The sequence below is a fragment of the Prosopis cineraria genome, unplaced genomic scaffold (genome assembly GCF_029017545.1).
Source record: "Prosopis cineraria cultivar Desert tree isolate PC_DT_omini unplaced genomic scaffold, ASM2901754v1 PC11, whole genome shotgun sequence".
In the NCBI taxonomy this organism is placed as follows: Eukaryota; Viridiplantae; Streptophyta; class Magnoliopsida; order Fabales; family Fabaceae; genus Prosopis; species Prosopis cineraria.
Window position 1 is genome coordinate 32,553,762 of NW_026555342.1, and position 72,089 is coordinate 32,625,850.

The 72,089-nt window shown below is 31.0% G+C and overlaps 2 protein-coding genes and 2 long non-coding RNA genes across 4 annotated transcripts; all 4 read right to left on the reverse strand.

The window, feature by feature from the left end:
- Window positions 1–24,027: 24,027 nt before the first annotated feature.
- On the reverse strand, window positions 24,028–26,947 carry LOC129284847 (uncharacterized). The gene is made up of 3 exons (XR_008586975.1): window positions 26,583–26,947; window positions 25,240–25,296; window positions 24,028–24,253 (listed from the first exon to the last, which is right to left on the reverse strand). It is a non-coding gene; the product is annotated as an uncharacterized LOC129284847 (long non-coding RNA).
- A 2,047-nt stretch (window positions 26,948–28,994) lies between these two features.
- Window positions 28,995–33,418, reverse strand: LOC129284905 (uncharacterized). Its single transcript, XR_008587027.1, has 4 exons — window positions 33,221–33,418; window positions 31,880–31,936; window positions 30,838–30,888; window positions 28,995–30,206 (listed from the first exon to the last, which is right to left on the reverse strand). It is a non-coding gene; the product is annotated as an uncharacterized LOC129284905 (long non-coding RNA).
- Window positions 33,419–40,678: 7,260 nt separating this feature from the next.
- LOC129286472 (uncharacterized) lies at window positions 40,679–41,753 on the reverse strand. The gene is made up of 2 exons (XM_054922431.1): window positions 41,533–41,753; window positions 40,679–41,423 (listed from the first exon to the last, which is right to left on the reverse strand). Exons 1-2 carry the CDS (start codon window positions 41,751–41,753, stop codon window positions 40,679–40,681), a joined length of 966 nt encoding a protein of 321 aa, XP_054778406.1.
- LOC129284854 (uncharacterized) lies at window positions 41,276–43,556 on the reverse strand. The gene is made up of 3 exons (XM_054920345.1): window positions 43,485–43,556; window positions 42,554–42,643; window positions 41,276–42,247 (listed from the first exon to the last, which is right to left on the reverse strand). The coding sequence occupies exons 2-3, from the start codon at window positions 42,637–42,639 to the stop codon at window positions 41,905–41,907; spliced, it is 429 nt and encodes a 142-aa protein (XP_054776320.1). The 5' UTR covers window positions 42,640–42,643; window positions 43,485–43,556; the 3' UTR covers window positions 41,276–41,904.
- Between the last annotated feature and the right edge of the window lie 28,533 nt (window positions 43,557–72,089).

Sequence of the window (72,089 nt, forward strand, 5' to 3'; positions counted from 1 at the left end):
TTAAATTTGCTATTACGTTATTGTTATCAATAATTTGATTGAATTTTGGTATAGGTGACATATTTTTTGATACATTATGGTGCTTGCATATTCTATTGGATTGCCGATATATATCCTTATGAAGAATATACTTGGATCGGTAATTTTGGATCCACATTTAAAGGATAGGAGTATTGGATCAAGATATTGGGAATCAATTTACTTTTCCATCACATACGGTGATAACAGTTGGCTATGGGTGATTTGCACCCTGTCAACCTATTGGAGAAGATATTTGGTAGCATTTATATGCTCTTCAATTTTATGCTTGCGGTTTATTTGGCTACCAATATTCAAAAGCTTCTATTTGACAAGCTGATCTCCTAACGTCAATCTGATCCCAACTCTTAGTATCTCAAAACTTGTAAGTTTCATTTTTAATTAAGATTTTCATTTTTTATTATAATATCTACCCCTAAAATTTGAATTATCTTAAGAACTTATAAGTTTTGTTACCTTTGATGAGCAACCGAAATCAATCCAGAACAACATCTATAGTGACAAGTTTTTCCCAATAGTTAAAAATGCATATTTGTTCAATGGCATTTCAAGAGGCATGCTGTTATCCTTGGTTAGTTGATGGTTGTTAATTATTATTTCTACTAATAAGTTTAAAATTATTCATTGATGTTACATGAAAAATTTTAATTTAATCAAATTAATGCATGTGTAGATGACCAAAATGCATATAGAGTACATACCATCTGGGGTGGATGTTATCATCCAAAATGAAATTCCCCAAGATGTGTATATAATTATCTCAAGAGTAATTGCGGTTGTTAGTCATGTCATGAGCAAGGAGGAAGTCATCAAGACTCTACAAGCAAGTGATATGTTTGGAGAAGTGTGTGGGTTGTGCCTCAAACCCCACACTTGTACATATAAACCCAAAATGTCACGCAGCTTCTAAGGATCAAATGCAAAGACTTGAAGGAAGCAATAGAAATAAAGAGCATGGATAGAGTTAGATTGATAAAGAACTTTTTTCAGGTAATTAGTACTTTACTTTTGACATTTTATATTCTCACTTAAAGTTTGATTATTTAATCTATCATATATAGTCACACATTCCACTGTTTAGATTCATTTCTTCTTTTCTTTAATACCATCTCTCTTGTACATTGAGAAAATTTATTAGTTCAAACTGAAAAGTCATATATGTATTTTATTTGCTATGAAACCTGAAAATTCATATTGGTTTTTGAAAAACAAATGCAGGTACAATTAGAGAATGTGAGCACATCTGAGGATAGTTCAAATGACCTAACCATGGTAGTGAACTTACTAAAGGCTACAATCAGAACTGCCAACTCCGCCTTTCTTGATAGACTTTTAAATGCAGGTTCATATAGTATACAACCATTACATGTTTTTTCTATATCACATTATAAATGATTTGTTGGTTTTTACTTTTTCTTTTTAGTTCTAACAAATTTTCTCTCAACTTACGCAATAGATATTTTGAATGCCACACATGCAATATTCGAAAGTCAACCAGTAAGTCTACAATATTACCTCTTTCATTCTTTTTTGTCACATGTTTCTTTCACAATATGGCTATCTATTTTTCCTGTAGCATTTTGGGGTCGATATGTTTTGTTTTATCTATCTTATTATAATATTGTTACTATAACATTATCTCTTTCATTCTCTTTTTTTATCAGTTCCTTTATAAATATGGCTGCATGTTCTACTTTAGCATTTTGTCATGCACATGTTCGTCTAATTAGGCCTATCAAAAAATTTGAGTTACCATTTAATTTTGATTTTTCAAGCATATTTTTATTTTGCACAATGAATCATCTCTAAATAATATACAAAGAAATATGTCTTCTCTCACTATAGCACCTTTCAATATTTCTTCCCTTGCAAATTACATAACTTCCAATTTTATTGTGATAAACCCTATGTTTTTAGGATGGTGAGCAAGAAATTAAAGAAAGTATAGGTAATATGTTTTCTCAAACTTAAACAGTTATTTATGTATATTTTATTTACCATCATAATAAACATTAATCTAACTTAGGCCTTCAATTTTACAGATATGGTCCTAAATATTTACATTAAGACCGTGCTTCAAGATGATGATAGAGAAGTGATTGCACACAGCATGATTTCTATTATGGGATGTAAAAATGTAATTTTCTTATTTTCCTTTTCTCTAAATAATGATTTTTGATAAAAGTGCTTATTTATAGAAACTTAATTACTTTATCAAACATTATATATTTTTGCTTTTGTAGGGAGTGATTTCCTTATTATTCAAGGAGTTAGGATCGGCTGAGGCAACAACTAGAATGAATGCTGCGTATTGTTTTGGAGTATTGTGCAAGAGTGGTGATTTAGCTATGGAGTATCCTTTTAATTTATCTGTTACACTTTAGACTCAAAATATGATTTAGCCCTTGAAATATGTGCATAAATGATGATTTAATCTTGTCTATTGTGATAAAGCTTTAGATTAGCACTTTAGCCTGTCAAAGTCCTATTTAAAAGGTTAATTGTCTCAACCAATATTATTAGGCACTGTTGAGTGTCTGACTATTTATAAGTTCAAGGTGTTGGTTAGCATTTCTTTAATATAGTGTTAGATACTACTCCAAAATATTGTACCACCTTCTTCCTTTGCTTAGAGAGTCCGAGCAAAGTGATTCAATAAGGGCCAATGCGGTTGTGGTAGTGGCAGATATAATATGGAAGTACCTCGATTTCATTCCATTAAAACAGGTAACTTCTAGTTTGCTTTATAAGCTACATCACATTTCATTTAAATCAACATTTTTTTAGGAATAAAATGGACAAGTAAATATATTGTAGTTTTGATTTTCCATGACTTGTTTGGAAATTTTATTTTTGTTAACTTCTATGTAAAGTTTAATTTGATACATTTAATTAGTTTACTTTTCTAAATTGCTTGTGAGTTCTTCCTAAAAGAACAAAAGAGGGGAACCATGGGAGTCTTTGTTATCAATTGATGTACTTGTAATCTTGTATCACCATTGATGTACTAGGTAATTGTTTCTTTTAAGAGTGTTTAAATTTCTTTCTTTACTTACTGTTTTATCCAAATGGTTTTATTCTCCTACAATTCTTACCTAACCATTTATTTTTGAAAAATATAGTTCAGATTCTCAACCCACTGCCTCAGTTGTTGGATATATTTGCTCAATTTTTACTTTCACCTGTTGAGGCTGAAGAAATCAAACAGAATGTAGTCAGAGCATTGAAACGACTGAGTTGCTCCCTCCCTCGTGATGAAATAGAAAGGCTTTTGGACAATCTCCCTATTGTTAAGAAAAATGAATTAATGGATCACATCAGACTGTATAATTGAACAAGTGAATGGATCAGACGTGTGGTGTGTGAACTTAGCTGTTATTTTGTTGGGTGTTGATTTAATTACTCCCCATATTTTGGTGGCTATTATTTGTATCTTATATTGTGGTTTGGGTTTGACAAAATAGAACAATTTGATATTAGTCAATACAAATTTACTTGGATTTGTTGAGGTGAAGCTTGACTATTGTACTTCATATTGATAATTCTCTTAGCTTCTCTACTAAACAAGTCATATCTAACAAGTGGATTTTACTAGCATCATCAGCTAAATATTAATTATTTTCATTGTCATCAATATCAATATAATTTCATTCTTCTCCTTGTAGAGTCTCATTAGTAGAAAAGATATTGAGCTTTCTATATATTCTTTCTTCATCCTCATGAAATGAGGTAGGTGTTTTAGAATTAGTATAGTATTTAATTATTTTAATATTAAAATTTTTAAAAAAATATAAAAGAGCTTAAAAAGGCCTACCCTTTTATTCTAAACTAGTAGCCCAGCCTTAAATTTTTTCAAGCTTAAAAGAGCCAGCCCGACAACTCAGTTCTAATTCACGGCTCTAGCTATTGCTAGCAATAATAATTTATTGCTAGAATAAAATGTGAGATCTCACCAAAAAAAAAAATGAGATAATAAATAAAGAACATATATCAATCATTACTCATTTACTTGTATCTCCACTATAAAATATTTATGATAGTTTTTGGGAACGAAAAATATATTTATAATAAGTTAAAGCATAATTTTATTTTTAAATCATATTAACATCAAGAATCTGAAGATTTTTTTTTACAATGTTTTCCTTGAATATTTAAAAAATAGTACGCAACATTATAAATAAATTACTTAATAAAAAATTTAATTAAAGGTTGAAATTTAATTATAAAACATGGTGTCATTTATTTTTATGTGCTTGTCTGTTCAATAATTATGTGTGAAATAACATTGAATATTTCATTTATGTTAACATGAGGAATAAGTTTCGTCAATGGTAGAGAATAGCATTTCAAGAGAAAGTGTTTTAAGAAAAATGGGAATGTAATCATAACAGGTGGCATGTCTCGTGTCATGGCAGGGACGCATCAGTGATCTGATCAGGGCTCCTTGAAATGTCTTTCAGAGTACAACGCATTTGGATTATTCAGAGTGTTAACTGTAGCACTGTTGTTAGCAATGTTTTTAAAATCAGGCCCAACATTGAAGTGAAAAGATCAGTGATCCATGATTCTTATTAAAAAAAAATCAAAGATTAGACACTTGAGAAGGTGGTCTACTTGGAGGAGATGATGCTATTTCAATAATCTCACTTACTTCTTTGTCATCGTCTAGAATAAATATATTACAAATTGTGCTGTTCTCAAATATTAATCCAAAATTTTAAGTAAATTAACAAATAAAATTATAAAAAAAATTATAAAGATTTAAAGACTAGCATGAACTTGAATCCGTTTGTACATGGCTTATAAGCGCAGGCCTAAAAGCCCTTTTATATCAAGAATTAATTTCCTATTTTTAAAGCTCAACTCTCCCAAAATACAAGGTATAAAGTGTAGTCTGTTGGGTTAGAATGTTCGATCCTTATTGACTGCTTTAGCTATGAGGGTCAATAATAAGGCTCTAGCTATCAATAAAATTTGGAGAAAGGGTGATCAATTTATTTTTTTAAATCAAATTTGAGTTCCAATGGCTCATGATTTTATTGCCACATGTCTGAAAATACATATATAGCAAAAATAATACAAATTTGATAAATTTGTCAATAAACATAACCAATTATGTGAGGTTTTTAATCTCAAGCATTCTGACTAAAGCCTTTTCTCTCTCAGCTTATTGTGAGGGAATTTCATATAATTTTAGGGTCTAAAAGCCTGCACAACTTTTTTTTTAATTTTTTAAAAGATTAAAATTTCTAGTTATAGTAATATACATATATTAAAAAGTACCTTAATTAAATATATAAAATATAACAATAAGCTCTAAAGTATAATTAAAATACAGTCCCTAAAATGTAATATAAACCATACAAGTCCAAATTGTTGATTATCTAAAGTGTAAATATTTTTAATCCTTATTATCATCAATTTTTACACTACTACAAAATAAAATATTAGACCCTTGAAAAAGTTGGCTATTTGAAGCAGGTGATGCTATTTCAATAATCTCATCAACTTCTTTGTCATTATCTGGAATAAATATATTACAAATTGTGCTATTCTCAAATATTAATTCAAAACTTTAAGTAAATTATATAAATAAATTTATAAAGTCTTAAGGTCTAGCATTAATTTAAGTATATTTTTACTGGACTTATAAGGGCAGGACCTAAAAGCCTTTTTATATAAAATTAATTTTTTAAAGCTCGAATTTAGAAAAATACAGATTCTAAAAGAGTAGTCTACACCTTATTGACAACTCTAGAGATGAGGATTAATAACAAAGCTCTAGCTGTTAATAAGATTTTGTTGGACAGTGATCAATTTGCTTTTTTAAAATCAAATGTGAGTTCCAATGGCTCATGATTTATTGCCACATCTCTGAGAAATACATACATAGGAAAAATAAACACAAATTTCATAAGTTGGTCAATAAACGTTTTTATATATAACCATTGTCATGCGAGGTTTTCAATCTCAAGCATTCTGGTCAATCGCTAATCTCATTGTCATGAGAGAAGATTTCATAGGCATATCAATCTGGCCAAATGCTTAATTTAAGACAATATATTTAAGAAATCAAATGTTTTTTTATAGATAAAACAAATATTCACAAATTAAAGGACATGTTCAAATTTCAAAAAGTACATCGTCTGAATTGCTATTAAACCAACGTTTTATATCACACCAACAAGATTAATAAATGTATTACTAATTAAAAGGGTTGAAACAATACATATATATGCATATTATTTTATAGGTTCTACTAGAAGAAGAAAAGGAAAAAAGATGCCTCATGCATCTGAACATCCCTCAGGATCGAAAACAAAACCTTTTACATAGAGGTTCAAATATATATGCATATATGTGTGTATCAAAATAGGAATGAGAATGAGAGAGAGATTAAAAGAGCAGAGAGATGGAAAGATAGGATTAGAGGAGCAAGTGAGAGAGAAGGATTAAAAAAGAAAAGAAAAGAAAAGGCATAAAAAAAAGAGATGGGCAGGATCAGGAGCGTGAAGACTGAAGAGACACGAGAACAAAAAGGAGTGGCACACTGTACGTAATATGCTCCAATTTCCAGTGTGGCCGTGCTGTTCCATTTGCGTTTATTCCCCCCCCCCCCCCGGCGCCTTTATTTCTTCTCTTAACATCAGTGGCAGACCTAAGCTGTGCGCTTATCATCTTGCCTTTTAACACAGCCTTCACGCATAATTCAAAAACACAAAAAATCAAAGACTATCCGACCCAAATTTTTCCTTTCGAACATCATTTTTTAAGGAATACTCCTATACTGATAAAGTGGGCAGTGTTCTCTTCAAATCATTTTTTTAAAAGAAATTTATCGTTTTGTAAAAAACTCATCAATTACACCATTAATTGCTTATGTATATTATTAGAGATGGTAATCAAGGAAGGTTGGATTTATTTCAAGCCAGCCCAAAATAAGTAAAAAAGTCCATATAACCAAACTCATCCCTAATGTCTTCAGGTTTTAGGCTTATTTGGGCCAGCCTAAATATTTGAAATTTTTTTTTTAAAGAATCATTTTGTTAATTTAAAATTAATTATTTTTATTATTGTAAAAATATAAAATATAGTATGTAGGTATATATATAAACCATTATTTGAGTGGCTAGAATAGATCCGAACTTGAAAATTGTTATTTCATTAAGCCTGGCTCTAACTTTTTTAGATTTATTTAGGTTCGTTTGAATTACCAATTCTATATGTGTTTAGAAATTATAAATATATGAGTATTTTCAGCCATCCACATAAAAAATAAAAGAGGATAATTTCTAAAAGCTATTTTCCTGACCCTAATTGTGTCCAGCCATTTTCAGTAGCATATTTCAAAATTAAGAAATATCATTGAATAAAATAAGTAAAATACAGTTACTTTTAGGAACACTACGGGTGCGCATATGAATTCAGAACCTTTTCTTTTTCTTTCTTTTTTTCCGGTAAAAGAAAATGTATAAATCACAAAAGCACGCTATTCTTTGAGCACTCATCTCCTAACCATCATAACAGCATATATAACACCACACCGCCATTGCGCAGCACACCATTGCTGGACTAGTGCTACAATCCTCTCATTGTTTAACTAATTTTGGCATTTTCTCACTTCTATCTCACTCCTCCTTGCATCTCTCTTCTCATTTGCTTCGTTATCTACTCTCTGATCTTAGCTTGTTTAGTGAGTGAGCAGGTGCAAAATCATTTTCGAGCAAAGCATTACTCTCTTCTTTCTTCATTTTCTATTCGTTAGAAACTGCTTTCACTGCCAAGTAACAATATTTTTTCTCACGCTTAGAGTCAAGGAAATGAGCATCTTTAGCCATTAAACCTGCACAGCGAATCGCTTGTCCTGGGGAGTAACTGATCTGAACATTCTGTTGGTCATTTATCACCTCACGCAGTTACAAAAGAATTGCTCGGAGAGGATGGTCAATCGCTGCGTAACGGTAGACCAATAGCATTAAGTGAATCTGCGTGGATACAAACCTTGGTGAAGCCCACGTTTTGCAGACCTCCATCCCTGTTTTGATAGCCGTTACTTCTGCTGCAGCTCACTGCGAAGTACCAATATATTTTCTCACACTATGGATTTTCAGAGGCTCCTGAGCTCAAATGATCAGGTATATATTATGCATGATTTTAGCTTATCTTATGCTCTTTATACTTCGCATTTCCTTGAGCCTTTCCGCTTATAGAATATAGACCAGGACTGCTATTTGTTTCATACCAGAGAAATAAAAAAATAAAAAAGAAAATGAAAAAAAAACCAAGCAGTCGAACGCGACTGCAACATCCAAACGTCGGAAACTTTTTGGCTATTCCCTAGAGCTCCTTTTCTTTGTTTGACACTATCTAGCAGAAGCTCCTCAGCTCTTTCAAAAATGGCGGAGGGCGCAGCCGATAAGGTCGCCCACCCCGCCTCTACATTGGGCTGACCAATTTATGGCCGCTTGCTTGTGGTCGGCTCCGACTCTGTTAAACTCAAGGCCTTTCGGGCACATTTCAGCACATATCTTTCTTTTATGAAAATATCGTTTCCTCTAAAAATTGTGAACGCTGTTTACCTGTCCATTCATAAGCATTGACGATTTTAGTGCTTTTTCCCCCTCCTCCAGAGTTCTTGAAAGACGCGCCATTACATGACATGAAGGATTAGATACTGCAGATGTGCAGTGTTTTGAGTTTGTTTTTCTGATTCGTTGATTGAAAAAGAAGAAGAAGAAGAAGAAGATGTATTTACTTAATATGCATAAGATATCGTCGCTATGAAAATTAAATTAAAGAATATCCATAATTTGAAGCTGTTCAACACCTGGGTTCTTGTTATTTGTTATATTGTATTAGTCTGAGAGAAGCAATATCTCAATTGTCATGTAATAAAATCCCTCTCATCTAATGTGGGTTAGTCTCATTATATTGAAGTAAAATATGAAGATCTGATAGCTTCAAAATATCATAAAATAGCCTAAAGCTATTCCTATTATTGGTTGTCTTTATGTACAATTCTCAAGCTTTCAAACTTGCCACCAGATTCTTTTGTTTTTTTCCTTTATGTTTCTGATAACTTATATTTATATCTTTTTGAATCAGGATAACTCAATTGATGTGCCCCAAGATGATGTCCATGAGTCATTTTTCAATTGGGAAAATGTCTCAAACATTGTCCTTTCTCCCACTGCTTATCGGTAAAATCCAAATAACCCATTAAATTAAATAATACTAATCAATTAAATTGAATAATAGCCTGCTGATTTTGTTTGGAAGCTAAAGTTAGAATGATAAATGTGCAGGTTTTGGGAGGGTCTGAATATGTTACTGATAGCATATTCTGCATGGGCATCGTTTTTTGAGGTTGGGTTTCTGAGAAACTCTAGCCATATGCTCTATTGGTTAGATGTTTTTGCTACAATCATTCTTATGATAGACATTGCCCTCCCTGTTTACTATGTTGCAGATCGTACAAGGTTTGTTAATTTTCAAATTAAATTATCTATGCTTAAGAATCTAAAAGTGGCATAAAATATTTATTAACACGTGTAATTAATTTTAATAACAGTGCAGATATAAAGAATATTACATTCTCAACATACTTGAAAACAGAACCCATAGCATTGGATTTATACAATTATGATATTTAATTTTATATTTTATTTATTAATGTTATTTTTATTTTACAATTTTTATTCACTATTTGATTTAGTAGAATATAGTTTTATTTAGTAATTAGTTTTAACACTTTGCATTAAAAAATCATTGCATTTCCAACCTAATTATTTCGCAAATAGAACACGTGGAAGTTGATTTATACAAATATGACATCTAGTTTAAATTTTAAAGATTTTATTTATAAACATGTTTATTATTTTACTATTTTTATTGATTATTGATGGTTTAATTTAGTGTTGCATATTAAAATATATAAATAATAGTTGTCAATTATTCCGAGTTTGGGTCATTTCATAATTAACTTGTAGGTTAAGATAATGGTGATGGTTAAGAAAAATGAAGGTGATGATAATAGAACATTTAATTATCTCTGTTAAAATTTTAATGAAATTAGGCTTAATTATGTTTATGACTTAAGTGAATTTAATTTATATTATATTGATTTGAATTAATTTATTGATTTTATTTAGTTCAACAATATGTAGTATGATAATTTTTAAATGTATTTTATTTATAAAGTAAATTCACTTATGATTTTGTGTTATGAGTTTAGGTCTCCATTACGAGTTTAATTAAACTTATGAGTTTCATAACCTTAAGCAAATTAGAAATTTTAAAAAAAATTAATAATATCATAAATATAAAAATCAACTGTCTTGTATGATTTTCTTTTTTTGACTAAAACAAAGTCAATTTTATCAATAACGAAAAAAGAAGCACACATATCAATGGCTGAAATTAAAGAAAAACACTAAAATAACCTAAAGAATACAAGCTAATACACAAAACTCACCAGAGCAGGAAAACCCACCATGCAACCGGCAAACAAAATAAAACAAAACAAGAAACAGAAAAGAAACAAACAAACAAATAATAACCCACAAGCCATTAGCCAATGGGGGAGGAGTATCTCTTTTTCGTTCCCATCCCCTTCTCCTCCTGTTCTTAATTTCTAATCATTTCGATGATCTAGATTTGATCTCTTTCTAAATATTTTATTTTATTTTATTTTATGATAATTTTTGTCATTGTTCCTATTAAGTTTTAGCAGTTTGAATTTTATTATTTATATTTTCATAATTTAATATTTTAATAACGATTTTATAGAAAATCAAATTTGAACCATCTAAATCTTGATTTAATGGCTAGAAAGGGAAAAGAAGGAAAGATGATGGGAAGGAAGAGGAGAGAATCCATTCCTTTTGCGAATACTGCAATGAAAACTGCCAACCATGACATAGTGCAATAAATCTTGACCTTTCCCTTCAGTGTCTGTAACCAAGATGCTAGCTAGAGGAGGGTCTTTGCAAGGGTGTAATCAGACTTTAAATCTAGAAGGCCAAGATTTTTAATTAAGTAAATAAATATTATTAATTTAAGGAATTTAACACTAAATAATAATAATAAAGAAATTTTTAAATATTTTAACTTATACAAGCAATGTTTTTCTTTATCAAAATTAGGTGGTTTCAATCATCAACAAATTGAGTTATATTCAAACATTGTGAAACCTGCAACATCTCATTTATTCTAGCTCATTTAAACAAAAAGCACTCAGGCCAGAATTGCTCTTAAAGATAGTGTTCTTAAGCACAATTTGAAATAGATTTTCTACAAGATATGCCAACAATAAAGATCATTTTGAACCTTAATCATCTTCAAATACCAAAGACCATAAGCTGAGAAATGCTATTTTAATTTTTTTTTTCAAAGACTGATGCCTTTTCCATAATCTTTCATCAACTTTCAAAAATCATAACTGATTCTATAAAAATCATAATGAGGTGATTTATCCCTCTAAATCAAGTTTAGATAGTCCTCTTCAAGGGAAAAATAATCCCAGAGTTCAAATGGTAACGGATGTTTATTTGAGGAATTTCTGTTCCTCAGTTGTTCAGTTACTTTCAAGAATTTTTCCAAATTTATTACCTTCTTTTGCAAAAATCATATCTTATGATATACAATTTTAAAGTTAATGATTCAAGAAATAATGGTCAACTCATCAAAATCAATAAACTTAGATGATGAATTTATTAAAAAAAATCAACTATAAACATGCATTGGCCAAGATGTCATAAAAGCAAATTAACATCTCAATAAATCATATATTTTCTACAATTCATGATGTTAAAATTCCGTAACATTAACTGTCGGCCAAACAATGCTAATCACAAGAAAGAGGAATGCTACCTTGGATCAAAATACTTTCATGTCCCAACTTCTCTTGGAAATGAATTTCTTTGGACCTACTGTGAATATCACTGCTATATCATTTTCTACAATCCAAAATAATTAAATTCATAATTTATACATGTTATATTAGATTACTCCGAACTTATTATATTACATCAGCAAAGTGGAAAAGCTTCCAATAATGGTTTCATTCCTAGCTAGTCACGGTCAAAGAATCTATCCACTCTAATGCATGGTTGCCCCCTCTTCTTCTCTTAATTTATAGAGCAAATTAAACAGTGAGCCCCGTTATCAACAAATATGAAAAACTGAAATACTACAATAATTCTTTTTTTTCCTATCGGGAATTGATATCAATTTGGTACTTTTCAATCATTATTTCTACCTCAAAATACTCATTTATAAGCTTAAAAAATTTGAACAGTACTTTCAACAGTACATTTCATTTTTGTGAACACAACAGTCCATCCAAAAACTCAAAAGTTTATGCTTATCTCACTCCAAGCATTCCAAAAGCCTTGAGTCTTAAGACTTTATTTCTCTATATAAGCTCCTCTTCCAAACTTGGAATCCTAAAAAACCACTTAAATCAAATGAAAACTTGATTAGTTGAGTACGTTAGGAATATGTAGTTGCATTTGGAGTTTGGGTTGGAATAATTGGTGTTTGGCTGGGTTAAACACGTACACACTCTCTCTCTAAACTCTTACCATAGTCATGGTAACTGAGAGACACACGTTCTCATGCTGTTGACCGAAATAATGGCGAAGAAAGAGTGAATTGTTGAATTAATGAGGGGGAATCACATCCAACCCTCCCTCAAAAAAATTAGTCACAGATAAGGACCAATGCAAAATGGATTGAATTGTTGTTAAAATAAGAACATGACTTGTTTTTTTTTCGAATGGGACTTATTGTTTGTCTTTAACTGTGATTAATTTTCTTGATGGGGGTTGGATGTAATTCTCCTAATTAATAATCTACACATGCAAACCTCTCTCCATGTGCTTATTAGACTCCCATTCAAGTACTAAAAAAAACAAAGAAAGAAAAACCTACCAATTAAATCGTATCCTTTGTTCCATGAACAAGTCTCGCATCTGATGGGCTCAAACTGGGCTTGTTCATGTTCATATTGTAGAGTCTTATAGGAAAAGTGATGATATTTTCAAAAGTCCCTGATATTCCATGTCTTGTAATTGATTTTTTTTTTAAATTTTCTAATCACTAATATTAATGTAATTCTTCTAATTGTTTCTTTCCTTCATATTATAGTTTTCTTCATTTCTTGAATCTATTTGATTCCCAATTATTATTTTATGATTATTTGAAGGAATTACATGTTTTTATGTTCCAAAAATAACCCTTTTTTATTTCAATCTCTTATAAAAATCTTTGTCCAATGATTACTTCCAATATCGACTAATAATCATTATTTAAATCTTATTCCTAAATTCTTCACTAATAAGCAATCGAAAATCCGAACATGACAAGGCTCAATTGATATAGCTTTACCAAAAACAATTCTACATGCACAGGAATTTTGAGCCGCCACTTTTACCTTATAATTAGCTATCTCTTGTTATTGATATTTTTGATTTTTTATTTAAAATTAGAAATCCAATAATTTTGATTTTTTTTGAAAAAAACTTTAAGAATATGAATTTAATTACCTGATTATTTTTATTACAAGTACCTAAATATTTTATTATACATTGTGTAGAATTAGATGTCAATGAATATTAAGATTAGATAAGAGGATAGAAATTTTTTTCGCACACATATAGAGAATAATCTTAAAAATGATGTGTTATTTCAAATGATTTAATGTTGAAAAAATAAATGGAAAATAGGCTAATATGTACATATAAATATCATGCATCATTTTATTATCAATAAAAAAGTTAATGTTAATAAGAATATTTTAACAAACTAATAAATTATATATTGTTTAATATATGATATATTTCACATACATTATTGTTAAACACTCAATTGATTCTACGAGTTTATTATTTTTACATTTTTACTTTATAAAATCATATTAACTTGCTCACACACTCAAACTAGATAAAACTCGGCTGAACTTATGAGTTGACTTTTTGAATAACTGTTTTTACTGTTTTAGCTTATAAAATTGTGCTAATCTGCTTATAAACTCATTGAGTAATATCAAAATTTTATTTACACAAGCAGTATGATCCGGTTCAATGAAAAATAAAACTCATAAAAGCAAAAACTAATATTAATAAAAAAGAAAACAAAAAAAATACCAAAAATAAGTTGCTCTATTTTGAAATTTCTATGTTGAGCATAATGATCTATGAATGTAGATAGATTTAATTGCAATGATTTATATTTAAAATATATTTATATTAAATTATGATCATATTTTATATTTTAATTATTTAATCATATATTTTTAAAGGCTATTTATTAATAGAAATAAACTTTTATGAGTTTACGTTCCGTGTTTACATTTCGAGTTTATATTCTTGTCACAAGTTTAACAACCCTGATCGCATATAATCCTAGCTAGATGGTTCCACATGCCACGACAATCCAATCTGGTGCAAAATTACCTTGTCTTTATTATGTAAGAGAAATAGTAAAACCATTAAGAGATACCAAAGCCTTCAAAACATCCTGTAGTAGTCCCCTTCCTACCCAATCAGAGCCAAACAAGGTCAATGGCCTAAATTACATTCTATAAGGAGGATCAAATGAATAATTGCGATAAAACATAAAATTTATACCATTGATGTCACCACTTAAAGCTTTATAACAAACAAGCAAAAGTTTTCCTCTTCACTCCGAAGTCATTTTGATCTTTGAACTATCATTATAGGCCTCAAATAGTCTTTGCAAGTTAAAAGTCATCTTGAATCACAACTATGGCGTAGTTCATACTTTATATATATATATATATATATATAAGTTTATTTTTTATTGGCCATAATAATTCATTAAATTTAATTTTTTAGATTTCACCAACCATATATGACATAAATACATACATATTTTTTCCCACAAAAAATACCTAAAAGGCAATAATACTCCCTCCTCTCAATGTACAAGACACTTTTGGATAAATTTTCGTATACCAATAAATCTCATTAAATACAATTAACAACCTTATTTTTTTGTAAAACAAAAAATTTCAAAAATATCCTGCATTTAATAACCTTACATTCTACACTTAGTTATTAAATTGAAAGAAAAAAAAATGATAATATTGGAATAATTCTATTTAATGAAACCTTAATATTTTCAAAGTGTATTATATTTTGGAATGACAAATCTCTTCTAAAAGTGTCTTATAATTTGAGAGGGGGGTGGTTCCTTTTATTTTGGATAAGATTCATCCAAGACTTATAAACATTTAATAATGCAGAAGAAAAATTGAAAAAGAAAACAAGAGAAAATTTAAACTGTGCCCGTGACATAATTAGGAATGTTTTGAATCCAATCCCACATTCCCACCTTTTTCTATGTTAGTCCGTTACATAATGTTTAGGATGTCCGCTCCATTGGCAGTTTGGAATATTTCATAATCATCTTAAAATTTTAAAGATCGGCATTATTATTATTAATATATTAATTTCCGTTGAATTGGAGCATAGTAATATAAAATAATGATAATTTGTTAATTATTAACTGTCTTTTTTATCCTTGAAATTTTGAGCATTGATTATTATAATCTAAAATTCCTTGATTCTTCAGTCGGGATTAATAGATATAATGATGGTTAGTTTCTTTAATGTTTCAACTTTGTTTTTTTATTATTTAATAGATACGATCCTTATTTCCTTTATTGTTTAGGCCTTTCAATTATCATCTGTCTAGGTTGCTGCTCGATTGTTAGCTTGGTTTGTTGGTTCTTATTGTTATTTTATGATTTTCTCATGTAACATCCTTTAGGATTCAAAGCCCAAACTAACCTTGTTTGGTTTGGGTTGTTCATTATGTATTTCTTCAATGGTAAACATTTCTGCATTCTAGACCCCTAACTCAAATAAGTTGATTCATAGCCTTCATTGACACAGCCATCACTTGTGCTACAAAGGCTGATCATAGTTCCATGTTTTCAGTTCTAGGATTAATAAATGAGCCATCACAATTCACCTTCAACATAGTTCTAGGATAACCAAGTAACAGAAGCTATCTTAAAATATTGTCACCATTACAAAAAGATAGCCACTATTTTCTAAAATCAATCAAATCCTCATTATTAAATCTCAAACCCAAATCACTCCCAAACCAAACACACACACAAACAATGCATGCTCAATCCACCCCATTTTCTGTTGAATAATAAAGCAAGGCTTACTGGTACAGCCTTATTCATACACAGCCAAATGAAATGCTTCATTTTAGGAAGAACATTTACCTTCCACGTCTTTGTCCAGATCACACCAAAACTGGAATTGAATAATTTAGCCTCTTGTCAACACTTTCATCTTTGCATCTTGCACCTTCCTCGCTTTCTGTCAAACAGATTCTTTTATAGTAGTAGAAGACCCTTCTCTTCTATCAGCATTATTCTTCAAATCTCCTGGCTCTATAATATCCTTTCTTAACCTTATATTTTCCAAATCACTGGATCATCTCTTGAGGTGCTTGGTTGAGTCATGCCCTTAATTTTCAACAACACCTGTTCTGGTAACAATCCTTCAACAACTTCCACAGACCACTATCTTCCTTCATCACCTCTGCAACTTTCCAATTTTTCATTTCCTTTGGAACACTGCAGTCATCTTCCAAACATCCTTTCTAATTCCTTCACCAATCTATCTTTCCACAATCTAATTCCCTTGCCATGCCTCGCTCTCCAAAATAGATATTTCTCAAGTAAACTCCTTCCCTCAAGCATACTTTGCCATATTCATGATGCTCGGGGGCCTTCTTAGCCTCTAATAAAGAAGTTTTTTGGAAAATATCTACCCTTCAGGACCTTTAGCCAAAATTCATCATTATTATGCAACAATCTCTAGGCAGTTTTTTTCTAACAAAAATACATTATTCATTGCCTCATGAAAGTCTTTGAAGCCCATTCCTCCATCCTTCTTAGCTCTAGTAATTCTGTCCCATCCCTTCCAATGAATTTTATCCTCATTCAAATCCCCGCTCCATTAATACTTTGCCACTATTCTTTCCAAATCTTTGCAAGATTTTTTAGGGAATTAAAAAAAAAAGATCCTCAGGTACATTGGAATTGCATTCACAACTGATTTATTATAGTCTTCCTTAGCAGCATGTGATGAAAGCTTACTACTCTTCTAGTCCTGTACTTTTCTCCCTACTCTTTCAATAATATTTGCCAATGGTTGATGTTTTGTTTTATCCCAAATAGTAGGAATCCCCAGGTATTTCCTAGGTTCTTCAATGTCCTCAATACCAAGAATATCGCATACCATGTTCTTCGTACTTCTATTAGTATTTCTAGAAAAAAATATTAGAGATTTACTTAAGTTTGCCATCTGTCCTGAAGCCCAACAATAATCATCAATAATCTCTCCAAGTTTCTTGCAATTATCTTCACTTGTCTTAGCTTCATAAAATGGGTTTTTTTGGTGAAGATTGGACCGCTTAATAGAAGTAGGAATTGTTTGCATAAATTAAAAAATTTATTGTTATCAATGGTTAAATATCATGAAATCATATGTGCGCATGCCTAAAAATTTAAAAGTGCATTTCACAATTTATATATTTACTTATCTCAAAACAAAGTTGTTTGTCAATAGTGAGTTTGACCAATTATACAAGAGGTATGAAACAGGGGTGGAGCTAGAAATTTTTATCAAGGGGGGCTGAGAAGATAAAGTATGTATAATAATTAAAAAAAGCTAAATATATATATATATATATGTATGTATATCACTGACATAATATAAATATTTTAACATATATATATATATATATATTTAATTTTACACATGCATAACAATATATAGATATATATATATTAAGTTTGCTCATTGATTTTTAATAATATAAAAATTCTTAGTTATTATATGTACGATAAATGTTTTAGCAATTTCCTTCTCAATATGAATTATCATTAAATTGGTGAAAATTTTATCATCCGTATGAGGATTACATGATTTAAAGACACCATTAGAATTTAAAGTTATGTTTAATGTAATAAGTTATATTACTTGCTTGTTGAATTTACTATTTATTTTTTTTCAATTAATAATTATAGTAAACAAGTATATCAATGGATTAATAATGCCCAATTGAAATAAAATCTTTATGTCAGTTAGATCAAATTATATTAGAGTAAAAACCATTTATATCCTAAATTTTAATAGCTTGATTATTTAAAAAAAGTATTTTTTAAGAAGAATTTCTTCACCAAAGCTCTTAACTTTTGAATAAGTGATTTTATAATAGATATCGAGTACATAGCATTCAATATACGTTGAAATTTTTATTGCAATGCTTAACAAAGTTTGTTAATAATAATTCTCACAATTTCTTTCATTAAATATAAAATGAAAGAAAAATGAAATGGCATCAATACTTTAATTAAGAGCATGCATAGCATTATCTTGTTGAAAATGAGTAGATCATATGACAACTATATCTTTAAGCTATAGGAATAGTGCTTTATAAATATGTAAAAGACTACATATAGAATTGAAATGAAAATTTCATCTAGTGTTTCATAACTTTTATAATATGCCAACTTAGGGGAGCCAAAAATATATAAACCCTACATTTTATTAAAAAATATTAAAAAGTTAGGGGAGCCATGGCCCTTGCCGGTCCCCCCGCTCTCCACCCTTAGTATGAATGACATTATCGAGTATGACATATGGATAAAAATTATGATAGATAAATAAAAGAATACCAAAAGTAATGATGTGATGGTGATAGGTATATATCAACCTAGTTCATCATTGATATACTATTAAGTATTCCATACAAGCACTTGGAATTTGGTTGGTAACAAAACACAACACTGCTTTCTTCCTGTTTGGCTTTCTTCGACTCTTGGGGCTTTGAAGACTAAATCAATATTTTATCAGGTATGAAATATCTATGTGTTTTGTTCATTGGGTTGTGCATTTATAATTTTCATGACTATGATTTTATTGACATTAGGTTGGAAAAACATAGCAGCCTCTTCTATTTTTGGGTCAGATGTACTAAGCTTTTATGGGTATGTTATTTTTTCTTCTTTTTCTATAACTATTTTTTATTCATTTTAAATATACTATCTCTTTGGTATTTCTTAGTTTCATTCACACTACAATAGATCTAACAAGAGAGGATGATTACTTTTTCTCCAATAAAGGACGGTTTCCAATCCCCTTCTATTTAACCGTCCTTTATTGCTTAATCTATATAGGACAGTTATTATTGCAAATAATATGGGACAATTGTTAATGAGCATCCTATCTGAAGTTCTAGATTTAGAAAAGTATAGGCCATATAGGATGGTTATGTCCATAACTGTCCTATAAGACTTTTTTTTTTGAAATAGGGAGGCTACTTTTCTAACAGCCTCCTGCAATGCAAATACAGATATACACAATAATATTCTAGAACATCTTAGAAATAAGATCTACACACTACTCAATTCAAAATTATAATGTTTACAATTTAATTACATAATTATTATATTTAAAATTCAATGATATAAATCAATTAGTTTGCACTAAAATACCAATTACTAAAATATCGAAACTATATATTGACAACTAAACTAATTTATTCCTAAACTAAATATATAGTATCACCTTGTATTAGATGTGACCCATTTTTCATATGCATATTCACTCCAGTCTTCGAGGACTTCTTTAATATAGGTATTGTCGAAACAAGGTGTAGCACAGTCTGGACAGTACTACAACATACATGACAATGAAGTTAGTTGATGACAATTAATATTTATTATAATATACAAATAACTTATGCAAAATGATAGATATTGTGATGGGGATCGCAGGCTGCTAGTGAGTGATAATGTCTTTAGCATACCTTATCACACAATAGCCACAATCATGACTGTTGTTGATTTTTTGTGGGCACCTGATAGAACACATTTGTTACCCACTTTTATTTGTCAATTAGGACCATTTTATTAATTATTTATCACCTTCAAGTGCACACATTGCATTAGATTTGGAACTTTGCCTAAGTTTCTAAGATCAGTGCACTAGGGGCATTTTGGTCCAAAAAATAAACTTTTGAGAAAATATACAAGAAAAATTGAAAAAGTGAATTTTATGTCCAGTTGATGAATGGTGAAATTATATTTTTAAAATTCATTTTAGTTTGGGAGTAATTAAATAAAAAAGTCAACACTTTCTTAAGTGTCTTAGTTTGTCCTAGTTTTTGGTTTGCCTTTGTGTGAAAATTTTTATATAATTTTGTGCAGCCTGAAACTTGGTTAATTTAATAAATTCTCCCTTCTAAATATGAATTTAATTCTGGACATGAATTAGATTTTATTATATCATATGCTATTTAATTGAATTATGTGATTTATGTGACATAGGTGGCATGTGACTTGTGCATCAATTGGGCAATTGGGGTCAACACTCCTTGAGGTCAATGGCTGATGGTTTGAACGTGAATTATGATTATTTTGAGAGGCTAAATCAGCTAAAATGATGTGGATGACACATGGGAAATTAGGCACACATTGGAATCATCTACAAACCAATAGGAAGTTGCCACCTTGCAAGTGTGACAAGGCTCCCATTTACATTTTAATTTCTTTTTCCTTATTTTAATTAAGCTTCAGCTGATGGGAGACACCAAGGAGCACGCCATTTTAAGCCTCAAATGGGATCCAACACATATCTCATTCATCTTCCACATTCTCTCTCTCTTGTTCATAGTGTTCTTCATTTTCTCTCTTTTGTTCTTCATTTTCCAGCACCCTAACCTCCATTTTCAGCCACCAAACCTCCACAAAACTCATACCATTCTTCTCCTTTCTTCATTTTCGTTCCATCCCTTCCATTTTCACAAGGATTGAAGCTCATTTTCATCATTCAAGAGCTATGGAGTTTGGCCTTCATAAGCAATCACTAGGGTTCTTGAAGATGAAGATTGGCTAAGTTTCTTTGTGGAATCCTAGAGAGATGAAGATGGAGGATGAGTCTTGAGCTTCAAATTGGCTAAGTTCTTTTGTTTCCTATCCTCTTCTCTTTTTACTAGATGGTTAGATTCCTTAATCTAGGGTTTAATCATCTTAGCTTATAAATTCTAATTTGAATTTGATTTTGATGTAAAGAGAGAGGATTGTTTCATTTAATTTCTTCCTTGGACAGCCATGACTGAATTTTGCCACTCTTTGTTTGGCACATAATCTTGTGTTTTTCAATTAGTGAATTTCTTGTGTTAATATTGCATAATCTTGTGGTGTTAATGCTTGTGTTGTTGAGTAGCTTGACATAATCTTGTGGTTGCTCAATTTATGTGTTTGACCATGGCTGTTGAGAGAGGATTTTGAGTGAATCACTTGGCTAATGTCTTCACCAATTGGTTAATTAAACTAGGGACTTTAATCTAAGACCTAGGGAGGTTAGCTAATTAGGTTAATTGGCTTAGGATAATTTTCTTAAGTCATGACAGCTTTAGTCAAGAGGAAAGGGAAGCTAAACTTAGCCTAATCATGAGAAGATAATGAGTCCAAAATCAACTAATCTCTAGGGTTCCATTATTGTAAAATGGGAAGTTCATTTCACTCACTTTCACTAGCATTTTAATTACTTGCATATTAGGTAATTAGTTTAGATAATTAGATAGATAACTAAATTCCTACAAACTTTGGTTGATTTATTTCACTAGATAACTTTCAATTAGACTTAAAACCATTCCTTGGGAGATGACTTAGGGTTGGCCCTATATTGCATTAGGGTTAGCTTTAGTGTAATTTTGAGGATAAGCGAGACATGAAGAAAATGATAAATATATATGTTGTTGAATTAAAAAAATGAAACAATCGAGTAAGTGGTGATAATTTAAACATACTTGTATTACATTCCATCCTTGTATTCCTTAAACAACCTCTTGTTTGATTTGCATTGATGCGATATAGCATAATAGCCCCAATATAAGGAAGACAAAATGTTAAAAATTTAGAATTTTGAAAATAAATAAAATATTAGTTACTAAATGTACTTGTCTATTAAATAGCTCCATCATATTTAGTTGGTTAGTTGGATCATCACCATGAGGAGCTAAATCCAAATAGTTCACCTTTAGAGCTTTAAGATTTGCTAGCTCAAACACAATAAGCATTTAGTGTCCCCTAGGAGGATTGGACAATGTATATTACAATTGGAATTTAAAAAAAACAATAAATTGCAATCAAGGCATTAGAAAGCCAAATAACTCACCCATTCAAATAAGGAATTAAAAAACAACATCCCTTTTGAAGCTGATCTTTTCTTGAAGTATGTAGTTAGTGTTTAAGATTGCTATTGTAAACGCCTATCCTTATAACCACCTTCAAAACTTGGGAACTCATGGGGATTGATAAAAACTCATAGAAAATTTGTTTTTTTCTTTTAGAAAGTATATGGGCAGCCGAACAAAAGAACGTATGGCTTCCCCTCTCCTCCAGTACTAACTCTTCCCTTATTCCTATAGCCACCATGTCTAACCTTGCATTAATGCCATCTTTGGTCTTTTCTGGAGTGTGGAGTAACGTACCCATAACACTATCACATAAATTTTTCTCAATGTACATCAAATCAAAAAATGTCTCAATCCAACTTCCTCTAATAAGGGAGCTCAAAGAAAATTGACCTCTTCTTCCACCCACCTATCCCAACATGCTTCACAAAAAGTTTCCTAAACTCAATATTTAGATCTTTTACCTTTTCAAATAGCCCATCATTAGATAACATTAGAGGTGCCACCTCTTCTTCTAGTTTTTCATTGAAACATTTTCTGAATCTTTAGTAATAATGTCCTTCGAGCAACCATCTATGATATCCTAAATAGACATTCTTTATACCATGTTTCAACCTTATGGAATGTGTGCTATCTTCACAAACAGGGTTGACACTATACCCTGACAAATTACCATTGGCTAGGAAGTCATTGATTGTACCAAACAATAAGGCTCTAAAATTAAAACTTTCCTTCCTATACCCATTATACACCTCAACACTAGTCTCCCACAATATCTTCAAATCTTTAATCAAAGGAACCAGTATTCGTGTATATCATTTCTGGGTTATTTTGGCCCCAAAATTAACAAGGTCAACATTAAATACTTGCATTTCACGCATAACCTTAGAAGTAGGTTATAATTTATCAAAATCGCTAGCCATGTGCTATCGGTACTACTTTAAAACCCATATAGATTCATTCCATCAGTAGATAATACAAGCCACAGGTTCTTACTATTTTTTGCAAAGTCAAGGTACTCATTATCAATCTTTTTTCATTGAGGATAGTTAGCAGGATTCCTTAGCATCATACCTTTAATCCTCCAATCCTAATGCCAAGGAAAATTTCATGACTCCAGTTCAGTTTCATAGAATCATCTAAAGCTAGGTACTATAGAAAACTACCATAGCACTTTCTCTAGACTCTTCTTGTTCTCCTTATTGCGTGATGCTAAACATATAATGCACTTAAATAATGATTCATGTTCATTCCTAAATAAAATGCAGTTGTTTAGACAAGCGTGTATCTTCTCGTAGCTCAAGCTAATGGATTTCAACATCTTTTTTGCATCATATAACCTCCTTGGAAGTTTATTGTCCTTCGATGGCATTGCATCATGCAAATATGAAAGCAAGTTCATGAAGTTTGTAAGAGTCCGCCCACCTTTCGCTTTCAACCGATACAATTTCAACACTACAATCAACTTTGATGTGTTTCCTAACACCAGTGTTGTCACACCCCAAAATTTGGAGAGCGACCGGCACAGGATGTGAACCATTTCACACATCCTGTAAGCCTTAAATTGTAAATTCACTCTATTTCTAAAATTAAATCAGATTTATATTGAAATTATAATACTTTTGACAATAATAATTATAACAAAGTTTCAACATGTTCATAAAAATTTTGACAAAACCCCTCCTGTAAATAAAATTTCTCAAAATTTCTACAATATATTGATACAGTCAAAATATGAATTAAATCAAGAGCTTAGCTCCTTCTAGCCGACAGACAGCATGTATAAAATAAAAGTCCTAGTTATAGCTTATGTGGAGCACCTAATCGTACTTTTCAAAAATAAAATAAAAATAAGATATATAAACATTTATAATTACATCAAAAGAAAAATTTCAATCAACCCTCCACCTGTCTATAAGTGCTCAAGGATCGGCAGGAAGATCAACGTCAGCTAAGGTATCTGAGACCAAAGATATTTTCCAGTGAATAACGTCCCAACAATAAACAATAGAATATAAATAAAATGAAAAGTTTGAAATAGTTATGTAGGTTAAATAGACAAAATTTTTATAAAAATTTAATGAACTTCATAATAATATGGCTCTATAAATTTCAAATAAAATCTCAAATCATCGAACTATCATAGCAAATGATAATATCAATTGATTTCAAGAAAGCACATAAATGAAATAAAATATTTATAAACAAATCACTAAATAAAAACCAATGAAATATGAAATCATCAAATAATTGGTTTCATAATTATAGGGACTTATCAGAACAATTAACAAACATGGACACACAGTCCACGAAAGTAAATAACCAAACGCGGCTTGTGCCACGAAAACAACGTGGATACACAATCCACGAGGGTAAGTAACCAAACGCAGCCGAAGCTACGAAACAAACGTGGACCCACAGTCCACGAGGGTATATAACCAAACACGGCCGAAGCCACGAAACAAACGTGAGTGCGATGCTCACGAATAACCATCCCTCCGTTCCACGTGCATTGGCCATCGCACGGGGCTAGCATCTCCTATAAACACCCTGCTAGCTAGGTGTACCATGGCGCGCCAAGGGCTAACAGAACTGCCGTTAGCAACCAGTGTTCTATATAAAGTCCCTTTTTAAAACCATTTTCAAACATGCGAGAAATTGATCACTATTCAATCAAATTTCCCTTTTCAATGTTGAACTCGCATGAATCATTTCTCCGTAACAATTCAATAATTTCCAAATTGAAATCCCACAATTAGAATTCAAACTTGTATTTACTGATTAACTAAAATGATCATTCTGGTAAAATAATTTCACGAAATAAAGTAATTTAATCAACAAAATATCTCATAATCACATTATTGTCGTAAAAAAAATTGCATAAAAATTTAATATTTGAATAAAGGAGATTTTAATGAAATATCAGTTGGGACGCTATTCACTTACCTGAGGCAATCCAACCATTGAAATTTACCCATTTAGCATTCCCCACAAGGTTTATTCCTGAAATATCCAATATAATAATATAATTGAATCTCTAAAATTTTATAAAACTCATAATTGTTCACTCACTCAATTATCATAGTATATTCTCACATTGTTCTTGGTCCCCAATCTTTTAATTTTCATTCCAAAGAAATTCATATCATCCGCATTCCTTTCCAGTGCACAAATCATAGTAATCTACTAACACATTTTAACTAATAATACCATCGTTTACACTTGCACTCTTCCCACAACATTGTGACTTGAAACCATAGCATTTTATTTTACATATTTGGAGGTTTAAATACAATCAGCTATAAATCCAAAATAAATAATTAAATAAAACAACATTCATCGACCCCCTACCATCATTTTGTTTTAAACACTTATATGTAAGCAAAGTCCTTAATCTCAAATTCCTATATAAGAATGTAATAACTTCTATATAAAGATCTAGTTATTGCATGGATTATTCCAAATACCATAGCTGAGATTCTATGGCTTACTTTACAACAGCAAGACCACTGGGCAGCTCTCGCATTTGCACCGAAAGTCAATCAACACATTCATAATCATGAATATATACATTTAGACACACACATGCGCAGACACTAACTGTACACAGCTTAAGAATCTCTATGAAGCTATGACCAAGTGATTTATAAAAAACTTCGTCATTGAAGGTTAAGGTGGAAGACAACCCCTATCACAATTTTTTACAAAGATTTAGTCAATAGTTCATTACCCATACTTAGTTATTTATTTAAACCAAAACAATTTCTCTTCCCACACTCCATCAAACATCTTATGTGCACTCAAAAATCAAATCATACACAGGTACCAAAATTTATAAATTTCCAGCCATAATCCATCTAAATGATTCAAAGTTACCCCAAACATCATTATTTATCTCAAAATTTCTTCACAATACTTTAGCCATAGTTAATTATTCCATTGAGACATAATTATCTCTCAAACCTTATATCAAATTCCTTGTGTGCAGAACTTCTAAACGCTTTAGTAAAACTCGTTCAGCTACAATCTCTGATTACCCAACAATTTCCATTCATCCATTATTAAATTCATTATGCTTTTCCAATCCAATTCCTCAACAAAAATCAATTTAAGCTCAAGAAAAATTCAAAACATTTACAGTCGAACAAGCAAGCAAGGAAAGCCAATATATATATATATATATATATGTATGTATGTATGTATGTATATACACACATACACATATATATATCTTTATACACCACATAAGATCATTAAAGATGGAGAAGGGAAGATGAGCACTCTCATACCAGCCACGGCAACAACAACGATGAAGGGAGAGGAGGAGTTTGCTGCTGAACAGGGGAAAGAGAAGACCAGAAATCAGTCTCTTGCAGGAACGAACCACTTCCATAGTCCGAAATTTAAAAACCCATAGCACAATATTAACAGAGGAAGAAGAACGGCAGGCGGCGCAAATGAACATCGTACAGACGAATGGGACAACAACTCACTGTTGCACGATCAGCGACTCAAAACAGAGGAAGAGGAAAAGGAAGGCTGCAGCACGCTCAAGGTCACCGGTGACAGATGAAAAGGACGGCAGGGGAGACAGACTAGAGAAGACACGAGTATGGTTCAAAGCTCTCACCGACCTCCTTGATCTGGAACTTTCGAAGCCTATGACAAAAAGACAAAAAAAAAAAAAAAAAGCAAAGGCCCCCCCCGCGTGCGTATCTGATCTCATCTATTGCATTATTTATTTTTAGTATTTTATAATTAATTTATTTTATTTTATTTTATTTTTGACCAAAGGGAAAAAAATGATAATTTAGCCCACTCATTAGTAAAAAAAAAAATTTTCTTCTCCTTGATAAATCTATACCAATGTGCAAATAAATATATATATATATATATATAAATATCCTTAAAATATTTTATCATTAATTTTTAATTTTAATTATATTCTAAGTCATTACATTCTCCCCCGCTTAAAAAATTCGGTCCTCCGAATTTAAATAAACTCACCTCGTTTTCCCATTAAATGCAGATACTCAGCATGCACTTTCCTTTCAACTTTCCAAGTAACTTTTGAGAACAGTCGGACAAATCAATTCACAAAGTCAACCTTCTTAAAACAAGCCTTCTTTATTGTCTGAATAAAATAGTCACAGGAACATCTTCATTTAACTTAAGCAATGTTGAACCACTTAATGAAAAATCTTCCTTACTTAATATATAACTTCTAAAATTGTAAATGCTAGTTGGATAATAATTATTACAACATATCCTTCCCACTAAAACCCAGTAATTGTTCTAATTTTCCCTAACTAAAATACAAAATCTTGACGTAGCGTCTAAAATTTCAATTGTTCTCTTATATAGATCATTAGTTCATAAACAATACCCAGAACTTTTTGAAAGACTGGCCAGAGTCACAAGGTAGTTCAAAGTCCTTGGTTCGCAACTAAGATGATAGAATTCTAATGTAATTCTCTATTCCTCCAATCACGTCAATTTCTAATGCTCTTACATAACTTGCATACAACCCACATAACATGAGCTAAATCACATTACGACACCCTTACTCACACTATCCCCACAGTACAAAAATTTTCCTACCACTGTCGATCTCTTGCATTGCTTTGGGCTATACTCTGAGAATATGAAACACTTAGAGACAGAACCAGTGTTCCCTATATAAGTTAAAAATACTCCTTTCTCAAACTTAAAATTCATTCCATGTTGCTTTTTCCAGAATTTCTTTCATCAATCATCCCTTTACTACTACCACTATTATTTGTTCCAAGCCATCCATTGATTTTTCTATTTAAATAATGTTGTTAGATATACTCTATCAAAATGATGAAAATATTATAATAATAATCCTTGAGCAATTCCCTCCTTCTCTTGTAAAAATAAATTTCTTTCTTTCTTTCTTCTTTTTCTTCTTTTTTTTTTTTTCCTAATGGGCAACTTTTAAAAACTCTTTCCCAAGAGTCAACCCTTGGAAACTCGCACTTTCCTATGTATTAGCTTGTCAACAAAGATTCCATAGAAAGCAAGGATAACAACATCATGTTAAACCCAAGAATATTCAATTCCTAACGACAATAATAAGTAGTTGTCATATTTGAATTCCTACCTCAATCTGATATGCTTCGGTTACATTGATAGATATAACATGACATAAATAGTAACTTAATATATTAGAATTCTTGCTCTCAAAACGTTTCTTATAAATATTCATGTTAGTCCAAACTTCTTTAAATACACCAAAATTTCATCAATAATTTCTATTGTAAATTTATAAAAAAATATCTAAGCATTATATTCATCTCCTATATAAAATTACCACTCTTGCTCTTATATCATCTTCTTATTTTATTTTTCCCTCTCTACACCATTCACTGCCAAAGGTTATTCTAACTCATTTAGAATGCTTAAATCATCTTATCAGTAACCAACATAATTAATTAAAGAACAATAAAACTAAATCCCTCTTCACCTGTTTTTGCATAGTCTGAACATATACTTGTTCCTAAATTTTAGACAATCATGACTTCAGATGGGAACATCCAATTGAAGCAAACTAGGACTCCCCAGAAAAAATATATTCATGCACTATCTATTGCTAAGATTCCCAAGTCATTTATAAAACATCAGATATGATACAAGAGCTGTGGAACTATTTCATAATAGTTTTTTTTTAAAAAAAAAAAAAACCAAATCCAAAAATTTATAGGATATTCTTCAAAGACCCAAAAATTACCATATTTGGGTGCACAAGACTACCACATGTTCTATAAGTTCATGCCAAGTTTCAGCTCCAAATTCAGCCTTTAAGACCTTCAACTGCAGTCGTACTCTCTGTTACTAATTTGGTTCTAATTTGAAAAAAAATCAAATGCTTAACATACATTAACATTAAATCACACACATATAATGTTAAACTATATCATTTCTTGTTCCATTAACAGTCTCATTTTCTTGTTTCAGAAACTAGAACAAACAATATGCAAATAACACAAAATTGATTTACAATAACCACAAAAACATTGCATCAATATGTCTTTTCCTTCATGAATCAGGCCACGCTTCATTACAACTATCTATCTCGGCCGTGCGAGATAGTCAGAGAAGCAAAGACCTTTTAAAAGTGATATATTTATGGTCAGAAACTATGCAATTTTTGGAACTACTACAATGTAGTGTGCATGAGCGTTATTTCAGCAAAATATAGCACTATCAATTCATATAAACAAAAATAAAGCACACTTCCTTATAAACATCAGTTGCGAGATGCTTAGATACATAGTTACTCCTCCTAGATTATACTAGGGATATCAATAGAAGTCCATATCAAGAGGTCACCCATTAGGAAGCTAGAGCATTCAACCTTATAAGCCTAGGTAGGCATCTCAAAACAAACCAAATTTCCATAATCAAATAAATTGCAAAAATAATAAATTATTTCTCTTGTATCCCATAGTTAGGCTTCCTTGCACAAAACTAAGTAAAGAGAGACTCACGGCCTCTAATGAATAAAAAGGCATATTGCTCTCGAGCATAGAATGACATTTACAACAAACGCACCAAATGTAAAGCCTATCTATCTGGTAATTAATAGATTCTTTAGGGAAACAAAACACAGAATGCTAGAAAATTATGGTATAGTTCTAATAACCGCCAATGTTACGTCCAAAACAATATTATAAAAAGATACTAACAACTTATTCTTTTAATCAGCAAAAGTAGCGAGCAATCTAGCACATAGCAAATCATCAACTACGATAAAGTAGCCTTACTTGAAGCTTTACCCACAAGAACGTATTCATGCTAGAAATCTTGACACCAAGTGAGTACATGCTTTGTCAAAAATTCTCTTGTTGCATGTCCTTCTTCTCGATGTTTAACTTATAAGAGACAATTTGCTATACAAGTAAATATAATATGTATTCAGTTTAATAGGTAGGACTAGTATGCAACGGAGAGAAAAGGAAAAAAAAAAAAAAAATACAACAAAACACCTAAAGGCCTTCATGATGCCTCAACTATGATTATGCCCGGGTTCATAATAATAATTGAGACCCCACTGAAGAGTCCTGCCCCACATAGCTATAAGAGACCTATGCTCTGATACCAATCTGTCACACCCCAAAATTTGGAGAGCGACCGGCACAGGATGTGAACCATTTCACACATCCTGTAAGCCTTAAATTGTAAATTCACTCTATTTCTAAAATTAAAATCAGATTTATATTGAAATTATAATACTTTTGACAATAATAATTATAACAAAGTTTCAACATGTTCATAAAAATTTTGACAAAACCCCTCCTGTAAATAAAATTTCTCAAAATTTCTACAATATATTGATACAGTCAAAATATGAATTAAATCAAGAGCTTAGCTCCTTCTAGCCGACAGACAGCATGTATAAAATAAAAGTCCTAGTTATAGCTTATGTGGAGCACCTAATCGTACTTTTCAAAAATAAAATAAAAATAAGATATATAAACATTTATAATTACATCAAAAGAAAAATTTCAATCAACCCTCCACCTGTCTATAAGTGCTCAGGATCGGCAGGAAGATCAACGTCAGCTAAGGTATCTGAGACCAAAGATATTTTCCAGTGAATAACGTCCCAACAATAAACAATAGAATATAAATAAAATGAAAAGTTTGAAATAGTTATGTAGGTTAAATAGACAAAATTTTTATAAAAATTTAATGAACTTCATAATAATATGGCTCTATAAATTTCAAATAAAATCTCAAATCATCGAACTATCATAGCAAATGATAATATCAATTGATTTCAAGAAAGCACATAAATGAAATAAAATATTTATAAACAAATCACTAAATAAAAACCAATGAAATATGAAATCATCAAATAATTGGTTTCATAATTATAGGGACTTATCAGAACAATTAACAAACATGGACACACAGTCCACGAAAGTAAATAACCAAACGCGGCTTGTGCCACGAAAACAAACGTGGATACACAATCCACGAGGGTAAGTAACCAAACGCAGCCGAAGCTACGAAACAAACGTGGACCCACAGTCCACGAGGGTATATAACCAAACGCGGCCGAAGCCACGAAACAAACGTGAGTGCGATGCTCACGAATAACATCCCATCTCCGTTCCACGTGCGTTGGCCATCGCACGGGGCTAGCATCTCCTATAAACACCCTGCTAGCTAGGTGTACCATGGCGCGCCAAGGGCTAACAGAACTGCCGTTAGCAACCAGTGTTCTATATAAAGTCCCTTTTTAAAACCATTTTCAAAACATGCGAGAAATTGATCACTATTCAATCAAATTTCCCTTTTCAATGTCGAACTCGCATGAATCATTTCTCCGTAACAATTCAATAATTTCCAAATTGAAATCCCACAATTAGAATTCAAACTTGTATTTACTGATTAACTAAAATGATCAATTCTGGTAAAATAATTTCACGAAATAAAGTAATTTAATCAACAAAATATCTCATAATCACATTATTGTCGTAAAAAAAATTGCATAAAAATTTAATATTTGAATAAAGGAGATTTTAATGAAATATCAGTTGGGACGCTATTCACTTACCTGAGGCAATCCAACCATTGAAATTTACCCATTTAGCATTCCCCACAAGGTTTATTCCTGAAATATCCAATATAATAATAATAATTGAATCTCTAAAATTTTATAAAACTCATAATTGTTCACTCACTCAATTATCATAGTATATTCTCACATTGTTCTTGGTCCCCAATCTTTTAATTTTCATTCCAAAGAAATTCATATCATCCGCATTCCTTTCCAGTGCACAAATCATAGTAATCTACTAACACATTTTAACTAATAATACCATCGTTTACACTTGCACTCTTCCCACAACATTGTGACTTGAAACCATAGCATTTTATTTTACATATTTGGAGGTTTAAATACAATCAGCTATAAATCCAAAATAAATAATTAATAAAACAACATTCATCGACCCCCTACCATCATTTTGTTTAAACACTTATATGTAAGCAAAGTCCTTAATCTCAAATTCCTATAAAGAATGTAATAACTTCTATATAAAGATCTAGTTATTGCATGGATTATTCCAAATACCATAGCTGAGATTCTATGGCTTACTTTACAACAGCAAGACCACTGGGCAGCTCTCGCATTTGCACCGAAAGTCAATCAACACATTCATAATCATGAATATATACATTTAGACACACACATGCGCAGACACTAACTGTACACAGCTTAAGAATCTCTATGAAGCTATGACCAAGTGATTTATAAAAAACTTCGTCATGAAGGTTAAGGTGGAAGACAACCCCTATCACAATTTTTTACAAAGATTTAGTCAATAGTTCATTACCCATACTTAGTTATTTATTTAAACCAAAACAATTTCTCTTCCCACACTCCATCAAACATCTTATGTGCACTCAAAAATCAAATCATACACAGGTACCAAAATTTATAAATTTCCAGCCATAATCCATCTAAATGATTCAAGTTACCCCAAACATCATTATTTATCTCAAAATTTCTTCACAATACTTTAGCCATAGTTAATTATTCCATTGAGACATAATTATCTCTCAAACCTTATATCAAATTCCTTGTGTGCAGAACTTCTAAACGCTTTAGTAAAACTCGTTCAGCTACAATCTCTGATTACCCAACAATTTCCATTCATCCATTATTAAATTCATTATGCTTTTCCAATCCAATTCCTCAACAAAAATCAATTTAAGCTCAAGAAAAATTCAAAACATACAGTACGTCGAACAAGCAAGCAAGGAAAGCCAATTATATATATATATATATGTATGTATGTTGTATGTATATATACACACATACACATATATATATATCTTTATACACCACATAAGATCATTAAAGATGGAGAAGGGAAGATGAGCACTCTCATACCAGCCACGGCAACAACAACGATGAAGGGAGAGGAGGAGTTTGCTGCTGAACAGGGGAAAGAGAAGACCAGAAATCAGTCTCTTGCAGGAACGAACCACTTCCATAGTCCGAAATTTAAAAACCCATAGCACAATATTAACAGAGGAAGAAGAACGGCAGGCGGCGCAAATGAACATCGTACAGACGAATGGGACAACAACTCACTGTTGCACGATTAGCGACTCAAAAACAGAGGAAGAGGAAAAGGAAGGCTGCAGCACGCTCAAGGTCACCGGTGACAGATGAAAAGGACGGCAGGGGAGACAGACTAGAGAAGACACGAGTATGGTTCAAAGCTCTCACCGACCTCCTTGATCTGGAACTTTCGAAGCCTATGACAAAAAAGACAAAAAAAAAAAAAAAAAGCAAAGGCCCCCCCCCGTGTGCGTATCTGATCTCATCTATTGCATTATTTATTTTTAGTATTTTATAATTAATTTATTTTATTTTATTTTATTTTTGACCAAAGGGAAAAAATGATAATTTAGCCCACTCATTAGTAAAAAAAAATTTTCTTCTCCTTGATAAATCTATACCAATGTGCAAATAAATTATATATATATATATATATATCCTTAAAATATTTTATCATTAATTTTTAATTTTAATTATATTCTAAGTCATTACAAGTGTACAATGGCATCTTTGCATTGCTTCTCAACCTTTCAAGCATTTCAGGACAATCATTGAGTTCTGCTTCTATTGCATTGGCCATCTCTTTAACACAATCTACCTCATCTACACTTGTGTCAAAGTCATGTGACACATAGTTACAGCTACTTCTGGTTATGTCCCTTATCTGTCAATGTTTATGCCAACACTTATAATTTTCATCGATTCCATTAACCAATAAATGGTCTTCCAATTCTCATGCAGTGACTCGCCTCATAAGTCCACATCTTAAACAAAGGCACACAATGCTCTCAGTGCCTCCCTCATATTCAATGCTAGCTTTAAAAAAGTGGCTCACCCCCTCCAAGTATTTCCTCAATCTTTGATCTACAGACATCCATTCCTTATCCATAATCATCCCAATCTATAGCAAATTATTGCAAGAGATGTGATGAGTAGTAGCTCAATCATCATAAATGCAAGATAATAAATATAATAACTACTAATTAACTCAATGCCTTACTCTTGAGTCACTTGATTAAAAACAATGGGGATCCTTAATAAAAAATCCCCAGTATTAAAAATAAATTTAATTGGGACCTTACTGTATTGCATTAAAAGCTTAGGTGAAAATGATAGTTAGCCATAAAATTTAGTGTATTATTGTTGATCATAAACTAATTATATTTTTTTCTTTTCTATTAAAAACATCTAATAAGAATAAACCTTTTGAATTCCCTTACATTCAAATGGTTACAGTTTTTATTTAAAAGTTGTTAGCACTCTTAAATGAAATTCAACAGCATAACGGCTTAAAATTGAGAGTTTTTCAGGCACTTGGCCCTCTCTTCATACTTAATTTCATCCCTATATAATCTAACCAAGCCTAATTCAACCCAACTCAATCACAACAACATCCATAATCTAAGGGCAAACAAAAGAGCTAGAAATTACCTATTCAATACTATTTAAAGTTCTAAATAAATACTAAAGTTGGAAAATCATATGATATTCACAAAAGTAAAGAGAGTCACAATTCTAGCTAGAACAAAAGATGTACCATTACTCAACATCAATTTTTGTACACATACATATATACACATAAAAAACCAATACAACTTGCTAAGATTTTATATATATATATCTTTAGTTATATATATATATATATATATATAAAGAGAAAGAGAGATTTATATATTCAACCTCCAATACATTGACCAAAAATTAACTAAATCCTTAATTAATCAAAACTAAAACTATTTCCAATTCTAATCAAATTTTGTAACCTTATAACACCAAATTTCTCCAATTTTAGACAACAATCCATCAACAACAGCAATAATAAAAATTTTATCAGTTAAGCTCAAAAATTATCTAATTTAAATTCATTTTCAACAAAAAAAGTGACAGATCAAACAATAATCTCATCCAAATTTAGAAAACATAGAAAGATTGTTGTTGAGGCAACAAAAATGGTGGAAGGCAGAGGAAGAAGAAGACAACCCAGAAGGCTTGTGTATTTGAAATAAAAAGGGGGGCTAGAGATTTTAAACAATTTACATGACAATTTTATAAAAACATTGGATATATATAGGACAATTATAAATCAAAATAGTCCTGTATAAGTTATTATTTTTTAAAAATTAATTTTTTACACTTAAAAACCATCCTATATTTATGAACAAATATGATGGTTATTTTGGGAACCATCTTGTACATCTCCCAACACGATCTCCACCTCCTTATATAGGATGGTTGTATGCACAATCGTCCTATATAATCATTTGTATAGTATTATCACATCATTAAAATATTCTATTAATTTTTAGTTAAGTTATCTAAGAATATTATGTTAATACATGTAATGTATTAATGAGTTTTGAACATTCAACCTTATCAACATTCTATCTTATCTTTATCACTAGAGGTTGAGGTGTGCGAATACGAAGTACAAATACTTGATAAAATTAAATTTTCTATTACGTTATTGTTATAAATAATTGGATTGAATTTTGGTATAGGGAACATATTTTTTGATACATTATGGTGCTTGCATATTCTATTGGATTGCGGATATATATCCTTATGAAGAATACTTGGATTGGTAATTTGGATCCACATTTCAAGGATAAAAGTATTGGATCAAGATATTGGGAATCAATATACTTTTCCATCACTACAGTGTTAACAGTTGGCTATGGTGATTTTCACCCTATCAACCTATTGGAGAAGATATTTGGTAGCATTTATATGCTCTTCAATTTTTTGCTTGCGGTTTATTTGGCTACCAATATTCAAAAGCTTCTCTTTGACGAAGTTGATATCTCAAAACTTGTAAGTTTCATTTTTAATTAAGATTTTGATATTTTTATTATAATATCTACTCCTGAAATTTGAATTATCTGAAAAACTTATAAGTTTTGTTACCTTTGATGAGCAGCTGAAATCAATTCAAAACAGCATCTATAGTGACAAGTTTTTCCTAATAGTTAGAAATGCATATTTGTTCAATGGCGCGTTTCAAGAGGTTGCTATTATCCTTAGTTAGTTGATGGTTGTTAATTATTGTTTTTACTAATAAGTTTAAAATTATTCATTGATGTTACATGACAAATTTTAATTTAATCAAATTAATGCATGTGTAGATGACCAAAATGCATATAGAGTACATACCATTTGGGGCGGATGTTATCATCCAAAATGAAATTCCCCAAGATGTGTATATAATTATCTCAAGAATAATTGCGGTTATTAGTCATGTCATGAGCAAGGAGGAAGTCATCAAGACTCTACAAGCAAGTGATATGTTTGGAGAAGTGTGTGGGTTGTGCCTCAAACCCCACACTTATACATATAGAACTCAAAATGTCACGTAGCTTCTAAGGATCAAATGTAAAGACTTGAAGGAAGCATAGAAATAAAGAGCATGGATAGAATTAAGGTGATAAAGAACTTTTTTCAGGTAACTAGTACTTTACTTTTGACATTGTATATTCTCACTTAAAGTTTGATTATTTAATCTATCATATATAGTCACACATTCCACTCTTTAGATTCATTTCTTCTTTTCTTTAATACCATCTCTCTTGTACATTGAGAAAATTCATATTAGTTCAAACTAAAAAGTCATATATGTATTTTATTTGCTATGAAACTTGAAAATTCATATTGGTTTTTGAAAAACAAATGTAGGTGCAATTAGAGAATGTGAGCACATTTGAGGATAGTTCAAGTTCAAATGACCTAACCATGGTAGTGAACTTACTAAAGACTACAATTAGAATTGCCAACTCTACCTTTCTTGACAGACTTTTAAAAAGAAGGTTCATATAGTATACAACCATTACATATTTTTTCTATATCACATTATAAATGATTTGTTGGTTTTTACTTTGTCCTTTTAGTTCTAACAAATTTTCTCTCAACTTACGCAATAGATATTTTGAATGCCACATATGCAATATTCAAAAGTCAACCAGTAAGTCTACAATATTACCTCCTTCATTCTTTTTTGTCACTTGTTCCTTTCACATATGGCCATCTATTTTTCCTGTAGCATCTTGTGGTTGATATGTTTCATTTTATCTATCTATTATAATAGTTACTACAAAATTATCTGTTTCATTCTTTTTTTTATCGGTTCCTTTATAAATATGGCTATATGTTCCACTTTAGCATCTTGTCGTGCGTATGTTCGTCTAATAGGCCTATCAAAAAATTTGAGTTACCAATTAATTTTGATTTTTCAAGCATATTTTTATTTTGCACAATGAATTATCTCTAAATAATATACAAAAAAAATATGTCTTCTCTCACTATAGCACCTTTCAATATTTCTTCCCTTGCAAATTACATAACTTCCAATTTTATTGTGATAAACCCTATGTTTCCAGGATGGTGCGCAAGAAATTAAAGAAAGTATAGGTAATATGTTTTCTCGAACTTAAACAGTTATTTATGTATATTTTATTTACCATCATGATAAACATAAATATAACTTAAGCCTTCAATTTTACAGATATGGTCTTAAATATTTACATTAAGACCGTGCTTAAAGATGATGATAGAGAAGTAGTTGCACACAGCATGATTTCTATTATGGGATGTAAAAATGTAATTTTCTTATTTTCCTTTCTCTAATTAATGATTTTTAACAAAAGTGCTTATTTAGAGAAACTTAATTACTTCATCAAATATTATATATTTTTGGTATTTTAGAGAGTGATTTCCTTATTATTCAAGGAGTTAGGATCGGCTGAGGCAACAACTAGAATGAATGCTGTGTATTGTTTTGGAGTATTGTGCAAGAGAGGTGATTTAGCTATGGACTATCCTTTTAATTTATCTGTCACACTTTAGACTCAAAATATGATTTAGCCCTTGAAATATGTGCATAATGATGATTTAGTCTTGTCTACTATAATAACGCTTTAGATTAGCACTTTAGCCTGTCAAAGTCTTATTTAAAGGGTTAATTGTCTCAACCAATATGACTAGGTACTATTGAGTGTCTGAATATTTATCAGTTCAAGGTATTGGTTAGCATTTCCTTAATATAGTGTTAGATACTACTCCAAAATATTGTATCACCTTCTTCCTTTACTTAGAGATTCCGAACAAAGTGATTCAGTAAGGGCCAATGCGGTTGCGGTAGTGGCAGATATATATGGAAGTACCTCGATTTCATTCCATTAAAACAAGTAACTTCTAGTTTGCTTTATAAGCTACATCACATTTCATTTAAATCAACATTTTTTTAGGAATAAAATGGACAAGTAAATATATTGTAGTTTTGACTTTCCATGATTTGTTTGGAAATTTTATTTTTGTTAACTTCTATGTAAACTTTAATTTGATACATTTAATTAGTTTACTTTTCTAAATTGCTTGCGAGTTCTTCCTAAAAGAACAAAAAAGGGGAACCATGGGAGTCTTTGTTATCAATTGATGTACTTGTAATCTTGTATCACCATTGATGTACTAGGTAATTGTTTCTTTTAAGAATATTTAAATTTCTTTCTTTACTTATTGTTTTATCCAAATGGTTTTATTCTCCTGCAATTCTTATCGAACCATTTATTTTTGAAAAATATAATTTAGATGCTCAACCCACTCCCTCAGTTGTTGGATATATTTGCTCAATTTTTACTTTCACCTATTGAGGCCGAAGAAATCAAACAGAATGTAGTCAGAGCATTGAAACGGCTGAGTTGCTCCCTCCCTCGTGATGAAATTGAAAGGCGTTTGGACAATCTCCCTATCATTAAGAAAAATGAATTAATGGATCACATCAGACTGCATAATTGAACAAGTGAATGGATCAGACATGTAGTACATGAACTTAGTTGTTATTTTGTTGGGTGTTGATTTAATTACTCCCCATATTTTGGTGGCTATTTTGTATCTTATATTGTGGTTTGGGTTTGACAAAAGAGAACAATTTGATATTAGTCAATACAAATTTACTTGGATTTGTTGAGGTGAAGCTTGACTATTGTACTCCATATTGATAATTTTCTTGGCTTCTCTACTAACCATCAAGCATATCTGCCATAGTGGTAGTGCCGAGCACTTACACTAAACTGATCTGGTCTTGATTGATTGACTTCATAGTCCTAGATTGTGTACCAGCAGAATCTTGAGCAATCTTGACTCCTAGAGCCTTCTGCCAGAATTGAACCTCATTCCCTTTAATATATGATAAAAAGTGATAGTCATACTCCTCCCATCCCATCCGCGAATAATGAAACAAAGGGGGAGGAAGAAAGAAAGAGAACACTTAGCTTAACCAGCAAAATCAGAAACAAGAAAGACACACCACACAAAATTTAGCCAGAGGCATAAAACAAGATTGCTCATGTAAAAATGTAATATACATACACATACATATAATTGTATAAATTATTCACGTTACATTACAATTTAAATATAATAACAAGTTTTTTAAATTAATCTTAATTCATTTTTGTTCAAAACTGAATTCATATAGTTTAGTTGAATATTGTTAATGATATTTTTTCCCTGAAAAATGGCATTCTATTCAAAATTAAAAACCTTACCATCAACCCATTATAAATCATGTTCTATTAATTTAATTGATTAAAATTATGAATTTAAAATCACAATTTAAACAAACGTATGCAAAAATTATTTGGTTAAAAATATTGAAACTAAATGTTTTCCAGAAAATATATATTAAAAATATTTACAATATACTTCAGACATCTCTTTAATATTAAGGCAATTTCCCTAAAAAATATAAATGTATCCCAATGTATAGATAAGCTGGGATTGCTCGGATACACTTTTTCCACTTGTTTTCTTTCAATTTAGCCTCTTCTGACACTTTAACTTTTCGGCTATCTCCTAGAGCTCCTATTCTTTGTTTGACACTATCCAGCAGAAGCTCCTCAGTTCTTTCAAAAATGGCGGAGGGCGCAGCCGATGAGGTCGCCCACCCAGCCTCTACATTGGGCTGACCAATTTATGGCGCTTTTTTGTGGTCGGCTCCGACTCTGTCAAACCCAAGCCCTTTCGGGCACATTTCTGTATATATCTTTCTTTTATGAACGTATCGATTCGTCTAAAAATTGTGAACGTTTTTTATCTGTGCAATTTGAAGATCTTTGTCTTCAACTACTTCTTGAACATTAGAAGTGAAAGATCTAGCTTAGTTAACATTTCAGATGAATATTAATAATAAAGTAATAGTGATAAATATTATTTAAAAAAATACAAATAACATTGTCATTAACCCAAGACAACCTACAATAATATCTAAGAAATATAATGCAATATGTTATAGAGTCACGAAAGACTTGGTATGAACCAAACTGGATATGGCACCTCATTGAAGCTTGATCTTTCAAATGTATAGTAATCAACCATTCTATCTGTCCTACGATGCCTCCCAATTCTCAAGCCTTTCCATTCGTCTATGATACTCTTAACACATGGAAAATGATAAGCAAAATAGATACAATTTCCTTTGATAAACTTTTCAGGGCATTGAAGAGCAACATTTGACACCACAAAACTTTTCCAAAACCCAATGAACAACATGCGATTTCCCAAGTTTTTAACTTCTATCCATCTAGGTTCTTTACTCATGTCTAACTTAAACACTCGACTATCTAAAATTTTGGGTGGACTGATATACTCCTTTCCTACCGTATCATTAAGCATTCTCTTGAACCTAAAGATTGAGTTGCAAACCAAATAAATAAGGAATAACTCTCCTGATGAAGAATCAACTGCCAAAGTCTTACGAATGTCACCTTGAGCTTCCCAAGCATTAATAATGCCACCATCACCATCATAAAGGAAGTCTTGGGTACTCGATTTCAATCTCATTGTAGAAAATCCTATTTCAGGAAGCCTTGCTAATATTCTGGGTTTTACAGGTTCTTTTCGCAAATCGTAAAAAACTATAGAATTTAATACTGAGTGTGTCAAAGCATACAATTTACCATCAATAATCTCTACGTGCAAGAACGTCAATGCTGTAGACACATATTCTTGAACGATAGTCCATGACTCATTAGAAATCCAACTAAATGCAAACACGAATTGACGATAAAAGAGACAGAACCACAACACAGTTTGGGTCATTGGGTTCTGTTGATGCCACAATATTCTTGATTTTACTTTTCACTTTTAACCTTGATGACATATAGACCTTAGCATTTGTTACTGGGTTGAAGAAGAAGATTAGTGCATCAATGTCTTCAACATCATCAAAAGAATTGCTGATAGATTCAACCATGATCATCCAACCTCTTATTGTGCCATAGCAATGATGGAAGAGTTCATGCGGCAACCCTATGGAGTTGAAGACTCTTCCTCTAGGCAAGTCAAAGAAGGGAAGATTTTTCATGTCCATTGTTTGAAGAAAAAGAAGTGGCAGTTCTGGTGATGGAAGACAATGTTTGTTAGCAATGCATTTAACGACTGTAGATCTCCAATTAGAGCATACAGCTAGGGTTTGAAGGTAATCAATGATCCCTAAGTGTTTTAGAATGAAACCCAAGGCATCATCTCCGATTTGTGACCATCTTGTTGCAAAGGCTTCCTTCTTCTTCAATGTTCATTTCTGTTTTCTCATCACCATCACCATCATCTAGAATCTGCAACCTTTTGCTAGTGCTACTTCCTCTTTTTTTAATGTTCTTTACTCTCTCGTCATCATCTTCAATATCTGCATTTTCATTGTTGTTGCTTCCGTCTCCATTATTGTTCTTCACTTTTCTCTCATCATCATCATCATATGCAATTTGCACTTTTCTGTTGCCACTACTTTGTTTTATTGCTCTTCCCTCGTTGTCATCATCTGCATGATGTTCCTTTTTGTCTTTGCTTTGTTCTTCTTCTTCTTTGCTATTCATTATACTTTTAAAAGACAGTTACTTAGAAAAATACGGAAAAAACGTAGTATATATAATTAATGGTTTTGTTCACGTGAGAAAATCATTTTTCTTTATGCACATATGAGCAAGGATTTAAACTAACCAATGAGTCCTTCCTACAAGTAAAGCATAAATAATTTCATTCCTTGTGAGTTGGGCAAATGAACCAAACTATGCTTGTAATCATATCATTCACATGAAAGAACCAAATTTAATTTACATATCATAAATGCTTCGAGACAGATCTTGGGTAAAGAAGGTAAATAAGTATAATTACCAAGTCAGGAGATGTTCTATGACTGGCCATATACACTCGATCCATGTTAGTTTCTTGCCACTACTTTCTTCTTGTGTGCTGTTCATTATGCTAGAAAAAAGAGATATAAAACATAAAAAACAATATATTATAACTAAGGTTTGAGTTACATAAAAAAAATCAAAAGTTCTTGAACATGATTTGTGGGGTTGATTTAAATTAACAATTTATTTCTAAATTGTGATCACTTCCATAACTAAGCATATTTTAGTGGTACCAAGAAGCTTATCAAATTAGCATATGCAATACTCTCTTTCATCCTCAATATAAGACATCTCATCAAACCTTTATGTAATCTTTAATACAAAATATTATAAAACTTGACGGTAATAATAAAGAATCATTTCTAAAAATGCCCACATAGCAATTGGTCATACTTCATTTGGGTTGCTTGTTTGAATTTGACTTTAAGATTTAAAGACAAAGTTAATAATTTTAATTAACCATTTTTTTTAGAAAAAAATAAAACTCCTGACTAATTATAAACAATTTTTATTAATCCATGTAATTTAATTAAAACCATCTTCTAAATAGGACCCAAAATGTATTTTATGTAGTCTTTTCTGAACATATAAAATTCATTTGTTTGAGAACCAAAAATCAAAGAAAATAAAATGGCGTAAACATGCTTTGAAGAACAAAGAAAAGGTGATCGTGGGGGAGAAAGAACTAAGAACAGGCCCTGTGAGCAGCAGAGGAGCCTATGGATTCCACTAGATGTCAATTTTCGTTATATGAAGCAGAGATAAATGAAGACAGTTTTTTTTAGGGTTAAAAAAAAAACTTCAGATCTAATCAAACTGCGTATAAATGCAAAGTTTAGCACAGATCAGCGATGGTTTGATGGAGAGAATTGAAACTCGTAAGATAAGAAGGCAACAACAGATCATACCTTCTGCTTCTGGGTTGTCTCTCTGCCTTTGGATCTGCGCTTTCCTCTCCCCTTCCGTCTCTCTCTCTTGTGATCCCCTCCCTCTCTCTCACCCAAAATATCTTCAACTCTTTCTAAAATCTTATTATTTATTTATACGGATCCCTCTTCTTTTGCTTTTTATTCAGCCAGGCAGAGTCATTTGAATTGGAAAAAGAAAGATAACCAGAATTTGTAAAATCATAACAGCATAATTCTATATATATATATATATTCTTATTTATTTGTTTCCGTTTTCAAAATTATTATTTATTTATTTATTTTTAATTCATAAAAACACATATCTTACATAATTTGTTTGTGTTTTTTTATTATATTTAAATAGTACCAAGATATTTTCTTATATTTTGATGCAAAATTTATTCAAAAAAACAATTGGCATGAAATGAGTGGACAGGTTCGTTCCATACCGCACGTTCCGTGGAGGAAGGGAAGGTGGGGGATCCCAATAATGATGGGAGGGAAAATTATTGCTAAAAACCCGAAAAAATATTTATTAGAGATGATCTTAAAAATAATAATTATTGAGAATGACCAAATACTAAAATATAAATTTTAAAATATAAAATTGTTCCTAACTAAATCTTCTTTATTTTCTCTAACCACATTTGAAAATTTAGTGTATCTTGAAGATTCACAAATTTGAAAAAAAGAGGAGTTAAATATCATCATCACGTGATCATCGAATCAATTCATGTAATGTTAAATAAGTCCTATAAAGATAAATTCACACTAAAAAAATCTTTTTAAATCAATGGAAAAATAAAATGTAATAATTTTTTTAAAATATTTTAAAATTATATTGACTTAATATTTTAAAAGTAATGATTTTAAAATTATAATCAATTAATCATTTAAAAATTAATTATTTATTAAAATTTGTTGATTTCATTAAATTTAATGCTATATTTTGTTTTTATTTATGTGAAATTGGAATAGGCACAACTTTATTCTTTTTAAAAAAAATAGTATAACTTATGGAATACCATTAATTTTAAAATATTATTAATATGTTTTACATTAAAATTATAATAGTTAATTACAGTTATCTTGGTCCTTCAGTCTAATTTTAATTTTTATAATGTTTATGATAAATATTTTTTTCTCGGTCCCTAGCAATAATTTTCCCATTATAGGTATTGCAAAAATGAGGGGCCTCTCAACTTTCGTCTCTGTTGCCCCGCGCACACAAATGACGCATGTGAAAACTGAAAAATTAGAGAAAGTGGAATCCATTGATTCATTCATCCTTCGCACTTTTTCATCTTAATATTTGAAAAACTTAATATAAATATTCTGTCTAAAATTGATTATTCAAATAGGTCAAGCTTATTTAGGTCGACCTTATTCAAGTTGGATTTATTTACATTTGGCTTAAAGTATCTTACCCCTTTTAAAAAACTCATATAGTTAAACTCGATCCTAATAACTTCGGGCTTCGGGCTTAATACTCAAAACTTTTTAAAAATATTTTTTCTTTATTTTTGAACCAATCTTAATTTTTAAATAATTATGTTAAATGTAAAATATATTTAATTTTAAAAGAACAAAATAAAAAATAATAACTTATCAATTTTGTACTTAAGTAGCTCTATAATAGTTTTGTTGTATTATGTGTAACAACAACCATTTCTGATTAACAACACTACATTTAGACTTTAATAGCTAAAATGTATGAAGTTTTAAAGCTTCCAACTTGTAATTGATCATGTTAGATTAACAAGTAACATTAATAAAATAACAAGTGCCATTTTGGAATTAACAATATATCATTATGTTATAATATGGAATGGTTTAGAAACTTAAATTGCTACATTTTTTTTTTTTGCCATATATAATTAAAAGAGTTTGGTGGCCTTGGCCATAAGGTTCTTAGGTGGCTAAGAGGTTTGACGCCAAGGAGGTTATGAGATCAAACCCCACTTGGCCACCTTTATCAATTAAAAAAAAAAAAAAGACAGAGCTTAGGTGACTAGCAATGATAAGGCCTTTGACATTGGTCCAGTGGTCGGTGTTGGTGGCAGTTGGGTGACTTTTTTTATTTTATATTTTAGGGGCAATTTGGTCATTTCATATAAAAATTAGTATTAGTTAATGATCAAGGGGCTGTAGTGGAATTTTAGAATTTATTGGTCCTTGACCCATATAAATATGCTCCATTCGTCCTTGATTGATATTTTTCCAATAATTAACTAACAATCACTTTTTATTATTGTAACCAAACATAAAATAATATCTTCTTTTTTATAAAATCTCTACAAAATAAATCACTTTCCATAAAATCTTAAAATGATCTAAAAATCACTTATTTTTTAATCTTAACAAAGTAGTCCTAAAATTTTAAAAATAATCAGAATTAAAAAAAGTAGATTTCTAAAGTAACTTTTAAAAATAATATGATGCGATAGATGAGAAAGTGTGTTTTAAAAAAGTGAGATATATGAAAATATCATAAAACTTTATAATAATTTAATAATAAATCATTCTTATAGAGAAAAAATTAAAGAAGATATTATAAAATTTAAAAATGACTAACTAATAATTATTTTTTTATTATTACAACCAAACATAAAATAATATCTACATTTTATAAAATCTTTACAAAACAAATCTCTTTTTATAAAGGATCTGTTTGTTTAAGATTAAAAAATAAGTGATTCTTAGATAGTTTGGAGATTTTATAAAAAAGAGATTTATTTTGTAAAGATTTTATAAAAAGCTAACATTATTTTATGTTTGGTTACAATAATAAAAATAATTATTAGTTAGTTAATTTTAAATTTTATAATTTCTTCCTTGATTTTTGTTTTATAAAATAATTTATTATTATATTATTTAAAATTTATATAATTCTTCCTTGATTTTTGTTTTATAAAAATAATTTATTATTATATTATTTTAAAATTTTATGATATCTTTGCGTATCTTACCTCTTTAAAATACTCTCTCTCGTCTACCGTATTAGATTATTTTCAAATGTTACTCAAAGTAGCTTCTTAAAGTAATAAAAAATATACTTGTTTTTAGATTCTGATTATTTTTAAAACTTTAAACAAACATAATAAAAGCTCACAAAAGATTTTTTTTTCCAAAAATAAGTGATTTTTTTTGTAAAATAGGCCAAAACAAATGAATTCAAATCCCTAAATTATCAAAAATAACTTAGTTTTTAATCTTAAATATATAGGCTGAAAAATGCTTTTAAAATTTATAAACATCTTGATTTAATGGACCCGCTTGTTTCAGATTAAAAAATAAGTAATTCTTAGGTAGTTTAGATATTTTATAAAAAAATATTATTTTACAGATATTTTATAAAAAACAAACATTATTTTATATTTGGTTAGAATAATAAAAAAAGTGATTATTAATTTTTTATTTTTAAATTTATGATATCGTCTTTGATTGTTTTTTATAAAATAATTTATTATTATATTATTTTAAAATTTTATGATATTTTTGTGTACCTTACCTCTTTATAACACTCTTTCTCATCTACCACATTATATTATTTTCAGAAGCTGCTCAAAGTAAATTTTTAAAATAATTAAAATGTTTTTTCCAAATTTAGATTATTTTTAAAATTTTAAACAAATGACATAAAACTTACAAAATAATTTTTCCAAAAAATAAGTAATTTTTTCAAGAAATAACATAAAACAAATAGACCCAATATTTTCATAGAAGGATTGATTTACAGCTGAAAAATTATTACGAATATAAAATTTGAGTTACGTTACTTAGCAAAAAATTTTAAGAATAGAGTTAAGTTTAAAGAATTTCTTCATCTTGAGCTTATTCAGGTTGCTCGAATAAATTGAAAATTTAGACCAAGTCTAAACTTGAATAGACTTAACTCAATACCCGAATTCATTTTTTATTATTAATACAATAATATTAAAATAAAATAAAAGTTGACAATATTAATTTTTTAAAATTAAAATAAAACTTAGACAAAAATAAAAAATAAAAAAAAATATTATTTTATGATTTGGATGTTTAGGTCAGTTCAAATAAACCTGACCTGTAAGTCCGATTTGCTTGAATTAGTGGCCCTTGTAAAAGCATGTGTGATTCAAGAAAAAATGGGGCCACACAAGGCTTCTCTGTTGTCTGTCCTCCCCTCTAGATTTGGAAAATCATGAAAGGACTAATCCCGACAACGTAACTAAAGTTTGAATCCATTCCTTATTCTTTTACAATTATATTTTATTGAAACAGATGCAAGGCATTGGAGGGTACTCCCAGAAAGATGAGACCACCCCAGTAGGATTCCTCCTCTCTTTTCCTATACGTACAGGTGAAGTTATGAATAGTGAAGTGGTTGAACCTCCAACACAGAGGCATCCGTCGTTGTTTCTCTTATTTGTCACAAAGCATACTCCTCCATACAATTTGGAAAGCTAACAGTTTGGAAACCTCCTCCTCCGATTTGAGCTAAATGTTTCCATATTTAAAGAGTTCTTATAAAAATATTTATAAATTATTTATTAATAAAATTTTTACATTGACTATAGAATTTGATCTTATCATCTTATGGATTATGGACATACCAACTAGACGAACTTTTGTTGACAATATTATTGATTTTGATTTAAGTAATGGCTACTTTAAAAAAATGACTAAAATGGAATCTTCAATTTAAATAATGTCTATTTTTTTTTTTGAAGTAACTACTTTTCAATCTAGATGCAGAGCCCACCTTAACTTTGTCATTTTCCTTTGAGATAAATCATAGGCCTTAATGCTCTATATTCGGTAAATTATGTAATTAAGTAAATTGGTTTATTGAATTAAATATTAAATCCCAATGCTTGATCCTTTGTGTTTTTGTGTAACATTCCAAAATTTTTACGACCCAAATTTCATTTAAAATAATATATATATAATCAAATTAATATTAAGAATAATTTGATAAAAGTCTAGAGTTTGAATTCTATTAAACAAAATATTGATTTTATTTTTTTAATTATAAAAAAATTCCTACAATTACCCTATGCATTTGTGTATAACAAAAAGATTTGGGCTCTTATAATTTTCTTCAACTTGTTAAGTTCGTTTATATATATATATATATATATAAATTAGAACACATGACTGAAAAATGAATTAAAGAAACAAAGAGCAAGAAATGAGAGGGTGAGGGGAAGAAGAGAGGAGGAAAAGAGGAAGTTAGAGCTCAAATTCAGGAGGCTTTGCGGTGGTCGCGAGCTTGGTTACGTGATAGGTAAGCTCCATGCTTCAATCCTCTATCTTTCCTCTTGGTTTTCTTAAATTTTTTATTTTGATCCAAAGGGTTTGTTCTTATAAGCCTCGGTTTTCTTGAATTTCAAGGAAGTTGTTTTGGGTTTTTATATAGTGCTTTAATATTTTGAGTGGGCAATTTGATGAAAGAAGGGAGTTTTGGGTAAAAATAAAATCCCAAGAGATTGGTTTTTACTCTTCAATGCTTTGAGCCTTATTTTGGTTATAATTGTGCTATTTGAATCTAATAAGATTTAAATTAAACTTTGATTTTCATTATAATGGCTAATTGTGAAAGTTGTTAATGCTAAATGAAAGTTTTTGATTGATTAAAAATTGTATGCTTGAAAATTGGCCTAATGGTAGCTAATAAATGATTTTGGTGGTTAAGTGGTATTATGAGAATGGTTAGTTTAATATATAGACTATTGGAATGGATTATGGCCCATTGACTCAAGTTGTACAGTATGAGTTATAGTCTTCTTTTATGATATTTGCCATGACAAGTGATGTGTATCACTTATATGCTATAGGGAATTGTTGGTGGAATTTAATGGGAGAATAAAGAACAAGCTAAGTCTTATTTTTATACAAGGGAAAACTCTTTTGTACCAAAAGAGTTGAGGTAATAGGAAAATTTATATTTCTTATTGCTTTGTTTAGTTATTTTTGAGTAGATAATATTATTTAGCATGCAGTACATGTTTTAAACAATTGAATGCAAATAAATATGCTTTAAAAAGGTTTATAGGGTATTACTTTAATAATAATGCAAATATATTTATAACTATTTAAGAATGATGTTTTTTATAGAAATAAGATTATTAGGATGCATTGTGATAATAAAGACAAGGAGTTACAGTTGAGAAAGTGCAACTAGATTAGGTACCTTAAATAGGCTAAGGAATCGCTTAAGGAATGTGTAAAGTCCCATCTCATAATTGGGCTTTACCATTCCACACCACACAATCAATAAATCAAAATCATAATCCAAATTAGAGTAATAGTTCTTTATTTGTTTTCAAATCATGGGATCCTAACTTTCCAAAACATATATTCATATATGATGGCTAGCAGAAGTGTAACCATAATCAAACAACTCAAAAAGTCATAACTTCTCAACCTTGAAAGTAAGCCATACACTGTGGCGTTCAACACATGCGCTGTGGCATGTGGTACAAAACCACATGCTTTATTTATGACTACATCATGTGTTGTGGTGGGCACATAATGCATCACAGTGTGCCTGTCCAAAATTCTCTCGTCATTTTGATAGCAAAAATAATGAATTTCTAGCGTGAACCGTTTTCACACCTGACGTCCGATTAGAGTGATTCAAGTATCCACATGAAACTTATAATATAGACTAGATAATGGAACATTTGGATCTAATCTGATGGTTCGATCTACAATTAGACACGCAGGTACAAAAAGTTACTTTTTCTTTCAAAAACTTACACCTTAAGTGCTCAATTCTATTTCTTGTCCTATTAAACCACTTTAGGCCTTGAACTAAGTCCAAAAGTACCACATACACCTGATTAACATCACAATACACATATATCACATCAATAGTCCATTTTGGCCTCTCAAAGCCACATTACACAATTATAGTCTTATATAAGGAAAACACATACACAATATATATTCATATATACAACTAGATTTGTTCTACTTTCAATCCTCAGACTCTAACACATAAGGCTCTGCCTTACCATATGGTTGGGAGTTACAAATGTACTCAAATTTTTCAAATGGAGCTCTACCTCACCATTTATGTCAAGTTCTTACCATTTGTGTCAAGTTCTCATATAACAACACAAGTCACATTCAATTCACATTCAAATCACAATCAACACATAACCATCACATATATATACCAGTGGAACAAGTCATAACATGACATATACTTGCTTGATTCGCATTTAAACCTACCCATGTACCCTCCGCTGGGGTACCCTTAGCATAATGCAACATCATATAGATATATACAAAGCAAGTTTCACAATACAATCCACTTTCTCATATTCACCTACATTTATGTGTCCTAGTTAGCAACTTAACTCTATCAACACATTATACATTCATTTCATTCAAATGGTAGTCATACCATTACCAATTGAGGCTACTCTTTCCTTGCTTCCCTTCCGAACCTTCTCGTGCTCTCTTCACCTGTGATTAAAAGTAACAGAGTGAAATATATGTCCTAATAACTTAGAGGTAACCCCAATTATCGGTTAGTAAGGAAAATCATAAACAAGCAATAAAGTAGCATGTGTAATGGTAAAAGTAATAACATATACATATTCATGAATTTAGTTTCATCAATCTTGTTATGCTCATGCAATGTATTCCTAGTTCCCTTAATAGAGTAATCTCTACACCCAAACCAAGACTTCCAATAACAAGGAACAGTGCCCACCATATCATTGCTCAGACTAGGTCATTTCTTTTCATATAGGTGATCTCTTAGGTCTGTCATGGTGAAGTCAAGTTCTACACTCTAGATCATTAGGACTTTCTAGCCTTATACAAAGTATAACCATGACCCCTTACCTTAGTCTAGGGTAACATCATGGATCATGCAATATCCTAGGTCCATCCTGATAAAGTCAAGCTCTATGCTCTGGATCATCAGGACTTTGTGGACCTCCTCACGGTAGGGCTGCATTTTCCCAATCATAATCTAGGGTATATCTCACGAATGCAATGCATGTTAGTGTATGTGTCACATCAAATTAATACTCACACACTTACATGCATATACTTCCACAATGCTACTACTCTATCATTCATAATATAATGCACATAGTGATATAAAAATACTTGAAAACAATTTCACAAACAACAAGTAAAAGAGTTACTCTAGTTACCTTTAACCTTTGCTACTAAGGGTTACCAACCACACTAAGTTCTTAGGGGCATAAATTCTCACAAGCAACTTCACAAGTGCTCGATCTATGTAACACAATGCTCCTCAGTCAATTTATAACACATTTTGTAGGCATTGATTTAGCTAAACTGAATCTCTTAATGCATAAAACAATTCAATTGAACTCTTTTCAATTTACTTATCTATTATTCATGGTCACTAGCCCTATAGACTACTTAAACAATCATAACAACCTCCTAACATATTTATTCAACCAATTTCACCAACTAACCTAACTTTTAGGCCATTTTGAGCTTAAATGCTCAAAACTCAACCATTCAATTTCATATTAGTCATAAAAAACTTAGTTTTGTTTTGATATCTCATTTTAACCCTTTCTTATAGATTACAACACCTCAAAATCTCATGATTCAATTTCTCAACTGATGAAATTCAATGAAAAGGGGTAGAATTGAAGCTTAGGATTGTATGATACTTACCTAGCAAGTTATTAATTGAAGTAGACTCCCGAGCTCCAATTATTGCTTGCCCTAACAAAGATGGCTTCCTCTTCCCCTCTAGACGCATCTCTAGCTCTCTCCTTTTTGATTTCACGAGCTGATCACGTCAACTTTAAATGATTCCTAGACAGTGCACCACGGCACACTTAGCTTTCACCGTGATGTGTGGTACAGTGAGAAAATTCTCACTTGTGCTCATGCGTTCTGTCTTAAATTATCTTTCTACCTTTCAATCCTATCAATGTAACACCTAAATAACATAAAACATCAACTCAACACCTAAATCACAATCAATCTACTAATTACTAATTTACCCCTTATTAGCAACTAGTTCCCGAGATTGAAATTCAGGATGTTATAGGAGGAATTATAAGTGTTATACTACCTTAGAGTGTTAAAGAAGTCAATATTCAAAGAAGGTAGAAAAGGGTAGGAGGCATGATCTAGGTAGATATTACCAATAAGGAGATGTAATTTTGTGATATTTTATAGCTCACTACCAGCACTTAATGTTGTTATACCTATTTGTGGACTCAGTTCACTAAAAAGGTTAGTGAATTGAGTGTTCAATATCTCTCAATAAGGGAGGGATCTCACATGAGAAGTGTAAAGTTAAGTGACTAGGCTAAGGTAGCCCTCACATAGAGAGTAAGTTAGGCTAACTCTGGGAGGGATTCAGTTTTGACTTTTCAAGATCCATGTTGAAGGGCATAGGTCATGCTTTAGCTTATATTTTATGCCTATAGAGGTATAAGTGTGTATGTGGTTTACCGATGAGCTAAAGAGTGCCAGGGGCATTTTGTTGGCCAGGAAAGGCCATATCAACCTATGTCATGCATTTAAGCATTTTAATTAGTTTAATTATAAATTATTTTGAATCTATTATTTATTTACTTGGTTATGGCTTTCCTTTTAATATTGAATATATATTGTTTTATTATTAAGACTGTGGTTGTCTCACCCCTTTCTTTACAATATTTACAAGTCTAAGTGAAGGACCAGTGGTAGACAGGGAAAAGAGCCGAGCTTGGGGTTTACTTGTGGATTATAAAGAACTACAACCCTTATCTCTTGAGCAGGTGCATTGTAATGTATTTAAGATCAGGGTGCCAGTAGGATGTGATTATATATATATGCGTGTGTGTGAATATGTGTGAATTGTATCCTATGTATGAGTTTTTATTTTCTTGTGGACTTATGATTAGGAAACTTGGTTATGGCATGTGATTTTGATAGATTAATTTCATAGACCAAGTTTTCAATACAAGTAAATGTTTATTTTGGTAAATATATGAATATGTGTGATACTATACACTAATGCAAAGTGAAAATATTAATATAAGGGGTTTTGTACTACGAATTATGTGTTGTGGGCAAATATTCACATTGGATAGAGAGTGGGTGTGTGGGGCCTATGGGGATCTTTGAGCTAAGTGAAAATATTTATCATATGTATTCATATGTGTATATGGTGTTTGGAATAATTTTTGGCCACTCTTGTGTAATTTTTGAATTTTGGGGGCTTAGGATCCATTTTGAGAAATGACACCCGAGTGGTCAAATTTTAATATAAGGGGTTTTTCTATCATTTAAATATTTTATCAGGTACTCCTAGTCCTATTTGACATGTCCAAAGTATTCCCATAGGTTTGTGACAATTAGAATGAGATTTGGACAATTTTGACAATGGTTCTTACTAAAAAGTTGCATTTTTGCATTCCAAATCTCAACTAGATCATTGGGTTTCTCTTAAATTTAGGTCACAGGTCAAACATTTTATAATTTTTGTGTGGGCTTCGTAATTACCTTGATCGAACATTGGAAGAAAAATGGTGCATTTTAGAAATTGATTTAGAGGTTTTGTCATTACAGAAAAATAAAGCTATCATGACAGCAACAGCAACTGATGTTTCAACATACATAAATTTCAATCTGTCTATTAGATCTTTTTAAAATTTAGTAATTAGTATTACTCTTTAAAAGTGACATGTGAGATCTAAAATCACTCCGATCTGAGGTCAAATGATAAAATGATGTACTCTAAAATTTGGTCCAGAGGTGCTGTCATGATAGTAAAAGCATCCAAACTTGTAATACGTTCAAATTTTAATCTGACCATTAGTCCTTTTGAAATTTGAAACACTATTAGTACTCATTAAAAGTGACATGTGAGCTTTGTAATCACTTCGATCGAAAGCCAAATGGTGAAATGGCACCTCCCAAAAATTTATCCAAGAGGGCTATCATGATAGCAAAATTTAATGCTGTCATGACAGCAATTAATTGTCCATGTTTGTCAATTTTCTTCCACACGCTATACAGTAATCCTTTAGACTTTTCTAAGAGGTTTTAAATGTGTGGTTTGTTATTGTGTAACTTGTTTATTAATTTAAATGTTTTGTCTCCTAAGTTGGTTTAGGATCAACTCCTTAACCACACTTAGTTTATTTAACTTGAGTATTTTTAGATAACACTTGGAGCAAGTGTTACATCTTGTGTTTGCAATCCTTTAAAAGTTAGTTGGTCATCTCTCACTATATTAATTGAGTACTTATGAATAAAGGCATATAACTAATTAATTAATTATCAATTTTATTTTAAAGAAACTAATTGGCTGGATCATATACGTGTTTGAACATTGTGCATTATAAGAAGCAACTACCACTAGCCAAAAAAAGAAGAAGGAAGAAGCAGCTACCCAATTGCTTTTTCTTGCTTTTTTTGCTTCTCTCATACTCTATCTGAACATTCTTAAAGAGTTAAAGCAGGGTCTAGTAGGCTATAAATTTGTTTATTCTCAAGTTGATCTAAGATTATTCAAAGTTTATTATGTTATTCTTCTAACTATGGACTACAATATATGGGGCGTAGGGTCTATCTCTTTCTTTCTTTTTTTCTTTTCCCTTCCATTTTCTTCATCCTCATTATTCATTCTGTGTGATTCTATGTAGCTCTTATTTGACCATCCAAAGCACCATCTATAATCCAAAACCATCAGTACCTAAACAATTTGCTGTAAAAAAGGGCTTTCGAATTTTTAATTAAAATAAATAAAGCTTTATTTAAAACAAACAAATGATATTACATTTTTTCAAACTATTTAATTTAACATTCTATTCTTGTGTTTCAAAATTAAATTATTATGAATTTAATCTTTGAATGTTTATTTTTATCTTTATTGTATTATTTATAAATAAAAATTTTAAAAATGTGGAAATATTAATGTAGATATAAATATATTATTTATAAATTTAAAAAACTGTTTCTTCCCAAAAAAATTTAAAACTATTTAAAATATTTTTTGGTCTATTACTTTAAATTAAATATAAAGTGATTTATTTATTATGAGCATTTTTTAAAAAAAGCACATTAATTACATATTGGAACACTAAAAATGCATTACATTTTTTAACATCTAATCTCTCCAAAAATGCCTTACATTTTTTAACAAAAATATTATTTATTTATAGAGTACCAGAGACTAGCAGGGATGTTGCAACCATTTGATATTCCTAAATGGAAATGGGATAGTATATCCATGGATTTCATAACTAGGTTACCAAGAACTTAGTCATTACATGATGCCATTTGGGTTATAGTCGATAAACTCACAAAATCAGCTCATTTTCTAGCTATTTAAATTAGTGACTCTCTGAAAAAGTTAGCAGATGTTTATATATAAGGAGTTGTAAGACTGCTTGGTGTGCCAAAGAGTATAGTATCTGATAGAGATCTAAGGTTTATGTCTAAGTTTTGGGGAGCTTTACACATAGGTACTAAGTTGAGACTCAATACAACATATTTCCCACAAATAGATGGGCAGATAGAGTGGACCATGTAGACCCTAAAGGATATGTTGAGAGCCTATACATGGGAGTTGAGAGGTAGCTAAGATAGCCATCTTTCTTTAGTTGGGTTTTCTTATAACAATAGTTATCACTATAGTATTCAGATGGCACCCTATAAGGCATTGTATGGAAGAAAATACAGATCACCTCTTTGGTGGATAAATTGAGTAAAATGAGTATGTTGAGACCAAACATTGTGGATCAAACAACTCAGAAGATTGATTGATAAGGAAAAAGTTATTGATAGCTTAGAGTAGGCAGAAAAGTTATGTAGATAGGTGTAAAAGGCCATTAGAGTTCCTGGTAGGAGATCATGTATTTTTAAGGGTTACACCAGTGACCAGAATCAGGAGGTCGATAAGAGCTAAGAAATTGACTCCTTGATTCATTGGTCCTTTTGAGATTCTAGAAAGAACTAGGCTAGTCGCTTGTAGAATTGCTTTGTCACCACAGTTATCGAGTGTGCATGATGTGTTTCACGTATCACAGCTTAAGAAGTACCAACTTGGTCCTTCATATGTGCTAAAACCAGAGGAGATTGAGCTCCAGGAGAATCTAACATATAAGGCTGAGCCAGAGTGAATTGTAGATGTAAAAGAGAAGCAGTTGACGAACAAGACCATATGATTTGTTAAGGTTTTCTGGTGAGGCATGGCTCCTGGTGATGCTACCTGGGAGACAAAGGATATAATAAGGCAACAGTATCCTTACTTGTTTCCATAGGTATGTGTTTAAGTGTTTTATGAATTTTAGGGGGAAAATTCTTAAAAGGAGGGAAGAACTTTAACATCCTGAATTTCTTAATCCTGTGGTTAACTTTGCTAATCGTGGGTAAAGTTGTAATTACTGTGGGATTAGATCGGATGATTACTTGATAGATTGACTTGTTGGTATGTTGTATGGCTAGGCATGGGGTGGAAGGAATATGTTTTTGGATTGAAGCAAGTACGCATGGTGAGAATTAATCTCACTATGCCATGCATTGTAGCTTGTGTTGCATGTGCCGCAGTGCAAAGACCAGAAAATACACTAGTGCAACATTTTTTGCCATAGTTAAAATGTATTTTTGACGATAGAAGACACTCTATGGTAGAAAATAGTGTGGTAATAAATGTATATTTTTTGTGACAAATATAATGTAACTATAGTGAAAAATGCTATTTTTCACCACAGGTGAAGTTGAGACCTGTGGCGAAAGATAGCCTCTTTCGCCATAAGTGTATTTCAAACCTGTGGCGAAAGATGGTTTCTTTCACCATAAGTCCAACCTTCACCTGTGGTGAAAGATATCATCTTTCGCCACAGGTCTCTCTTGGACCTGTGCCAAAAGATGGTTGAGCGGTGCATCTTTGGCGACGGTTGTATATCTTTCACCACAGGTCTCTCTTGGACCTGTGTCAAAAGATAGTTGAGCGGCGCATCTTTGCCGATAGTTGTGGTTACAACTATCATCATAAATTCATTTTTTACTATAATCACAACTATAACTGTGGCCGTAAATGCTATGTTTTTTTTATAGAATCACCTATAATTATATACATCCCTTAGTTTTACAAAACCTACATTAATACATAAATAGCAACTCCAAAGGCTAATACAAATATATATAGTACAAACATTTTAACTAAAATCTCCATTTTCAATACACATATCTAAAATATTTCTACTCTAACCCTGTTAATTCTAAGAAAAAATGAGACTACAGATTCTGTATATGTCTCAACTCTCGCTTAGAATATGGCTCTAAATTTTAGAAGTACTGTAATTTCAATAACAATATATATAAATATATATAAATAATAACTCAAGTATATGACAAATTTCATAATATAAATCATTATTAGCAAATTATTACCTGATCAAATGAGTGAATAATACATTAAGTGATGATTTCATACATGAAAATCATTACATAATAACCACACTCTACACTTCCTGGTTGTTGAGGACACTATAAAGATAATAAAAATAATGAAATTTATTAAATCAATATTATAGTCTTCATTCTAATAAGAGAATAAATTTGAAATACTTACTTGCATTTGCACCCACTTAATTTCATTCTTTTTTCTTGTCAACCATTCCCCCTGATTTCCAATATGTTGCTAATGATCTATTTACCGAATATACACACTTAGAAAATATTAAATATATGTTATAAATAACACAAAATAGAATTATTTGAAGACTTACAATTCAACCAAAGGCTTCATATCATCGCTTATTTCCCTTCATAGTGAACAAAATCAATATATAGTATTTTCATACAAGAAAATGACATGAAGCATCCAATGATGACTACAACATATTAATTTATATTAATATCACATCATTAAGCAAATTTTTATTAAATTGAAAGATGAATTTAAAATTTAATACCTTTCAATAATTGGTAAAAACTAGCACCTCTTCTTTTGCCTACATATCGTCTTTTCAATATAAGAAGCTCTTTAATTCACTTTGCCGATTGCAGTTAAAAGTGGAGACAAGAACCCATAATTATAATCGACACCAAGTTTGGTGCATATCTTATAGGGGTACCTTTAATAACAAAAAATATGTTAGCAAGAAAATAAAAATATTAAATATTAATCTAGAAATAAAAATGAACACTTACATAATAAACACTTGAATTATTGCTAAGTCCAACCAGTCAAAAATAATGAGATCATTAATGTCTTTTCTGGTGACTCTGAAAGTAATAGGCTTCCCAACAATCATTTTGCTTACTTTTATTTCATCAAAAAATTCATTCATATCAACCACCACCAAAGCCAACAGTTTCAAATAATCTTGCACCAGTTGGGGATTAGCACCTAAAGATTCTTTCAACTGTAGGAGTTCTTATAATTAATATATAATAAAAATTAGAAATACCTATAATGTTAATTAAGAAATATATAAATTATAACTTTTCATACGTTATCGGTAACTTGTCGGGCAAGCCTTTTCAACCAAATAATAAAATTATGCTCAGCTTGTCCTACTGTTTGCACCTCCTCAGTAGGGAATAACATAGGAGCATTGGCATCAACAACCACGACCTTTACTTGGTTATGTTATATTGGTTGGTGGTGCACTGTAGTTGCATGGTTATACACCTTTCCATATGCAACTACTCATTTGCCATGATCCTCCACATAAAGTATACATGGCATTCCTTGCTCTAATAGGTCAGGATCATACCCTGGATTTAGAACATGACCATAGTTCAATGCTTGTTGTGATTGCATCTAGAGATTGCTAATCATTGATTGCATTTCCATCATCATACTTGATTTACATTCTGCTATCATCATTTATACTTGTTGCATTAGTACAAGATTAGGACTGGTGGTGGTCCAAAATACTGTCTCATGCCCACACCTTTTGGAACCCCCCCAGCACGGCCAGAGTGCTCTTTACTCCCTAATGCTGTGGCTAATATATCCTTCCTACTAGTAGATACAAAGGTCCCCTGAGAGGATGCTCCTACTGGAACATGTAATCAACCAATGCAATTAGTAGACTTAAATCATATAATTGAGATGTTGACTATAAAAATACTTACAATTTTTTCAATTACTTCTCTAGCTTTCGGGGAAATATACTCTCCTTTTTTAGTCATCCATCCTCTCTTTCATGCTTGTGCACAATTAATAAGAGATGGAGGAGAAACATCTTCAACATTATCAACCCCCGCCGCTTGTCTTTTTGCTTCCCACTTCTCTTGAGTCATTATGTCATAAACATATACATACCCTCCTTGAGATATAGTATGGTTATATAAATTTTTTTTCTGACGCTTTTGACCCCTTTGACTTTTTTCCTATTAACAAACAATGAAAAACATTTGTTAAAATAAAATTTTAATAATACTAGTTTAATATAATATTTTTCCTTTGCTTACCAAAAATTTAAGATCGTGTCTACTGTGAACAAATCTCATCCATGTGTCATAATCAATGAATAGATACTTCTCCCAAGGTTTTTCCACGCCGATATCATTGTCACTATCATCGTTTTCATTGTCATTCTTGGGAAACACATATTTTCTTGTGAGTTTGGACTTGAAGTCCCTCTATTGATCCCTAGCATATTTTAGCCATTTGTCCTTTAAAAATGGAGTTTCCTTTATATCATATGTAATCTGCAAAAACACGCCAATGATAAATTTAGTGGCAACATATATTTCAAAATAAAAAGTAAATATGATATAAAGCAATTAGAAATACCAGTATTGTTTCCCAAACTTCATCTCTATCACTTTCTTTTACATCATCCCACTCTTCCTCCAAGCTGCTAATCTTTTGACGAGCCACAAGACCCACAAAAGTCTTAAAAATATTTCCTTTTTTCTTATCAATTGGTTGGCCCTTTTCATCAAAGTCAAGATGAATCTTTCTATGTGCTTGGGCTAGCTTAGTTAGTCGTGTGGCCCTTCTTTTACCTCTATTAGTCTTTGCTTTTTAAGTGCCACTGCTACAAGGATTTTCCATATTTCTCCTGAAATAAATAAGATAAATAATATTAGTAGCAAAAAATATAATAAATTTAAACTTATATAAATAATGAAAGCATAAAAAAATAAAAGAGATAAAAGAAATTCACTAATATTATGTTACCATTATAAATATATTTTAATTCTCCCATAAGCCTTCATCATGATCAGTTCTAACGTTATGGATGTCATCATCATCTTCCACATCCAATAAAGGTTAGGTTGGCATAAAAGGAGGAATCTCTTCAATGCCAAAACTTGTTTCATCATTTTCATCATGAGAGAGGAGACTTTTTCCCAATAGTACGATGGACAACCTTTTATTAGCTGGATCGATAACATAAAAAACTTGTTTTGCATGAGTTTCCATGATAAAAGGCTCATCCTTATGTTTTGCCTTATGAAGATCCACTAAAGTAAAACCCAATTTATCTTATTGAACACCATTCTTAATATCAACCCACATGCACTTGAAAATGGGCACCTTAAATTTAAAGTAATCAACTTTCCATATCTCTTCAATGACTCCAAAATATGATGAAGATGCCATAGTTAGATTTTTATCTTTAGCACTAGAAAAATGAGTTGCCTCAGCTTCTACCATTACCCCACTATTTTGCGTAGTGCTATTATCATCTTGTATTTTTGTATAGAATGAATACCCATTAATGTCATATGCACTCTAAGTTATAACATCAAAGTTAGGCCCATTAGCTAACCACCTTATTGTATCAGAAACATTGGCCTTCCGACGATCCTCCTTTACCCTTGCCTTAAACCAGAGTGAAAAATATTTATTATGCTCACTTAACAACCATTTATCGAGCTTTTTAGGATACCGATCCCTTAATTCATTTTTGTGCACATCTAAGTAATCCTGAACATCATCAGTCTTATTTAGAATGTATAGATGTTCTTGTTTCATTTCTTCATGTGTCATGCACTTTATTTTCATCCCTCGTGTCCCTTACCCATGAACTCTCATCCCCTTATGGCGAGACTCAGGAACTTTGATAGACTTTACTTCGGTTAGGTATTCAGTACAAAACTCGACAACCTCCTCAGCAACATATCTTTCAATAATAGAAGCTTCTGGACGATGGGGATTCTTCACATACCCTTTAAGAATTTTCATGTACCACTCAAATGGATACATCTAATGCAGATAAACAGGGCCACACAACTTTATCTCTCTTATAAATGTACAATTAAGTGTACCATGATGTTTAAAAATGAGGGAATAAAAATACATTTCAAGTTGACATAAGGTAATGACAACTTCGTTTTGCAATTTGTCTAATTTTCCAGGATCAATGACTTTGCCACAAATTGCATTGAAGAAGACACATAATTTGATAATTGACTTTCTCACCTTTTCGTCCAATGTGTCTCTAATTGCTACTGGTAACAATTGTTGCATTAGTACATGGAAATCATAAGACTTCAAACTAACTAATTTTAAATCTTTTATTGATACAAGGTTCTTGATATTTAAAGAATATCTTTGTGGGACCTTAATACCATGTAAACACACACAAAAAATTTTTTCTCTCTTTTAGACAAAGAATGAGGGGTAGGGCTCATATAAGTCCTCTTTCCTTCTACTCTTGGACCCAAGTTTGTTTGTATTCCTATGTCGAGTAAGTCTAGCCTTGCTTTAAGTCCATCCTTAGTCTTTCACTTTATGTCTAATAGTGTTCCAATTAGATTGTCACACATATTTTTTTCCATATACATCATATCAAGATTATGTCTCACCTCAAGGTGCTCCAATATGGGAGATTGAAAAAGATAAACCTCTTCTTCAACTGATTCTTTTGAGCTTCTTTTTTTTAACTCTTAACAAATATCACATTAATGTCTCTCACCCGCTCATATGCCAAGTTTGCAGTTAATGGCTTTGGAGCTTTATCATGCTCTTGATAACTCTTACCAAATACTATGTGTATGCTTTATAGAACCCAAAATAAATTAGGTGATCTTTAATCTCAACAGGACTTCATCGCAACCTATTCAAACATTTAACATAAGGACAATAGAACAATCCTTTATCACTAGGAGCATTATTCTTTGCAAATTCCAAAAATTGATCTACCCCTCTCTTATATTCGTCACTTGTCCATAAAGAATCTATCCAACTATGGTTCATCATTACCTAATTAAAATATAAACAAATAATTTATGATTTGAAATTTTAAAAAATTTGGTAGCATAATGACTTATAAATTAAGATTCCCCGAGCACTAAACCCTCCAATTAAGCCTATTAATTTTCAATAGATCACCAATTTCAACTAATAAAATGCAATGCATGATATTATCTACTAATCAAGTATAATTAACCACACAATTAAAAAATAAAAATAATGTATCACCCAAATAATTTACATTTTGTAATTAAAAAAAAATTGCTTGCACAACAACTCAATAAATAGAGATTATCCAAGTTTAAAACAAAATTTAAACTAATTAAACTCAAGGCATGATAGATTATAATTAAATTTAACAAAACTACAATTAAAAAATATGCATAATTATAATTAGAAAAATAAAAATCAAGTTTCAAAATCAAAAATGAAAAATTCCTGGCAAAAGGATGAAAATTAAGTTAAAAAAATGACATGAATTGCAAAAAAAAAAATAAATTACAAAAAAAAATAAACTGTAAAAAAGGATGAAAATTAAGCTAAAAATGACATAAATTGAAAAAAAATTAATAATAAATTGCAAAAAAAAATAAACTAGAAAAAAGGATGACAAATTAAGCTAAAAAATGACATAAATTGCAAAAAAAAATAGTAAACTGTAAAAAAAAAAGGAGGGGAAAACCTTTAGCTGGCACCGAATGAGATAGCAGGCGGAGGAGACAACAGGCGGCGGCGGAGGAGCTGTGGGCACCGAGACGAGCTAGAGTTGGAGCTATGGGTGGATGAGCTGTGGGTAGACGAGCTGATAGTGGACGAGGGAGCTAGGGGAAAAGGAGGCGAGCTACGGCGAACAAGGGAGTTGGGGGAATGGGGGCTGAAGCTAAGGCGGTTGAGGTAGCTATGGGAATGGAAGCTACAGCAGATGTTTTGGGAGCTGAGGGTGAGTGAGGAAGCTGAGTACAAATGAGGAGCTGAGGGTTAGGCAACAAACACGAGTGGACGAATTTATTAAACACATATGGCGACAAGCATCATTAATGCCTATCATTGTATGTAATGATGGACTTACAATGACAGGCATTTATCACGCCTGTCACCGTAGGTTTCTGATTTCAAGCATATTAATCATGCCTGAAATCAAACATATTTAATTTATATATATATATGAATAAATAATTATAAAAATTAAAATAATCCTAATTTTATTAATAGTTTAAATTTAATATGTCTGAATTCAGACACATTTAATATGTCTAGATTCAGGCATATTAAAAATTTAAAAAACTAAAAAATTTATGTAATATTTTTAATTATTAATTAATTATTATTTTTTACAAATTGAGGCATATTTAATGCCTGAATCAGACATATGGTGACAGGCATTTATCACGCCTGTCGCTGGTTTTCTTGATTTTAAGCATAATTAATATGCCTGAAATTTGACATACTTATGGCGACAAGTATTCTTAACACCTGTTGCCATAGGTTTTTGATTTCAGGCATATTAATTATGTCTGAAATCAGACATATTTAATATATATATATATATAATATGAATAAATATTTATAAAAAATAAAATAATCCTAATTTTATTAATAGTTTAAATTTAATATGTCTGAATTCAGACACGTTTAATATATCTGGATTCAGACATATTAAAAATTTAAATAATTAAAAAAATTTATGTAAAATTTTTAATTATTAATTCATTATTATTTTTATGAAATTAAGGAATATTTAATGCTTGAATCAGACATACGGCGACAGGCATTTATTAGGCCTATCACATAAGTTTGCCTGATTTTAAGCATATTAAATATGCCTGAAATCAGACATACTTATGGTGACAGGCATTAAGAAGGCCTGTCGCCGTAGGTTTTTGATTTTAGGCATATTTATTATGCTTGAAATTAAAAAAATTAAATTTATTTATGTATTTATGATAAAATTTTTATAAAAATGAAAATAATCTTTGTTTTAAAAATAACTAAAATTTATATGTCTGAATTCTAAACTGAGACACGTTAAAAATATATATATACACTAATAATTTAAATTTAAATATATATATATATATTTCTTAATAATTTAAATTTAAAATTTGAATTAATGATTTACTTTAATTGCATTATTTGTTTAATGGCTTGTCAAATCATTTACGGCGACAGGTGGATTGTATGTCTGTGGCCATAAATCTTATATTTTTTACCTTATTAACATTTTTGTCACTTTACCTTATTTTACCATAGCTTTCCTACAAACTGTGGTGAAAAATATGTAGTTAAAATTATATTTTGTACTAGTGATAACTTCATAAGTCGTGAAATTTCATAAATTGTAGAGGAGAAAGGTTGAGAACACATGAGAGGGAGTAGAGAAGAAGGGTTGAGGTGCTAGGGCAAGCCATTTTAGGTCATTAGAAGGTGCTTTTGATCGATAACTTAGCAGGTAAGCTACGTATAACTCTTATCTTCTATTCTACACAAATTTCTCCAAAATTGAGTTATAGAGAAATTGAATTGGTAAAGTTTTAGGGGTTTGATTATTGCCTAATAGTAATAAAAAGGTTCTTGGAAGTTAAATTAGAGCTTTGTGATTGGTTTAGAGTTGAATGATAGAGCTTTGAATCCATAGGCTTAATTTGGCCCTAGGTTAAAGAGAGGAAGGGGTAAGAATCTAACTTGAATGAAATAAGATTAGTTGAGGTGATGTAAAGTAGTAATCGAGTACTAATAGACTTAAGATGGATATATGAAAAACAGTTTACAGTTAAATATAGCCATAAGTAATAAATATGTGTTTTTGGTCAAAATGGACCAGATGACTAAAATGTGTCAAATGTGCTCAGATTAGCATATTGGATGTGTGAGTTGAGAAAGGAAGCTTGTGATAAGCTGCAATGGTAGTTAAAATCCATGAATAGCCTTTCTAGTGACAGAAGGGTTAAGGTAACTAAATAACTTCTTTTGCTTGACTCTTTATTGTAATTGTGTGTGAGTGTGATATATGTTGCATGAAATTGTTTTAAACTGAGCATGTTTTGTGGCATTATATGTTTATTGCACAAAAGTAACTTTTGGTTAAATGAATGATGAAATTTGTATAGTTTGTCATAAAATGTGTATATGTACATATATGAGAAAAATGATGAGTGAGAACCTTGAATAGTTCGAAAAGCATGATCATAGGGGTGGGAGTTCACCTGAGTAAAGAGGTGGTGATAAGACTATATGGCATATTCTCCTTAGTGCCTGACAGGATGCAATGTTAGACAATTATACCTTCTTAGTGCCTCTTAAGGTATGGCATTGAAGAAAATCTCTTTAGTACCTATTGAGGTATGGTGTTAGAGATATAGGACTCTTTAGTGTCATGTGATATGGTCTTAAAGTCAATGACACCCCATTGTGTGTATTGGAAGAAATCATAGTCTGAAAGTGAGATAGAACACCTTTAGTTGAGTGATTCTACCATTAAAAGTGAGCTTAGGGCCAATGAGAGTGTATATTAGTCTAAGGCAAGCTTATGGTTTTGTGTAAGGGTGATTTGGATGTTGGGTCGATATGATCATGCTATGGAATGCTATGTGATGTTTGTGCTATTAAAGTGGTGAAATGTGGTATAAAGAAGTGAAATGTAGAACATTGGTGTGGTTTAAATATAACTTGTGTTATATATGCTAACGAGATTTAAATGGTATATTATGCTTTACTTTCATATAGTTATATGTGATAGTCAATAAGAGTGAGTTATTCTATTACTGAGATTTTTATCTCACTCTCGTGGTTACATTTTTACTGGACTAGGTAGTGATCAAGGTAAGGCAAGAGAGACAGGACTAGCATAGTGGTGTCGTTTGATATAACACATTTGTTACCTACTTTTATTTGTCAATTAAGACCCTTTTATTAATGATTTATCACCTTCAAGTACACACATTGCATTAGATTTGAAATTTTGCCTAAGTTTCTAGGTTCAGTGCACTAGGGGCATTTTGGTCCAAAAAATAAAATTTTGAGAAAATGTACAAGAAAAATTGACAAAGTACATTTTATGTTCAGTTGATGAACGGTGAAATTATATTTTTAAAATTTATTTTAGTTTGGGAGTAATTAAATAAAAAAGTCAACACTTTTTTAAGTGTCTTAGTTTGACTCAGTTTTCGGTTTGCCTTTATGTGAAAATTTTTGTATAATTTTGTGCAGCTCGAAAATTAGTTAATTTAATAAATTCTCCCTTCTAATTATGAATTTAATTTTGGACATTAATTAGATTTTATTATATCACATGCTATTTACTTGAATTATGTGATTTATGTGACATAGGTGGCATGTGACTTATGCATCAATTGGGCAATTGAAGTCAACACTTCTTGAGGTCAATGGCTAAGAATTTGCATGTGATTTATGCTATTTTTGGGATATTAAATCAGCTTAAATGATATGGATGACACATGAAAAATTACACACATGTTCGAATCATCTACAAACCAATAGGAGGTTGCCACCTTGCAAGTATGATAAGGCTCCCATTTCCATTTTAATTTCTTTTCTTATTTTTTAATTAAGCCTTCAGCTGATGGGAAACAAGGGGGAGCACATCCGTTCAGCCCTAAATGAGATCCAACACTCATCTTATTTTATCTTCCACATTTTCTCTCTTTTGTTCTTGGTGTTCTTCATTTTCTGCTCTTTCTTTCTACAATACAGCATGTCTAGCCACCATTTTTCCCTCTTTTCACCATCAAATCCACTCAATTCTTCCATAATTCTTCTCCTCTCTCAATTCCAAACCAACTCCAAGCAACTAGAAGGAGATTTGGAGCTCAATCCATTAAGAAGCATGAAGCATGTGCCACGACATAGTTGTGTTCATGGAGGAAGCAAAGTGCTCTTGATGTTTTCTATCTAGAGTCTCCATGGAATCCTAAGGGAGAGTTGATGGAAGAGGAGTTTTGAAGTCTTCACTTGGCTAAGCTAAACTATTTCTTCATCTTATTTCAATTCCATTAGAATACTATGACTATTGTTGATTGTGGTTCAATTTGACTTCAGTTACATGGTTGTTTGTAATTTGTAATGTTGAAACAAGATTTTTGAGTTGAATATCATGACCTATGTGCTGCTAGAATTTCATCCACTCTATGAATTTGCATGGTAATATGTGATTTCAATGGGTGAATATCTTGTATTAGCCTAGCATGAAATTGTGTGGTGAATACTTGATGAGTTGCTTGAGTTTTCATAGTTTTGAGCTTAGGTACAGCTTTGGCTAGTGGCAATTAGGAATGATTTTAACTAAAAACTTGGTTAATTCTTGAGCTAAGCTAGTGAGGTTACCTAAGGGGCTTGTAATAGCACTTAGGGAATTGAATTAGTGTGGCTAGGTTGCTTGAGATAGTCATTTTAAGTAAATGCATTTTTCAGCCAAGGAAGAGAAGTTGAGTAAGCTACCATAATTAATTAGGAGTTAGGATTCTTCCATTAGCAACACCCTAGGGTTCCTACTTAAATTGAGAAGCCACTTCTTTTAAAATTAGGATTAGTTTTCTAGCTTAATTCACTAGATAATTAGGTTAGCAATTAGTTAATCAACTTCAAACTTTAGGTGATTTATTTTACTAGATAACTTTTAAATTAGACTTAAAATCATTCCTTGGGAGATGACCTAGGGTTGGCCCTATATTATATTAGGATTAGCTTTAGTTTAATTTTGAGGATAAGCGACAATTCCTATCATCGTTGTTGTAGAAGTCCCTGAGTTTATGTAATAAACCAAGAAATTTGTGTATATATGTGTACATGAGTTGCCATAGGGTTACATACATGCTTTGAGTAGTGATTTTATAAAATCATAGCCCGATTGTGTATATTTATGATGAAATGAATTATGGGCTATGGTTTGGGTATGTTTGTGTTGAAAATTGTTGTGAATATTAGTGAATCTTAAGCCCAAGTGTGAAATTATGATAAAATCAGTAATTTTAAGGTTAAGATTGTATTTTTAAAGTTTATGAAATGTGAAAAGTGACCGTTGAAGGGGTTAAATTTTGGTATATGTGTATAATTATGATATATTGTGGTTAGTTAGGTGTATTAGTTTCACAACCTCAAAATAAGGCATGACCGGCACAGAATATAGGAACAAAACCCATATTCTAAAAGCCTTGATTAAGAAACTACAAATTCTAAACCCTGAAGATATCTGATAACAAATTGAACCATTTTCCCATACAAATAATAGAATAAAAGATTTAATACTTTTTTATTATTTTTTTTAAATTTTGATATAACCTTCCCCCATATAAGACCTCCTAAAAATCTCTACAACAGCCATTTACAAAACAAATCAAAATATATATATGAAAATTTGCTTCGTCACATAGCCAGACAATATAAATTACAAATCAGGATCCTTTCTATAGTTATTGTGGAGCATCTAAAACATAATCTTGAAATAATGCATAATTAAATATTTACATAAAAAAGGAAGAGATTCTTGAAAGATCTTCTAGTCAATTCAATAATGAGCCTCTCAATGATCTACAAGAAGTGTAGGTTGCTTACATTATTTGAAACTAAAAATATTTTTTTAGTGAGTAACATCCCAATAATAAAATTTGAAAGATTCAAGATAAACAAATTCATCAAGAAAATTGGGACATCATTAAAAGGGAATATAAACAAAATACAAAAATTGAATTTGGAGATTAAGAAATTCTATATAACTTCAAATGTACCAAACCAATAAATTTACAATAGCAAAACCTTAACATTTGATCTTGTACAATAAAATAAAATAAATTAAGTAAATAAAAATACCAATAATCACTATTTTTAAAATCAATAGTGTGTACATGTATTCACAAATTAATTAAATATGAGGACTCTGCAGAATAGTTAACAACCATGGACACACAGTCCACAAGAATAAATAACTAGACGTAGCCTACACTACAAAAACAAACATGGACACACAGTCTATGAGGGTAAGTAACCAAACGCAGCCGAAACCATAAAACAAACGTGGACACACAGTCTAAAAGGGTAAGTAACCAAATGCAGCCTGAGCTATGAAATAAATGTGGACACACAATCCACAAGGGTAAGTAACCAAAAGCAGCCTAAGCTATGAAATCAAATGCAAGTGTTAAATCTATGAATAAAAAACATGAGAACATAACTCACAAAAATCAAACTAGCTAGTGATTGACCATGGCACGCCAAGGGCTAACGGAACTACCGTTAGCAGCCAGTGTTCTGCATATAGTCCCTTCAAAAAACTACTTTCAAACATGTGAGAAAATAATTATTTTTCCAAAATATAAATTCCTCTTATCAATGTCAAACTCGCATGAACCAATTAAAATAATTAGTCTTTTTAAATATGAAAATTTGTAACTAATATCTAATAGAACACATTTGTTACCCACTTTTATTTATCAATTGGGACCCTTTTATTAATGATTTATCACCTTCAAGTGCACACATTGCATTAGATTTGAAATTTTGCCTAAGTTTATAGGTTCAGTGCACTAGGGGCATTTTGGTCCAAAAAATAAAATTTTGAGAAAATGTACAAGAAAAATTGAAAAAGTGCATTTTATGTCTAGTTGATGAGTGGTAAAATTATATTTTTAAAATTCATTTTAGTTTAGGTGTAATTAAATAAAAAATTCAACACTTTCTTAAGTGTCGTAGTTTGACCTAGTTTTCGGTTTGCTTTTACGTGAAAATTTTTATATAATTTTATGCAACCTCAAACTTAGTTAATTTAATAAATTCTCCCTTCTAATTATGAGTTTAATTCTAAACATTAATTAGATTTTATTATATCACATGCCATTTAATTGAATTATGTGATTTATATGACATAGGTGGCATGTAACATATGCATCAATTAGGTAATTGAAGTCAACACTCCTTGAGGTCAATGGCTGAGCATTTTCACATTTTATTATATTTTTGGGATATTAAATCAGCTTAAATGATGTGGATGACACATGAAAAATTACACACACATTGGAATCATCTACAAGCTAATAGGAGGTTGCCACCTTACAAGTGTGACAAGGCTCCCGTTTCCATTTTAATTTATTTTCCTATTTTTAATTAATCCTTCAGCTGATGGGAAACATGGGGGAGCATGCCATTTACCCCCTCAAATCAAATCAAATACTCATTCATTCATCTTCCACATTTTCTCTCTCTAGTTCATCTTGTTCTTCATTTTTCTCCATCTTCTGTCTACTTTCTTCATTTTTCCAGCACCCATGACTCCACATTCAGCCATCAAACCTCCACAAAACCACCACCATTCCATTCCTCCTACTTGGATGAACCTATCCCTACTACTTGCAAGGAGATTTAAAGCTTGATTCCACCATTTCCATGGACCTCTACTTGGCTATGTCTAGTTCTTAGAGGAGTAATATGGTTTTGATATTTTCTAGCTAAATTATCCATTGAATCCTAGGGAGGAGTTGATGGAAGAGGTGTTTTAAAGTCTTCATTTTGTTAAGCTCAACTATTTCTTCATCTTATTTCAATTCCATAGAATATTATGACTATTGTTGATTGTGGTTCAATTTGACTTTAGTTTTATGGTTGGTTGTAATTGTTAGTGTTGAAACAAGATTGTTGACTTGAATTTCACTTCCTTTTGTTGCTGGAAATTTCTACCACTTAGTGATTTTGCATTGTAATATGTGATTTCATTTGGTGAATGTCTTGTATTAGCCAAGCATGTAATTGTGTGGTGAATTCTTCATGAGTTGCTTGAGTTTTCATAGTTTTGAACTTAGGTACAGCTTTGGCTAGTAGCGTTTCAGCAACTAAAAGAGAAGTTGACTATAGCTTTGATGTTGATTATCCCTAATCTGAGGTTACCTTATGAGGTTTTACATAGATATGTCTTTGAGAGGTCTTGGTTGTGTTTGGATGCAAGATAGTCAGGTTGTAACATATGCTTTTTGATAGTTGAGACCGCATGAAGAGAACTATCATGCACATGACTTAGAGCTCACAACAGTGGTGTTTGCTTTAAAAATTTAGCCCCTATTATCTATTTTATGCGGTGTTCACTGTGTTTGGTAACCATAAGAATCTAAAATATCTTGTAGATTAGAAGGAATTGAATATGAGGCAGAGGAGATGGATGGAGCTTCTTAAGGATTATAACTTTGAATTGAAATATCATCTGGGTAAAGTTAATATGGTTGTTGACATAAAGTCTAAAGACTCTACATGTGGTAAGTCTTATGGTAAAAGAGCATAACTTGATGGAATCATTTGTTGAGTTGCAACAAGATGCGCCAATAATCTCTCATACTACTATTGATGGTCAACAGATTCAATCATGAAAAAATCCTCCAGACTCAGTCCGTGGGAATCTCTTAAGCTTCCCTACTAGTCATTGGCCTACTCTTTGAAGCATGAGAGGTCGCTGGCCTACT

Excerpts from the sequence above, each read along its gene's own strand:
- LOC129286472 (XM_054922431.1), bottom strand. The coding sequence starts at position 41,753 with ATGGACATGAAAAATCTTCCCTTCTTTGACTTGCCTAGAGGAAGAGTC. Across the intron at positions 41,424-41,532 it reads AAGGTCTATATGTCATCAAG|TTGGATTTCTAATGAGTCAT; the intron begins GTTAAAAGTGAA and ends GTTTGCATTTAG.
- LOC129284854 (XM_054920345.1), bottom strand. The coding sequence starts at position 42,639 with ATGAACAGCACACAAGAAGAAAGTAGTGGCAAGAAACTAACATGGATC. Across the intron at positions 42,248-42,553 it reads ATAGAACATCTCCTGACTTG|CAAAGAAGAAGAAGAACAAA; the intron begins GTAATTATACTT and ends TATAATGAATAG.